Raw genomic sequence first — 70,025 nt, 5'->3', positions numbered from 1 at the left:
TTTTTTTAATCCTGCCTTTACTATTTTTTTTTATAAACAACTTGGAGCAGTGAATATATCCAATACGCCTCTAATTTTCATCTATGTACACTGCTCTGAACCAGAGTACAGCTGCATAAATGTTAGTAAATAAAAATTAATTTTAAAATAATAATACTGTGTTTTGTCAGCGTGTAAGAAATTTTTATGAACTGGAATAGCCATAGCAACAAACCAGCCAATGAGAACTGTTTTTGATTAAGACACAGTATTCACCGCCCTGAGTCCTTCGGGAGAAGGGCGGTATATAAATAAAATAATTATTATTATTATTATTATTATTATTATTATTATTATTATTATTATTATTATTATTATTATTATTATTATTATTATTATTATTATTATTATCATTATCATTAGCTGTGTGAGGCATGTGATCCAGCCTAGGTCTGGGTGTCTTAGTCTTCTCTGTGTTGTTCTTGTCCTGATCTCCAAGTTAAGAGTTGTTGATGTTACCCACAGCTGAATGAAACTGTATGTATCATGTTTATATATATTTTATAGATAGAGTTTTTCTAAAATATGCCTCCTGCTCATTTTGAATGTGGGCTTATTTTTGCACTGGAAAGCTGTAAAACTCTTAACAGGTATGGGCCCAGATCCCAGATCCCAGCCAGCCCTTGCACACAGTTCAGACTGAAGAAAAAGATTGTCGCTCAACACGGAGCTGTAATTCAGCTAAAGGACTGCCTGAGTTAAATAAGAAAGGAAAAAGGCTGCTCAGCTGAAGGCTTGCAGGATGGCTGATATAAAGGAGAGCTCTCTGCCTTGATCGGGACAAAGAATTATCTTATTGGGCTGCAAAAATGGAATGCTTCCTGAAGGCTAAAGAGCTCTGGGAAATTGTGATTAATCCACCCCAGTGGCAATTAGCAGCTGCAGATCAACGGAGGCATGATAAGGCACTGACTTACATCATCTTAAGTGTGGAAGATGAACAATTCTTAAATGTAGCTAACTTAAAAACTGCAAAAGAGGTTTGGCTGAAGTTGAGAAGTGTGCACGTGAGTCAGTATGCAATATAGTAGAATTATCGAGGCAATTGTACAGAGCCCAGTTGCTGCCACATGAGAGCATAGAAGAGCATTTGTTCCACATGCAGAAACTGTTTGTTGAATTAGAACAGCGAGGAATGCAGATTCCCGAGTCTCAGAAGGTGCTGTTGGTACTGAATAGTCTTGATGAAACGTGGGCCATTGTTTCAGCTGTTTTTGAATACAGACCAGAACAGGAAGCACTTAAGGCCGGTTTGATTTCTGAAGGACAGATATGCCATTTTCGCCATGAGGAGAAATTTCTGAGGTGAGGGTCCAAGCAGCAGACTGCCAGTCAACAGAGATCGGATTACATCTCAGCAGAGAATTACAAAGAAGAAAGAACAGGAGAAAAAGAAATGCTTCATCTGTGGGGTTGAAACTCATGTAAAGAAAAACTGTTTACAAGGGGGGGGGGAAACAGAACATGGACAAGCTGCTGTTGCAAAGGTTAGCTATTGTAATAGTAGAGAGAAATGGTTAATAGACAGTGGGGCTAGTCAAACAATTGTTAATAATTCTAAATTGTTTTCCAGATTGGATTCAAGTGGGAGAGATGCAGTGACCTTAGCAAATGGCCAGAAGGCAAAAGTCATGGGGAAAGGCAGTGTGCTGATTCCATGTCTGGACGAAAGGTTTAATAATGTATTATGTGTACCTGACATGGAGCATAATTTACTGAGTGTCTCCAGTCTTGACAAACAAGGGTTTGAGACCACATTTGTGGATGGGAGATGTCTCATAAAAAGAAATGGGAGTATATATGTGCACAGGGCATAAAACAAGATAATCTTTATGTGTTGCAGACACAAAAGATTAAATGTGCCCAAACATTTAATAATGTGGCACAACATGATTCATGCATTCATCTCTTGCACAGAAAGCTTGGCCATGCCAGCTTCAGAGTATTGCAAAGTATGCCAGAGTTTGCAAAGGGATTAACCTTGAAAGGGTGTAAGGCATACTTAGACTGTGCAGTATTTAAATCATCAAAATCTAAGGTATTCCCAGTAAGAAAGAAGAGCACAAGGCAGACAACAAGAGTTCTAGAGCTGGTACATGCAGATTTAGTAGGACCAATGCAAGCCAGCTTGGGAGGAGCCAGGTATACGCTGGTCATTGTAGATGATTTCAGCAGATCTGGTTTCTGTTATTTGCTGAAAAGCAAAACAGAGGTACTGCAGAAGTTCAAGCAATGGGTGAGCTTTGCAGAAAAAGATATAGGCAACAGGTATGCCAGTTGCAAACTGACGGGTTCAGAATTCATGTCAACAAACTTTCAACAGTGGTTGGGACAGCTAGGAATAAGACACAAATCCATACACAGTAGCTGAGAATGGAATGGCTGAAAGACAGAATGGAGTCTTGCAGACCATGAAAGTTTCACTGCTGGAGGATTCTGGTCTGAGCAGGTCGTATTAGGGTGAAGCTGTGTTGACTGCCAATTATTTAATCAATAGGCTGTGGAGTTCCTCTACAAATGATACTCCATATGCTGTGCTATATGGAAGAAAGCCATCTCTGGCACATTTAAGGAAGTTTCAAAGCAATGCATGGGTGCATATTCCAAAGGCAATTAGGAGAAAAGGGCAACAAAAGGCTAGAAAGCTCAGATTTGTGGGCTATGAGCCTGGCTCAAAGAGCTATCGCTTTAGCGATGGAAGCAGAAGTATAGTAATTTCCAGATCTGCTAGCTTTGCGGAGCAGAATTGATGCCCATTCTGGGGATGATCCATTTAGTGATGGTGACTCACTTAGTGATGGCGTCAGCGTTCAGGGAGGAGAAGCTGAAAAAGGACAAGAAAAAGAGTCAGAAGAAGATGGTGACTCTGATGTGAAGCAAGAAAGAGTTGACAGTCAAGAGCAGTCAAGGCCACACGGGTCAAAGAGATGGAACAAGGGGATTCCACCTGACAGGTATTCTGCTGGGAAAGTAAAGGTGTGTAATGTGTGGTATGAGCCAAGAAGTATTGGCACTAAACAAAGTAGAGCAAGAAAAGTGGAAAGGGGCCATGGACAAAGAAATGAAATTCATGGATGAACATAAAAGTGTTCACCTCTATGACTTTGCCACAAGGTTACAAAGCAGTAGGATGTAAATGGGTCTACAAAAAAAAAGTGTTACCCAACAATGAAGTCCAATCAGTGGTGGGATTCAGCCAGTTCGCACCACTTCGGCAGAACCGGTAGCTAATTTTTTGTTGCCCAGGCCCAGAATGGACATCCGGAAGCGGCATCCACACAAAGAACTGGTTGTTCACATATTTGAATCCCACCACTGAGTCCAATATAAGGCAAGATTAGTGGCATAAGGGTTTTCACAGAAGAAAAATGTGCACTATGACGAGATATTTGCACCAAGAGTAAAAAGTGAAACTATAATGTTGGCACTAGCGTTGGCAATGGCATGTGGTCATAAAATTTGGCACTTTGATATAATCACAGCATTCCTCAATGCAGAGCTGGAGGAAGAAATTTACATGGTTCAAACACCAGGGTATGAAAGTAAAAAGCCTGGCACTGTGTATAAACTGAACAAGGCCATTTATGAGCTGAAGCAATCAGCCAGAAACTGGAACATCTGTTTAGATGTGCCATTGAAGGGTCTTGAGTTCAAGAGTTGTAAGGCTGATGGTTGCATATATACTGGAAGGTTCCACGGTGAGAATTGCCAATTATTAGCATTTGTGGATGATCTTTGCTTCATTGCAAAGGGTCTGGCACAGGTGAAGGAATTTGCTAATCAGTTGGAGAAAAAGTTTGATTTAAAAAGTCTGGGTGAAATACAAAACTATCTTGGTGTAGAGATACAAAAAACTGAGAAAGGTGGCTACGTTCTCTGTCAAAGAAGGAAAATTTATTTTTATTTTATTTATTTTAATCCCATTTATATCCCGCCCTTCTCCGAAGACTCAGGGCGGCTTACAATTTAAGCACAAACCAATGTGCTTAGCAATAGCCTTCATTCTATGTATATGCCTGCTTATTAGGGCTTTCGCCCCCCCAAGCAGCATTATTACAAAGTCAGCTTATTGCCCCCAACAATCTGGGTCCTCATTTTACCTACCTCGGAAGGATGGAAGGCTGAGTCAACCTTGAGCCTGGTGGGACTCGAACCTGTACTAATTGCAGGCAGCTGGTGTTACTTAAGGAGGCATTAGCCCACTGCTCCACCAAGGCTCAACTGAACAACTGTTGGAGACATACACATGAAGGATTGTAATTCTGCTCCAACACCTATGAGCATAGATTTTCACAACACTTTAGGTGAGGACAAAAGTGAAGCCTGTGATCAGGAGATATATCAGTCAGCAATAGGGAGCCTGTTATATCTGCCACAGTGGTCCAGACCAAACATAGCTTGTGCAGTGAGCATCTTAAGTCGCTTTACTGCCGCACCAACACAGTTGCATTGGATGGGTATGAAGAGAATTCTCAGATATTTGAAGGGAACTGTGAATTTGGGTCTTCAAATACAGGTCTCTGAAGAGTTAAAGTTAAAATGTTATGTTGACAGTGATTATGCCAATGATGTGCAAACCAGTTGTTAAGCGAATCCGGCTTCCCCATTGACCTTGTTTGTCAGAAGGTAGCAAAAGGGGATCTCATGACCCTGGGACCCTGCAACCGTCATAAATGTGAACCAATTGCCAAGCATCCAAATTTTGATCATGTGACCATAGGGATGCTGCAAGGGTCGTAAGTGTGAAAAACAGTCTTTCACTTTTTTCAGTGCCATTGTAACTTAAAACAGTCACTAAATGAATTGTTGTAAGTCGAGAACTGCCTGTACTCATGTGGCATCCAAAAACAGGGAAGAAAATGCTCAGATCACAGGACAGCTAACAGCTGGTAAATAGTATCATTGGAGAAATTTAACTTTCCTCTTTCTCCCACTAGTAGGACAGGCTCAGCTTGAACCAATGTGTATTCTAATGGTACATTGCATTATTTTTAAAATCCCATTTATATCCCGCCCTTCTCCAAAGACTCAGGGCGGCTTACAATCTAAAGCACAAATCAATGTGCTTAGCAATAGCCTTCATTCTATGTATATGCCTGCTTATTAGGGCTTTCGGGGGGGCCCAAGCAGCTGTTGTGATTCAGGGTCAGCCTGTGGGTTCGGCAGTTGGGTCGGACGACTCAGAGGAGGAGGGGGGGTGTTGAAGAGCTTGCTGAGGGGGTTGGAGAGCTTGCTGATGAGAGCCCTCAGCAAGGCCCCTCCCACCTGGTCATGACGGAGACCCAGCTGTGTGAGCCTGACAGCGTGGATGAAGATGACCCACAGCTGGCCCTGTTCAAGGACGCCCGATGCAGGAGGCAGTCAATCAGGAGTAAACAGAGGAAGGCAATGGGGCACCTCGGAAGGAGGCACAGAGAAGCCACGCCCTGAACTGTATAAAAGGGGAATGCGTGGGAGGGCTGGTTTGCTGAAGGCAACCGCTTGAATAGCTCGTTTCATGGTTCGTGTCTTGTTTGCTTTTGTATCCATAAATTTGGTAGGCTTAGTTCCAGCCTCTTGCCTTCTTGTAAAAGGGGTTGTCCCTGCCTTTTCTGCAGGGCCGGTAGCAGGCTGGTACAGAACAGTGGCATTATTACAAAGTCAGCTTATTGCCCCCAACAACCTGGGTCCTCATTTTACCTACCTCGGAAGGATGGAAGGCTGAGTCAACCTTGAGCCTGGTGGGACTCGAACCTGCACTAATTGCAGGCAGCTGGTGTTACTTAAGGAGGCATTAGCCCACTGCTCCACCAAGGCTCTTTAAGCCCAAGGCCCAATCTATATGAATAGCTGATTATCAAGAGAGCCAACCCATAAAGTATTTCTTTTAAAAGATCAGTCTCGGCTTTTCTGCCCACTTTGCTGGATGTACTTTAGTAGGTGTGTCACAGTGCTAGAGTAACTGCTCTGGGCATCTTAAAACCTTGGCTGTTTGTAGAACCCTCAAAAGCATTTTTCTCCATATATAATTTTTAGCAGAGATGAGTGTGGCTGTTCATATTCGAGTTCAAAATCCAAGACACTGCATTAGAAGAGGAGGAAACAATTCTACTAATTCCGTTTCCAAGAACTAGGTTCCTTAGTTGTATCTCTGAAGGGGATAGATTCTTTTATAACAGACTACACACCTGTCCTGTCTTCCAATATGCCAGACGACCAGGGAGAAAACATTGGGCTAAGGTTATAGGGTCTGGATTTTTAAATATGGTAGTAATTTACCATGTAAAAATCATGCAAATGCAAAAGGATCCCTCCTGTGGAGCAACTGAGTATTTTGGAGTTTAATATAAACCTAGGGTGTAAGGTTCAAGTATTCTTGGTGTCATTGGAAAGAAGGAGATAGAATTATTTATTTATTTTATTTATTTTATTTATTTATTTGTTTTTATATACCGCCCTTCTCCCGAGGGACTCGGGGCGGTGTACAGAGTAAGGTAGGTATACAGTTAAACAATAGTAAAAAACAATAGTAAAAAACAAATGAAACCCCAAGAGCTATCAGGCCAGGCCGGATTGCTGGAACAGGTAAGTTTTTAATTAGCTGGCATGTCTACTATTGCCTACTCTATTGTCTGCTAAATTACTTGGTTGTACTGAAACTGTGTTCTGTGTTGATTTTTAATTTATTTTTATTGCTTTTAAAATAATAACAGAAAAAGGAAAAAAAACCTAAAAATATAATGCAAATGCAAACCTTCTCAAAACAAAAGTATGTCTTTTATGGGTTGATTGACAGGATCTTGGTGTTTCAAATGCCATCAGATGGCTGGTTGGCCCAAGTATTGGTTTGTTACTTGGCATTTGCAAATGTGTAAAGGGGTTTGCCCCAGCAGGTGGGTAATTGAGATGAGCCTTTAGTCAGTCTTGATTAAGATTTGATACTCCAAGCAGTAATCCATGATTCTTTTTTATAATTGCTATTTGATACTTAGTTTTTTTTTAGAAAACCAAACATGTTTTAACCTTTAAGTTTTATTTTAAAAAAGTGAAACCAAGCATTATGAACAAGCCATAATGCAAAGTGCTGAAAAGAGAAGAAGAAGAAGTAAGGAAACTTGGCAACATAATTTCAAAATAATAAAGTGGAGCTTTAGAAGACAGTCTTCCAGGATGTGTTCCTGACGTAAAAGAAAACAAAAGATTATATTTCTTCCAGCATGTCTTTTTGATTCATATTTCTCATCTTTCTCCTTGTGTTGGTTATTTTTGGATACATTTAAACTCCATGCCTTTGACATTCAATTCTGCTAGTTAAAACAGAATACAAGCAATACAGCATTTAGCTGGGAATATTACAAATGTTGGTCACATGAACCTGGGAAAACTGAAACTATCATAAATACAGGCCAGTTGTCAAATGCCCAAATTTTGATGAAATGGCCATGGAAATGCTGCAACCATCATAAATGTGATAAAGGGTCATAAGTCTCTTTTTTTCAATGCAGTTGTAACTTGTTCACTAAACAAATGGTTGCAAGTTGAGGACTGTCTGTAGAGCAGCTCCGTAACATAAACAAGATACATCATGGCTTAATGTGGGCCCTCAATTCACCTAGTTGCTGGACTAAGTCACAAATAATCTGGCCTCCATTGCTCCATTGGTTGTCAGTTTGCTTTCAGGTCCAATTCAAGATGTTGGTTATCACCTTTAAAGCCCTTCCTGGCATGGGTCTGAGGAACCATCTCACCCCAAGGGAACTAGCCTGCTCCACCCATGCCATACTGTGGATCCTGTCTATCAAGGAATTTAGCCTGGCGGCATCCAGAAGAAGACCCTTTTCTGCTGTGGCTCCCACACTTTGGTACATTGTGGCCCCCATGATGAGATCCACACCTAACCTTTTGGCCTTCCAAAAGGGCTTTAAAACTTGGCTATGCCAACTGGCCTGGGGCTCCAATGGGGGTATGGCATTCTGGAGGTGGCTAATGGATTAGATAATACCCATCTCCTCCCCGTGCACATTTTGCTCCCTTCCTCTCCATCTTGGTCAATTTCATTTAAACTGAATTTTTAATTTAAGATCTCTTTTGTTGTAATGTTTTATATAGGGGTGTTTTGGTTTTTTTGAATGATTGTAAGCCACATGGAGTCACGTTTGGCGAGGTGGGTGGCAGATAAGTTTAATACATAAATGAGCATTACTCAGGTAACACAACCTCAAGTGCTGGGGGTACTGAATCAGGCACATTTTTTATTCTCTTTTACCAAACTTTTTTTAAATTTTCCATCTGTGTTCCGCATGTACACAGAAAATACATTTTTTTGTGTTGCAAACATGTGGGCTCATTCAGTTCACTTCTGTACACAGAGTTGCCCACCAGAAACTGGAGGATTCATTTGTTTCTCATTAGCTGTGTAAGTTGCATCAATGAGGCTCTTTATTTAGTTAAACAATGTATAGCTGCACTTGGGCAGAGCAATAAAAAAAGACAGCTGTCAGGCTTATATTAACAACTGGTGGAGAAGAGAAGAAAAGCAAGATTATGTCTGCATCAGTTCTTCATGTTGGGATCCTAACTCTGTCACAGTTGTTGGCAAGAGATGACTGTTTGATGATTATTGGCAGAAATGGTTTCTGGGATAGGTGGATCTATTCCTCTTTTCCCCCTTCTTCCTTTATTCCTTTGTAAGGTTATTATTTTACTGAGGACATGTTTTTCTTTAATATTCTTCTGCTATTCACCTTCTTTCACTGCTTATTCTTCATTTCATTGCTATTATGCTTTAAGCCATAAAGGTTTAATTCAGAAAGTCCTTTTGGAGATAGGATAGAAATACATTAAATGACATACATACATACACCTCATTGTCAGTAAAAGGGGATTTAAGAAGCAGCTCCATCAAAGGAGATGTGGGACTTGTGATCCACAAAACTTCAAATTGGTGTACTAACTAGTTCTACTGCCCCTTGGGGAAGAAGGCATGTTAGACTTAGGAAATCAAAACCAAACAGGATTGCCTACCCAGATCAGTTCTCTGACAGAGAGTATAGGGTTTTTTTTCCCCTTTGGATGGAACCAGATAGATTATTATACTGTATGTGGTTCCCTGGTATTAATTCATGTATTCCCTCTATCTAAATCATTAAGGTTTAGAGAAATGTGAACTGCAAAGGAATACTATATTTTCCATGTGTACCGACAGACGCATCAGTCTACATTAGAACCATAGAAGTGTAGCTAAATTTTCCAAGTATCCCTACTCATGATTGTCTCATCAATTTTAAATCTGTCCTACACATTTGTGGAAAGAACTGAGGGCACCACTAAATGTCATCTTACCCTATTGCATGTCTAAGATCTGTTGTCATACACTGCAGCTGAGATCCAGGAAAGAATTTTTTCCACTGGTACGTTTCCATTTATAGGACATTTTCTTTATGAGTGCCAATCCAATCAAGAGATTGGGGTACTATGAAATAGGACTTGGCAAAATTTTGGAGCGATGGTTTGCTTTGTCCATATTCCTGTTGAATCAACCCATCAGCATTTCAGATTGAAATGAATCCTAGTAGGAAGTTGCCAATTAACCTCAGGATCTGCAAAATGCTTTGTAGTCATTTGAAGCACTTATAAGATTTTCTTGAGTTATTAACATCATTTTCAACGTTGCAGCCTTATTTTTACCTTGGATGTTAAGTATCAGCATCTAATGTGGTAGACTCCTTCTCTGATACAAGCAATAAATCTTCATCTTATTCAGCTCTATGTCTCTGCATTGGAGTGACAAAGTTTACATTGCTTTGAGCATCGATCACATACTCAACTCTCAGCTTCTTTAACGTGGTGAGCCACAACATTTAATGTTACTTTCTCCTGGGATGAATTCTGCACTGGTTATGTCAACAGAAATGGAAGCCAACTATACTTTTCTGAATAGTGTTTCAAGGCTGAATAGTCAGAGGCAGCAACGCATCCCATCCCACAAGAATAAGTCAATGGTCATGCTTCCATGTCATGTCAAGCCTGGCAGTCTCAGCACACAGGGAAAATTAATAGCTTAGCTTAAAGGAGTTGATTCTTCTACGCCAGGGCTGTTAAACCTCATGCTGACCTTTTTTCTGACAGTCTGGAGGCTGCTATGTTGTCATTCCTTATTCCTTAAAAGAACCACAGGGAGCATGTTTGAAAGGTTTATTGTGGGTGAAGCTGACACTTGAGAGTTAGGGTTCTCTGAAGGATCTATATCTGTGTGATTTGCATCTCATTCTGCCTAAAATAAAACAGCTCTAGCATTTAGATACTTCTCTATTATGGCCTTGCTTTTTCCAAATCAAATAGTGAGATGCTGAAACAATTCATACAAGATTAAGTAGTTGTTAAGGTTGTTAGTTCCAGAAATCAACTGATTCTGGGATATTTCCAACATTAGCTCTTATTGTGGCTGGATATTTAACCCCGAGAGGAGCTGGTCAATAATCTCAAGGTTGTTCTGAGCTCTCCTGGAAGAGCAAATGGAAGCTATGATCAGGATAGTCTTCATCCAGCTTCAGTTGGTGCACTGACTGAGGCAGTTTTTGGGATGGAAGAAACTGGCAAAAATCACTCACACCTTTATCACTTCCCAAATGGAACACTAGAAACTTAAGTTTCTACAGAATGCACCGTCTGTCTATTAACAGGAAGAACTGGAGGTGCTCACATTATCACCACTGCTACAGGAGCTGAAATGGTCACCAGTTTCTTTCCAGGTGCAATTCCAGATTCAGGAAATAATTTCTGAAAACTTGGTTTGAGATATGGTTATCTGTGGAACTGCTTGCTCCAAGTACAGTCTGCCTTTTAAGGCATGTCAACAATCAGAAATCATGCTGAGTCCCCTCCTGTGTGAGGCTCAGCAACAGGAATCTTAGAAACAAAAAACAAGCAATTCTCTACTGGAGTTCCTGCTGAATTAGTTCCTTTTAGAAGATCAGCATCCTTGTTATGTAGACACGCTGTAAAAACTTGGAAATATGAGCAGATGTTTGGGGAGATGTATCTATGATATATATGAGTACGGTTGATTTTGTTATTAGGAAGTTGATTTATTAATATATTTCTTTGCATGTACATTGCTTCTACAGGCCACTTAAGACTTATTTTATTATTGCACAATAAAAGCAGGTGAAAATAAAGAATAACATTTTCTTGTGCAATAGATCTTGTGGAGAAGCTGCAACGAGCCTCAAGTTTGCTTGATCTCATTTTTAATTTGTTTCTAATCTCCTTACAGTCACAAACAAGAGGGAAGAGAAGGGCCTGGCCCAAGTTCACCATACCTTATTCAGAGACCCTGGTCCCGAGTAGCACAGGGTATTGTGTATTAAATGAAAAAATAGTGGTGAGTTTGAAGGTACTCTTTCATTTCTTTTTATCTGTACTTGTGATTCTAAACAAACCAATTCCCCATAATTTCTGACCTCAGCAAATTTACATTTTAGAAGAAAACATATAGCTACAATTTAAACCTACCCCTGCAGATTTACGAACTGTATCAACAATTATTCTTTGATGTTAACTTAGTGTAGAATTAGTTGGGTTTCGTGTTTTTGTACTCCTCTGCTCTAAAGCTTGGTGTCTCATAGACCTGAAGCTTTGGATGAAGGGTGAGATAATGGGACTCTAGCAAGCTGTTATCCAGTATTCATGATGGTATATCTGCTGATTGCTATTTTAGGAATGAGGACATTGAAACTCATAGGACATTTCCTCCATGGGTCCCTGCCATAGTCTTGCATTCATGATATATGTGTCCTTTAAGTTTTTCTTCTAGACTGGAACCCATAGGTTTACCTTGGGCTTGCTATCAGTTTGCTCAACAGCTTCAGAAGGCAATGAAAACACACGTTTTCAAAACAAGATTTACAAATTCCATTTTTTTTAATTAACCAGCTTCATTATATACCGGTAGCTATAAAACAATCAGAACCTATAGATGCTCCTGCTTGAAGGAAAGAAAGCCCGTACTATGTCTTGTTTGTCCACCTGGGATCTTCTTTATAGACTATGTCAAAATGCTTGCATGTTCCTTGGAGCAGAAGGATCAAAGCTGGAGAATATTATCAATAGTGTTCAATTTAATGGAGTTTGATGTAGAGTTAATAAATTGAAATATTTTTTAGAAGTTGGAAATAAGAGTGCAGGTTGATTTAAATATTTATAAATAACAAGAGCCAATATCATCTAGAGGTTAATAAATAACAGAATAACAGAGTTGGAAGGAATCTTGGAGGTCTTCTAGTCCAGAGGTCCCCAACGTTTTGGGCACCAGAGACCAGTTCCTTGGAAAGAGGTTTTTCTGGGGACCGGAGGGTGCATGGTTCTGTATGCTGCTTGCATCTCATGGGTGGGGCTTTGCTTATTTGTGTAGACTGGTTGCTGGCATACCATGGCCCGGTACCAGTCCATGGACTGGGGGTTGGGACCCCTGTTCTAGTCCAACCCCTCCTCAGGCAGGAAACTCTATACCAGGGGTGTCAAACTCAATTTCATTGAGGGCCGTATCAGTATTGCGGTTGCCCTCAAGGGGCCGGGTGGGTATGGCCAGGGTGGGCGTGGCCTACTGGGTAGGCGTGGCTAGAGTGCATATGGCCTACTGGGTGGGCATGGCCAGCTCTACATCGTTCACATCAAGAGTGCCTATGGGGGCCTGGGCAGGAGTGGGACAGATCTGAGGGTCTCTGGCAGAAGGAGGGTCTCTGGGCCAGGGCCAAGGCAGTGGGGGCCGTTCCCTCACTGTTTCCAGGATGGCTTCGCGGGCCACATGAAACCACTTCGTGGGCCGGCTCCGGCTTCCGGGCCTTGTATTTGACATGTCTGCTCTATACCGTTTCAGACAAATGGTTGTCCAATCTCTTCTTTAAAATCTCTGGTGAGCATTCATGACTTCTGGAGGCAATTTGTTCCACTGATTACTTGTTCTAACTGTCAGGAAATTTCTCCTTAGTTCTCCTTGATTAATTTCCATCTATTGTTTCTTGTCCTGCCTTCAGGTGCTTTGGAGAATTTGACCCTTCTTATTTGTAGCAGCCCCTTAGATATTGGAACACTGCTGTCATGTCACCCCTCACCCTTCTCTTTATTAAACTAGACATACCCATTTTTTTCATTAAACTAGACATACTCAATTTCTGCAACTATTCTTCATATGTTTTAGCCTCCTCCCCCTAATCATCTGTTGTTCTTCTCTGCACTCTTTCTGGAATCTCAACATTTTTTTACATCACGGCAACCAAAACTGGATGCAATATTCCAAGTATGGTCTTATCAAGGTATTATAAAGTGGTAGTTATTATAAAGTGGTTAACTAGGGATGGGGAGAAACACGATCAAATCCACAATTAAACATAAAAATACATTGATGACTTAGCCCCATTTACCACACTGGGATATTCTAAAGCAGAGATAATATATAAATCATCATCACTATCCTCACTACCCCCATACCCCCATATACATTATCACAAAATTTTACAACCAAGATTGACTCAGCCTTCCATCCTTCTGAGGTCGGTAAAATGAGGATCCAGATTGTTGGGAGCAATATGCTGACTCTGTAAATCCCTTAGAGAGGGCCATAAAGCACTGTGAAATGGTATATAAGTCTAAGTGCTATTGCTATATTGTATAGTTTACTAGAAAAAAGTATATTCATCTCCACCCCGAACCAACCCAGTGATGCCCTCGATGTGATGTCCCGTTGCCTGGAAGCGGTACAGATTTGGATGGGAAAAAACAGGCTTCGACTCAACCCGGCCAAGTCTGAGTGGCTCTACATACTGTCATCTCGTTTAGTCCAAGAGGTTCCATCTTTGACTATAGGAGGAGAGATGTTACCTCCCATTGATAGAGCACGCAATCTGGGCATCCTCCTAGATTTACGACTCAGTTTTGAAGATCATATTGGAGTCGTGGCTAGGGGGGCATTTGCCCAGATTCGCCTAATATACCAATTGCGCCCCTTTCTGGACCGAGATGCCCTACGTACAGTCACCCACGCACTCGTTACCTCCCGTATAGACTACTGTAATGCTCTCTACATGGGGCTGCCCTTGACGACCACCCGGAGGCTTCAGCTGGTGCAGAGTGCAGCTGCACGGGAAGTGATGGGAGCACCCCGATACTCCCATATTACACCCCTCCTGCATGAGCTGCATTGGCTACCGGTTGCCCTCCGGGTGAGATTTAAGGTGCTGGTACTTACCTTTAAAGCCCTACATGGCTTAGGCCCGGGATACTTGCAGGACCATCTGCTGCCAGGAACGAATTCCCATCACCCAGTACGCTCACACAGAGAAGGCCTCCTCAGGGTACCGTCAGCTAGGCAATGTCGGCTGGCGACCCCCAGGGGGAGGGCCTTCTCTGTGGGAGTGCCAGTCCTATGGAATCAGCTCCCCCCTGAGCTTCGGATGGCCCAAAATCTCCAATCCTTTCGCCGCAGCCTCAAAACACTCCTATTCCACCAGGCTGACCTGGACTGACAGGCATTTTAATTAATTATATTTACAATATTTAATTTATTTTTAGTTTTTAATTTTAATTTATTGCACAGATGATTTTAATTTTATTTTTATCTTAATTTCTGTACTTATTATATGTTTTGTTGTTAGCTGCCCTGAGTCCTTCGGGAGATAGGGCGGGATATAAATCCCATTAATAAATAAATAAATAAATATTGATACATACTGTAACTTCATTTTGGACTGATATATTCCTAAATCACAACTCTTAGCTACTATATCACTGTATTAAAAATCTGAAAAAATTTCTGAACGCTCTTAAGTTTTCTTAACTTGGGCTAAGTCCACCTAATTTGCTTCCAAAACAGAGTGTCTAAGCCTGAGAGGCATGACAAAGAATTAGGGGAGAGTAATTTAAACGTGTCAGATAAGCAAAAAGAATGAATGTTACATTTAATTATTAATCAAATGTCAAACACAGCTTTTGAAAAATATTAATATCATACTTTGGAAATTGTGGATTGACAGGAACCATCAGAATTCATGTAATTGGATGGGGGACAGAAGTATTTAGAGTGTATGACTTTCTAAGAGATTTACCCATGGCTGTCGAAAGAGCACAGCTAGACATAAAAATAAACTGTGTTCAAACAGCATGCTAGACTAGGCTAAAGCAGGATTGGATGGTTTCTGATTCAGTATTTTACAACAAAACCCAGCTATTTTGTTGCATGAACCAGAATTGATAAATAAACCATAAATGATAACATTGTTTATCAGGATTTAGCAGATAAAATCAGTGAAGGGATTTTGTTCCATCCCATGATATTCTAATTAAACATTTGTGTAATTCTAAAATTCAGGAAATAAAAAGAGGTGTTATTGTGTAAAAGGTGATTTAGTGTGCACACCAGATCCCGAAGAAGCATAGTTGGGTTCCTCTTTTCTCTTAGCTGCTCTATTTGCCCACTTAAAGATATCCAATTATTTTCTGTTAAATAGATATGAACTTGTCCATTAATTTTTTAGGACTTGTTGTAACAAAGATTTAGGGAGAACACCCCCCCCCCAACACACACACACACACACACACACACACATCTCCTCCTCAGAGAAATGATGAATGTTCTGATCTTTCTTCAGATCATATAGTTTTTTTACCCTCTAAAATGGATGAAAATGTGTAATTTAAATACAATTTAAAATAAAAAAGTAATCTCTGAGAAGGCATTCTGAAACAATGTAATTTGCTTCCGCCCTGTGGGCCTTTCCCTTTGGTTGATCTTAACTGCATTTGCCAATCTTTGGGTCAGCAGGAAATTATATCAACCTCTATTTTGAAGTACATTATAATTTACCACATTGCATGAACCCCATCCGCTTGTCAAAAATCCAGACAATGGAAAGAATAGAAGACAGAAAGCTAATTTGTAAATGCCACTTTTGAAAGAAAGATGATGCAGGCCCATTTAAGAAAATGCATAACCGAGCCATCCTATTTCTTAAAATCACATTATTCCTATCATGGTGTAACAAACTACCATATTTAGCCAGGTTTTGCTAACCCAGTGCAATTTTTTTATTAACATAGGCAACTGCTGAGACTCTTTAGATTTAAAAAAAGGGAAGAAAGTAACACAGAGAATTGGGGGTTGTGTCTAATTTAGCCCTCAGTTATGGGGTTTCTGATTTCTTATCTGACCCATTCATATTTCAGGATTAAATTGCTGAATCGGAGTGAAGGGCAATATAGAGAACTTACAACAGACCTTGTCTATGATCTCCCCACAGTCAGGAGGAGGAGTCAACAACCAAAGACTAGTTACCAACTCAAAAATGGAAGAGCTATATCTGAAAAGGAGCTGGTAGTTTGGGTTTTGGACTGTCTGTGAGCAAAAATAGACAGACGATGTAATTTACTGTTAATATTAATCATACAAAACCAGTGTTATTAAAAATTATTAGACATGGGGGAAGAAAGAAATGTATAAACCAAACATCCGTTCTTCCTGCACTTACTGTATACACAACTTGATGGCAAAGTATTAAAAAAGTCAAGCTGTCCACCACCCTCCTCCAATTCTTTAAGTACACTTAGACTACTTAAGCTCTTAGATACTGAACTCACAAGATTGCCACACATCATCCATATCTGCAGGAGTTTCACTGTCAACTTGCATTAAATCTTTAGGAATGTGCTTAGAATTTTGACGTTCCTCAAGATACAAGTTTTCCCAATATTCCTCTTCCCCTCCAGTCTGCTATCTCTCTTCAATTTCAAAAGAAATCCCCCAGATACTGTACAGAACAATAAAACCAGTTCCACTCCGTTATTCCTAAATTTTATTTTAGTATCATGCACACAATCTTCAAAGCACAAATACTACAATTAGCTCCTGTGTCACAGCTTGGAAGGTTCAAGAGAGAACATTGCCCCAGGCCAAAGTATACTGAGGTATCTACACAGTACCTAGAATCTTTGACAGCAGAAAAGCTGGAATAAGAACAGGCAAAGATTGACCAATACCAACTTTGGATTCTGATAGAAGCTACAGAAAAAAATGGGACATTTAGGCATCAACCCTTGGCCACACCCTCTTCGCTCCCAATGAACCGCCACCGCTGAACCACAGCTAGCTTTCATGGCCAGCGACTGTCCACTGCCAATGGCCCCTGGCCCTCCATCCTCAGCCCTTTGTCCCTGCCCATTCCCCAAGGCAGGGTTTGACCCAGGCGTTTTGCTGCACAGGACAAATAGCCACCAGCCAATTGAGTGGTGGGCAGCAAAGCAGGCATGGCCAAGGGAAAGCACCTAAATGTCCTAGACCTGCTACAGAAGTGATAGAAAATCAATGAGTGTGTTTGACTAGAAAGTTTCTTCTGTTATCCAAAAAGGCCTGAGTGATTTGAACTCAATAACAACAGCTTCTGTCTTCAGCAGGAAGTAGTACTGAAGATATATTTTCCCAAGAAAAAGCGGCTTAATTAATTGAGATGACAATCTTTCCTGTAGATTTACGTTGAGTCACATGTGCAAAGGCTTCATTTACCTGAATAGCAATTCAAAGAAAGGGTCAGTAAATGTGTTACAAAGTTGGAGGTGTAAATCTATTTAGTGTCACTCATATATTCACTGCGCAATAAACACACAAACAGACTCACAGGATGCTGAACTGTGAAAAATGATCCTGTGGGTACATTTTATGGCACCAATTATATTCCTTGAAAGTTGCAGGCATAGATTGTTTTGTTTTATCCCGAGTGGCATAAAACTAGGTAAAAGCAGAAACTTGATTTGGTGGATTGGAAAATTTTACAGAAAGCCATAATTATGCAAGGTCAGAAATAATTCCCAGTTCCCCCTGAAACTGAATATAAGAATCTAGATAAAATCTAATTAAGGATACTATGTACAGAAAATGATTTCCATAATTAAAGACAATGGCCAACATTAAAGCTTTTCCCAAGTTAATTGTGGGAGTTAATTTGCATGTATTTAATGAGATATGAAAAGCAATTGGACTCTTAATTAGAAACAATTAGTGATAAATACATTGGATGAACTGAAAGGTTCCACCATTATTTTCAACTACATGCTAGCATGGCAAAGCTTTGGACATATTCCTCTTAAGGAGAAACTTCGTTTCAATATTATTTCAAGTTTTACCTGTTCTTCCCCAAGAATATGGTATAACATACATCCTAGGCACCAACTTCATCTTAATAGAAGTAGAGTTGAGAATTGAGAGATAAGAGGTTAACCCCCCAAATTTCATGGATGAGCAAGAATTTATTCTCATGCCTTCCCTTCCTGAATCTAAAATGGAAATGCAACACTGGAAATACTTGCATTTCATGTCTTTGCCAGTGGCTAAAATCAGCCCATCTGCTCTAGATCTCCTATGGGAAAAACCTACTTACTCCATACCAAAGCTTTATCTTAAACAAGCAATGTGGTAATGGTTGCCTTTGCCACCCACTATACTGATAAAATCAGTAACCTGCACCATTGAAATTTATGGATGAGTTTTTTATTCAGAAAGCCAATTTATACTCCAGTCCTATACAGAAAGCAGCCGTGATAAATCTGAGCTATACTTTTCTCAAAAAATAAAGGATCAACAATATTATCCTGGAAAATAGCAGTAGGACATATAGACATATATTCACCAAACTTCATTAGAGACTTGGCTCTTTGAGCTCTCTGGCCCAGGCTGAGAATTTTAACTGGGGTTCTATTTTCAGGGATAATTTAATATTTTTAATTGTCTTTTAACTTTTGTATTTTGTATTGGTGTGATTTTAAAATGCCCTGTAAACCGCCCTGAGTCCTTCGGGAAAGGGCGGTATATAAATCTAATAAAATAAAATAAATAAAATAAATATTTCTTTCCATTGGACAATCCAAGAAGTTCTGCAAAAGTTTCAAAACTGTTAAAGTCAAGCTTCTTCTCCTTACCTCCTCTAGTTTGAACACTTTTCCTATGTGAGGCTGGATTTGACCCTCTTGATAATAAGAAAGAGCTGAAGAAATGGTTGAGGAGAAGACTGGGAACTCTTCATCCCGGTACCGGCCCCAAAATATTCCCAGAGCAGAGATGTTTTTCAGAAGCAGTATGTTGGCTGGAATGGAAGGTATCGTTCCTCCAGCAAAACCAACCACCACAATTCTGCCTTCAAAAGCCAGACTGCAAAGATGAAGCAGAGAGAGACTCAGAGATTAGTGCTTGGATCAAATAGTTAATATAGCAGCTCCATAACATTTTAAGTGGGTCAAAATGTATTCCTGAATGGGTGGAAATCAGGTCAATTAAAGCAAAAGAGCTATTTCTAAAGAGAAAGAGCAGATGTACAGTTGCTAGGAGCTGTGCTAAATGGTTTCAGAAACAAAGGGTTTACAGCAGTTTACAAGTAGTCCCCAACTTATGACCACAATTGGGATCAGAAATTAAGTTGCTAAGTGATGCAGTTGTTAAGCAAGTCATCGCATGACTGGATTCAATTTTGTGATGCTTTTTTAATCATGGTCTCTGGCCAAATCATGTGATCATTAGGTGAATCACATGGTTGTTAAGTGGATCTTGCTTCTCTCATTAACTTTGCTTATTAGAAGTCGGCTGGGAAGGTTAAAATTATGATCACATGAAAGCAAGTTGCTGAAATTATCATAAATATGAGCTGGTTGCCAAACATCTTAATTGTAATCACATTACCATTGGGGTGGTATGATGGTCATAACTTTGAAGATGGGTCGTGAGTCACTTTTTTCAACACCATTGTAACTTTGAACTGCTATTAAATGAATGATTGTAAATTGAGGACCAACTGTAATACAGGAATGGAGAACTACTGGCTTTATAGATGTTGCTAAACTACAACTCCCAAATCCCCAGCTATTGGCCATGCTGACAGGGACTGCAAGGAATTGGAATTCAGCAATAGGTCTGAATTAGGTCTACCATAATTAATATTTTGGATACAATAAGGGAAAAGATTTCTAAGAATAGAACATTGTGACCAAGAAATTGGAGATATTCTAAGTTTATCAGACATTTTCAGATATCCTGCATGATCAAGAAAATTGAATTGAATTGAATTGAATTTATTAAATTTATATGCCGCCCTTCTCCCTAAGGACTCAGGGTGGCTCACAACAATAAAAAGTTAAAAAACATAAAATACAAAATTTAAAAAAGAATTAAACCATAAATGTAATAAATACAATGTGTCCCTCCTCATAAAAATCAGATATGTTTACAGAAGATAAAAGTGATTAAATATGCAGGGGACTTTTCTATTACTAAGAGAAGTTATAATCAATTCTTCCCCTCTAATTTCTTCTGAGGTACTTTAAAAAGATATTTTTCTACCACTTCTCACATGCACTGGAAACCACTCACTGAAGACTCAGATTTTGGGAATTCAAGTTTATTTCCAAGCAGATAATGATTATTCACTAGCAGGGAATGGCCCTAATTTGAACTACTTTCAAGTGGCAAACAGTTAATCCAATGAAGTCAGAATAGCCTTATATCAAATAATTATGAGCTATATTTATATCAAACAGCCTTGATGCAGTTCCAAAAGAGCTGTAAAATCCACACCAAATTCAGAAAAAAGCACAAAACCCTCTACACCTTCACTCTGCTCACTATAGCCCTTGCCCTAAGAAACCAAAAAATTGCAGGATCCAATCTGGGTCAGTCACTGGGACCAGAGGTTTTGTCTTCTGAGCTTTTGGACTCGTGCTGGAGCCCATCCTCAGGATCGGATCCTGCAATGCTATCCTGGGACACATATTCGCCTTCTTTTGTGAAACCAAAAAGTTGTCATATTTCGCTGTCCAGAAGAAATAGATCATGGTTTAGCCCACCTATGTAATGCCTGCTTGAAGATGTCTCCACCGACGGTGTCGATAACCACATCAACTCCCTTGTTTGCTGTCAGCTTCTTCACCTCTTCTTTCAGACTAGTCTCGTTGTAATTCACACTCTCAGCAGCTCCTTTCTGGATAGCCAGTCGGCATTTACTGTCACTTCCTGCTGCTGCTATCACCTGCAATCCCAAAAGACAACTGTACATTCTTCCAACTGAAATGGTTGCATTATAGCAGCCCTCTCCATTCGTGGTTGAAGCCAACAGAGCTTTCCCCAGCTTTGAACTGTCCAACGTATCCATTATAATTTCTAAACACCATTGGTCATAGAACTGTGAGAGTTGATGTTCAACACACGTAGCACCCAGTAGGTTAGAGGGAACTGCTCTACATTTGGATGGAATCTAAGATGATGGGTCTGGTTGAATTTTCTGGTTTCTTACCTTTTTTCCTTCATAAGTAAAATTAATGCTATATTCTCCAAAGGAGGCTTATTGGGAAGAGAGCTGCCCATTATTTTTCCTTCACTCTGCAGTTTTAGAGCAACCTTTAGGACAAAGCCATGACTCCCAAGTTGCTTATGAGAGGAATAATTGAAAACTTTTTTTCTTTTCATCTAGCAAGGCTCTCTATTGTGAAAGGCCCCTCTTGAAACTGGTAAGGAAACCTTGTAGGAATAGCAATTCTGAACACTGCAGTCTGATAAAGAAAGGTAATTTTATGAGTAGAATCTTGTATGTTTACCTAGTTGTTACCTGATTTTACAGCAGAAATAATTATTTGACAACCAGAAGTGGTAAAGGAGTTTTCAAGATTTTTCAGCATTCTTGTCTGATTTGGAAGATTGCTTAGATATATATTAATACTGGTAAAAGAGGGCATACCTTTGCTTTAAGAACATTAGCTGCAACATCCACAACTGCAAGCCCTGTAGCACCAGCGGCTGCAGTCACTAAAACAGTTTCTCTACAAAAAAAACAGAAGCATGGTTTGAGACTGGAGAGATGTATTAAATGCTGATGATCTAAAACAGATCTCCAAACCTGGCAACTTTGAGACCTGACTTCAACTCCCAAAAATTCCCAGGCCATCATGGCTGGCTGAGGAATTCTGGGAATTCAAGTTCACAAGGCTTAAAGTTGCCAAATTTGGAGATCCCTGATCTAAAACATTAAAAATCTGTCGGACACACTTCCTCACTTCACTCCACCCGAGTGTCCATCTGCATTATTAGGCTCACTATGAAGAAAACTAGGCCCATCAAATCAGGCTGAGATCACATACGCAGAATTGCTTTGCTATGCTCCCTTCGTCCTTCCATAGCTGAAAAGCAGTCATGCTGCCGTAAACGTGGACTCTGCCACAGCACAACCTTAGCACACACCTGGAATAGATCTATGCTGTTCTGTTCTTCATATAGTTTGAACTAGCATACATTTTAAGGGACATAGTTGATAGCTCCTTAGTTAGAATTCCAGCCCTATCCAATATCCTTCATTGTGTGAAAAGCCTTTGCTAACTGATAAGCACATTGCTCCTGGTTATTTGGTGCACTGTTTGCTTTTGTCTTTCCGGTTGTAGCATTTTTATTCTTTGGTAGACAACCCTTGACCCTTTGGATCATTGTTTCAGAGATATTTCCTTACTAAATTCTTCAATGCCTTCAACAATGTAGAGTTTCTAATATATTTGAAAAGTTCTTTAAAAATTCATGGAGATATTCAGAGAGGTATCTGTATCCATAGCACAGTCAAACGTCAGAACTGCAGGAAATGTTTTGTGACATTTTGTATTATGTCATAAAATGCTTTATGATAATTTTATGTCATAAAATGTATTGTAAAATTTGCCAAATTTCTGTTCCACAGGCACCATGGGTTACAGACTTTGGATTCATTCTATAAGTTAGCCCATTTGAGATACTTGGTTGACAAAATTCTTCCCCATGATGCACTATTTTGCTAGGTTAAAGTTTACAGATACAAGAGTTATAATAGTTTATCAATTAATATGGATTGACATTTGACCATTTAAGCTGTAAGTCGTGGTGGCACAGTGGTTAGAATGTAGTATTGCATGCTAATTTTGCTGACTTGACAGCAGTTTGATTCTCACCAGCTCAAGGTTGACTCAGCCTTCCATCCTTCTGAGGTTGGTAAAATGAAGATCCAGATTGTTGGGGGCAATAGGCTGACTCTCTAAACTGCTCAGAGAAGGCAGTAAAGCATTATGAAGTGGTATATAAGTCTAAGTGCTATTGCTATTAGCCACTAGGTGGCCATAAAGAATTCTCTGTTGAGATCAACATACCTGTTAATTATCATAAGAAACCAAGGAGTCAGTGCTTCCCTGAGAATTACAACTATTGAAAACAGAACCAGGTTGGTCATTTGAATTACTTCCATTAAAATAGAGATAGTCATTTTCAAGCCTTTGCACCCTCTCTGCCAATCAATCAATTTTAAAAAAATAGCTCTAGAAGGTTATTGTTGTTTTTTAGCCAAACCTTCACCAAGTCTAGGAACCAGATGCAAAGAGGCCATTGTGGATGAACATATCTCCACCCCAGATCACAAAACCTCAAGACTCCTCCTCCATGTGCCCTGGGTTATCCAAATAGAAGATCTTGAGTCAGGATAACAGAGAAAATAAATTTCCAGATCAGAGCAACTAAAGCTGGGCTGCCTTTAGTCCAGACTTAGGAGAAAACATAGCTGCTTATGAGGGCATATCCTCTAGAAACCATTTGTGGCAGTTCATGTTGAGGCAAGAAGCTCTAGGGATTTGGCTTCAAATATCTGTAGGCTCTTTCAGGGAAAAAAAGAGCAATGAAAACTGGAGAGCAAGTCAGAAGGATCTCTAATTTATCTCAAGGACGTAAAGTTGGGCAAGACTGACCTAGTAGTAGTTACTGCCTGTCCTAATTCTGTATTTCCTTGTTCCATGATTATCTTACTGGCTGAAGGGATAAACAGAGAATGTAGGATTATAAGGGTACAACATGTATCTTCTAACATCTTCAGACAGAGGTGATACAACTAAGGAAACAGCCAACTTTTTGGATAACTGCTCCTACAGATTCCTAATTTTTAGCAGTCCATTTTGTTAGGAAAAAACACACCTTACTTCAAATCCGATGCAAATCAAATATATCCAGCATATTAAAAATAAAGCAAAAACTCATATACAACCAGGGCTTTTTTTCTCATAGAACACTCAGAATGGCGTTCCGGCACCTTTTTTTACACACACACACAAAAAGCTGAAGGAAACTGTTCCGGAGAGCCAAATTCTCCTCAGCAGCACACCAAGGAGGCAGCCATATTGCCAAGGACCAGAATACATCGCAGCGATAGGCGTTCAGATGGCTGAAATTGAAGGAAACACGTTCCGTATGGGCTAATTCAAAAGTGGGAGGGTAAGAAGGGCTGAGCATGAACAGGTTGCCTAGCAACCTGCTTGAACAGTCTCCGTAACTTTCAGCTCCCGGTGCAGGATGCCTTGCCTTTTTTTCTCTCCTTGAATGGTCGAGTAGTGATCATGATCATCCCAAAAGGTCTGGTGTTTGAAACCTACTCCATGTTTTTTAAAAAAGAAAAAAGAGGGAAAGTTCCTTATATGAGGAAAAAAATAGTTCAATACTGTATCCACATCTGACATGGTATGTTTTGGATTCTAGTATTATGAGGAATTGAATTAAATTGTCCTTATTTGTGTGATCCATCCTTTTCATTTTCCAGTTCAAATACGTTGTATAACAGAGAGCAGTAACAATCATAAAGTTTTACCATGTCTGTAAAAGAGATTCTTAAATGAAAAGAATGCTATGTTTTGTTTTGACTTTTTTGTTGTCGTTCTTTCTATCTTGAGTTACTAACAATGGAATAAATGTTTTTATTAAGCATCAAGTATGAGAGTTATTATCAGTTTGGAATATATCTGTTCTCTTGCTCTACTTCAGTAAGGATTTCAACCAATAAAGAACATTTCTCCACATTTTGATAGCATAAATTGTTTAACTAAAAAGGATAGAAAGGCAAAAAGACCCAGTAACAGTACAAGACAAACTGTGACATGAACTTCAGCTAAAAAGAATAAAAGAAGAAACAGTGTGCCCAAACAGTCTTGGAAGTGCCACTTAAGAAAGACAATCCCCCCAATAAATTTTGCAATGCATACGAAGAGCATCTTTTTACTTGTTCCGTTCCAACTACTGTTAGCAAAATTGAATGCCAGTTTGACAGGTTGATATTATAAGATAAGAAAATTAATTATGTACACTAAAGAATATTGATGCATATTCTTTAGTGTGTATTTGAATATATATATATATATATATATATATATATATATATATATATATATATATATATATATATATATATATATATATATATATATATATATATATATATATTTGTTTTCTGAGGTTTTCGCGGGTGTTTGTATGTAGATCTTTGGTTATTCGGGTTTTTTCCCCGCGTAGAACTAAAGGGGTAGGCGCAACGTTTCGACGGAATCCCATTCGTCATCATCAGGCTGGTGGCTTTAGCTTCCTTCTTCTTCACCAGCTCAGGTCTGGAGCTGGCAGCTGAGACCAGCCCATCCACTCAGAACACACCCCCACCCAATCAGAACACACCCACCATTCAAAACACACTCCCACCCAATCAGAACACACTTGGTCCCCCACCCAATCAGAGCACACCTCCACCCACAGAACACACCCCCTCTGGCAGTTTAAAAAAGAGGAACAAACAGCCACATGCTTCTCCCAGAAGAAGGAAGCTAAAGCCACCAGCCTGATGATGACGGATGGGATTCCGTCGAAACGTTGCGCCTACACCTTTAGTTCTACGCGGGGAAAAACCCGAATAACCAAAGATCCATATATATATATGAACTCCCTGCCCCACATCACTGAAATCTGTTTGGCACTTGACCCTTCTGAAATCTTAGTGGTGCCACATAGATACAAACTAGAAGCTTTATGTGCTGTAAATTCATGTCATAAGTCTAAGAACCAGGGCTTTTTTTCTCATAGAACACTCAGAACGGCATTCTGGCACCAATTTTTGCACACACACAAAAAAAAAGCTTTTGCACAAGGTGTGCTACTCCCTCTATTGGCTTTTGAAAGCCTATTGGCTTTCGAAAGCCAATAGGAATTGCTGCTGAGCACGCCAAAACACCCGGCTGGCAAACATTGCACTGGCAAGTTGTCTGCAGTGAAAGCGAGTTGGCAGGAACTTTGCACCCCTCCCTGCTGCCCAACTACACCATCTCAACTAGGTAAGTAAGAAAGGACAAGGAGTGGGAGGTGGGTTCTGCGGAGTCCATGTGCACTCCTTCCTTGTGCTCACCCATGTCAGGCAGGCTGGTGGCCTACCCGGTGCTGGACCTACGCCACCATCGCCTCACCCTGCGCGCCTACATGGCCATCTTGCAGCACCTGGCCCGCCCTGCCTCCGTCGCCCACCCCGCTCAGCCCCGCTGTGTAGAGTGGGCCCTGCTGCTCCCACAGCACCAGCTGCGTCGGCTCCAGCCCCAGGGAGCATCCCACTGCTAACACCCCTCGTGCCCATGACCGCAGCAGCGCCATCGCACCCGCCTCCTGCGCCTGCCAAGATGAGAGTTCCAGCACCTTTTTTTTAAGAAAAAAGTACTGTCTACAACATTTACAAAATTGTACATTAGAACAAATCATAATTAAAATAGTGGAATGATTCTGAATGCTATGCAATTTGTCTAATGATCTGTTAGACACAGGTCTTAATATCTTCCAGGCAGGGAAAGCCTCAAGATAGCCATCAATTATTACAGAATTGCAACACAACCCAGAACTTTGTTAACCAAATAAGACTTTGTGGTACTATTGTTGGGCTTCCACTCACCCTGGTTGTGTTTGTGCTCTGTGTTTCAAGGCCAAGATGGCTGTCCCATAAGAAGTAGGCAGTGCTGCAGCTTCTTCATAAGGTATTCCTTGGGGGATTTTCCAAAGCAACTTTCAAAAAAGGAAATAAAATGAATTCCTGAACATAGGCATCACAAGCCCTCCAAACCTATTCTCTGAACTTATCTTCTGCAATAAAGAACTTCAGAACAACAGTGACAATCCTAATTAACTAACAGTATGACAAGTAGCACAGATTGCAAAGTAATTTTTCCAAAGGTCCACAATCAAGTAACATAAATATGCTGCCACTTTAATCAACTGGACTGAGGAAATTACCGGTACCTTTGTGTGATCTTACAGATTGATTTTACAAGAAGGAAGAATACTCATTTTCTTCTAATTTTTCTAGGATCACAAAAATTTATCCCTTTCCCCTATTGGATAAGCTTCCCATCACTTGAAGTCTTGACAAGAAGAATATTTATAAATTGGGTTTCTTTTGTTACTCCATATATTTACTCTTCCCATTGTTCTTTCCTCTTTTAAAGTTAGGTAAAATGAGGTAAACTTAATATTGCCAATATATAAACAAAATTTATTGAGTAAATTACGAGTGATGAATATTCATGTAATCTTATTTATCCTCTTACATATTTATTTTGGCGGGTGCTTTTGCAAAGAATTAAAAAAGTATTGGGGGGATTATTTTTTCATACCTTTGAATCTGCAATGCATTCTTCTGCCAGAGCTTTTCCATTGGTCACACCAATGACACAGTCCCCCTGTCAAAAGTCATCATCATCAAGTGACATAAATATGCTGCCACTTTAACCAACAGGAGAAAATCACAAGGAGGAGAAAAGTTGACACGTTCCCCCCTTTTGCCATGGGCTAAAAACATATCTAAACAAGTAGAAGATATTTAAAATATCAACATTTTAATCAGCATTTCATTAAGTTAACGTATGAATGTTTACAAAATTGTACATTATTGTACAATTGTACAAAATTGTACATTAGAATGAATCAAGCTATAAACAGGAATAGTGAAACAGTTCTGAATGCTATGCAATCAGTCTAATCTGTTAGATACAGATCTTGGTATCTTTCAGGCAGGGAAACCACCATGCTGAAAAAGCTCTGGGCAAGGTTGATTGTTAAAAATCTTGTTATTTTTTGAAAACATTTTGTAGAAAGATTAGTCACAATTTCCCACTTGGCTCCAAATGGATAAAGTTAACCAAGATTTGTAAGCTTTTATTACAGCTATAGTGTGGAATATCTGAAGAATAAGGAATTTTACTTAATTTCAATTTAAGGAAATCTCAATAATGTTACATAAAATTCTAATGACAGAATCTCTTGAATATTTCAAAACATTGAAAGCGTGAGATTAGAGCTTGATGAGCTTTACTGTAACTCTCTGTGGTAAAGAATTCTTTTTAAATTTATTTCAGCTCATCATCAAAGAACTGAACATGAAGATAATCCACAAGTGACACTGTATTTGACTAAAACTGCATTATATTATTACCTTTCTAGAATTAGTTAATGAAAGTGTAAGCAAAATGGTATATATTGCTACTATTGTGCAGTTGGCAACAAATTCAGAAAACTATTTTTGCTCAAAACCTATTAGGAAGTCAGAAACATTGTCCAAAAATACAATAAATAATGTTGGTTTCTTGTTCATTTTTCTTAAGACATACATTGATGCAATATGATAATATTTTGGTTTCTAAAGTTCATTGCTACAGGTAGGTTTGCTACAAAATTCACTGGAAGATTAACTTTCATCTTTCTTTAGATCGGTGACATTTGGGAAACTATTGTTGCTGAAAAATTAACACAATAAAGAGCACTGAAAATCTGTACTATTATGAATAAATTAGTTCAAATCCATTTAGAATATATGAACAATATTCTTCCTAATTACTTTCAGAGTGAAAATACTGAGTATGTCTGTTTTACAATTTGTGTATTTTTTAAAGAAGACATCTGTATTTATGCATATTCTCTTCTCATTCTCTTGCTGTCCTAGTTCACAGATTACAAATGCTGTAGTCTAGTGAGCAACTACTAAAGGAATTTCCATATTCTTTTTTCCTAGGCCAGCAATGTACTAAATTTGCATAACAAAATGATCTTGTAAGGCTTACTCCAAAGAATCTTCCTTACCTCTTTGATGTTGGTGACAGCTTTCCCAGTCTCCACCACATCTCCTGAGTATTCCATTCCTAAAAGAGAACATCATCTCTATAATAATACAGAGTTATTGCATGAATCATCAGTTAGTTCCACACTAGTTGTCACATCTATCATCAGTTACTTCCACACTAGTAGCAACCACTTTACATGCAGAGCAAAAACACAGACCTGGTAGCAAGGCAAATAAATGCCTAATTTGCAATGCTATAACTTCTTTTGTGTCTAGCAAAAGATTTAAGCCAAAGGAACAGATCTGATTTATAGATGGCCTTCACTGTTTTCAGGAGATACAGGAGTAGCAAGGTCAGTAATTTTCTTTGCAATATCAAATATACTTTGAGTATCAGCTTTCTCAGGTCAAAATCTTGGTGACTCTTATTTATTTATCGAATTTATTTGCCACCTATCTTGCAGTTCCAATGACTCTGGGTGGCTTATTGACATAATTATCTTGGTGGCAGTAAGAAAATGGTTTATCACTGCTTCTTATTGAGATGTTTTTAATTTTTCTTATCTAACCTGGGATCCTGGAAGTCCCTAGTGGTTTCCCATTCAAATACCAGTCAGGTCCTACTCTATTGAGTTTTTGAGCTAAAACAAGGCTGGCCAAGTGTTGCTATCTGCTGAGACATTTGCCCCATCATCTTCTGGTGACCAATGCATTCAGTTTGAAAATTCCATTTTCAGGCTCCAAATGCAGACTTTAGAGGTCTCTATATGATCTAATTTGGAAATACTTTTCATAATTCTTCCCATCTCCTACTTTTTATTTTATCTCCTCTCAAGGCTTCTGGAGAATTTGAAAATTTTCACACTGTTTTATGCCATTTTTCTTGACCACCAATGGATTCTACATTACTCCCCCTCTCTTTATATATACTGTACATACGATATATATACGTGTGTGTGTGTGTGTGTGTGTGTGTATCCCATACTAAAATAACATCATAATCATTGCTGAGCACTGGCCAGAAGATGTCACCATGAGCACAATAAAAGAATTTTTTTTAAAAAATAGAACAAAATATTAATACTCTTATTTTTTAAAAAAAAATCTGTTTTTTATTTATCTTTTTTAAAATAAATTTTATTAAAAGTTTTCAGGAGAATGAAAAACAAACACAAACTAATGCAAAATAGAAAGAACAAAAATAGAGAAAACAAGAAAAAAAACAAGTGCAGGAAGAAATAAAAAATAAAAAAAGTTTCTGATTTCCTCTACAGCAAATATTATTACAAAATTATCTCTTACTGTATGATTACATAAAAAGCTCATTTTTTCCCATTATCTATTTTTCCCCCTAATCATCAAAACAAGTCATAAATGTATTTTTTCCACTTCATGCAACAAGTCTAAAAGGGGTTCCCAATCAACCATAAATGTAGGTATTGTCTTTTCTTTGATCAAGGAAATTAATTTAGCCATCTCTGCAAGCTCTATCATCTTCACCAACCATTCCTCTATTGTGGGTAGAGTTGAACGTTCCACTTTGGAGCATAATTTTTTAATCTATTGCTTCCCAGTAGTTACATCTCAGATAAAAAATGTATGTCTGAAATTTGCATAGTCTTCTTACAAAGCAGGTGTCTCATTAAGAAATCTAGGAACAGAAAGGGAATTAATTATCAGCTTTCTCCAATATGACACTGTCAGGAGGTTAGACTGCAATTTCTATCACTGGATAAATTTATCCCAATACATCTATTGGAGAAGGCTGATCTAGGAAAGGGTGCAGATTTGGTCTTATGTTAGGGCTCCTTCTCACAACACAGACACCATGAAAATGTTTTCACTCACCTGGGATGAATGGGAGAGGATGGCGATGTTGATAAAGACCCTGGCAGGCCAATATGTCAGCAAAATTGACTCCACAGCTGTGGACACGAACTCTGACCTACAAAAAGAGACAATCCACATTCCTCACATAACCAGAAAAGTCTTTGTGTGTGTAAGAAAGGGAGGCGAAGGAGATAAATTACCGTATATACTTGAGTATAAGCCGACTCGAGTATAAGCCGAGACACCCAATTTCACCCCCCAAAACTGGAAAAAGTTATTGACTCGAGTATAAGCCGATCTGCCGTTCTGCAAGCCTCCGCCGCCGCCGGAGGCTGGATCCGCACTCTGCAAGCCTCTGCCGCCAGCAGAGGCTCGATCCGCCATTTTGCAAGCCTGAATACACAGGAATACCCTGTGTGGCCGCGGCTCTCGGGGAAGCCCTGGCTGTCCGCTTCCTCGCTCCACGCTGCCATTCGGGGCCCGCACGTTCCCCGGGCAAATCGCGGCGCCCAGCAGGTGAGGAAACACGCCCGCTCCAGTGGCCCCCCCTTCCCTCAGGAGACGCGAAGCAAGTGACCGCCCGGAGCTTACCGAGGACTTGCGCGCGGCCGAGGCTTCGGTGCTTCCAGGATCGCGCGCACCTCTCCCAAGCCGCCGCCGTCCGGAGACCTGCCGAATTTTGGGGAGGTTTGGGGAGGTGCGCGCGCACCTCCCCAAACCTCCCCAAACGTCGGCAGGTCTCCGGACGGCGGTGGCTTGGGAGAGGTGCGCGCGATCCCGGAAGCACCAAAGCCTCGGCCGCGCACAAGTCCTCGGTAAGTTTTTTTTGTTGACTGGAGTATAAGCCGAAGTGGAATTTTTCAGCCCAAAAAGTGGGCTGAAAAATTCGGCTTATACTCAAGTATATACGGTAAACATTTAAGTACAGCGGGGTTTTTTTTTCCTCTTTAAAATCAAGCCACAGCAAGTGATCTGATTAACTTAGGAAATGCAACAAATGAAAGAATTATTTTCTATACACGCATACAAGATTAATCTGATGAATTCTCATAATATTCCTGACTGCTGTTTTGGGCAAGGGAAGAAGAGACCAAGAAAGAAAGTGGATTCCTCATCTGACTCCTGCTTCCTTTCCACAAGATGTATACACTGATTGCCAGAAAATGAGGGGAGTGGGGAAATTGGGTTGTGCACATCTTTGAGTTAGTATTGTCTCCAGGCAGCTGACTGGACAAGTCACTGTGGCTTTCTTGGAAATATTTTTCGGAAGTAGATTGCCATTGCCTCCTTCCTGGAGCTGAGAGAGAGTGACTGGCCCACAGTCATCCAGCTGCCTTTGTGCCTAAGATGGACTAGTAGTCATAGTCTCCTGGTTTCTAACCACTATTCCAAACTGTCTCTCTAGAGCAGAAGCCCCCAACCTTTGGGGCACCAGGGACTGGTTTCGTGGAGAAAGGTTTTTCCACAGACCGGAGGGGGTGTGGTTTTGTGTCCTCCCTGCATCCCGTGAATGGGGCTTTGCTTGTTTACACAGCCCAGTTTCTGACATGCCACAGCCCAGTGCCAGTCCACGGACCAGGGGTTGGGAACCCCTACTCTAGAGAATAAACTAGAGATGCTGCATAAAGCAATATGGTGAACAAATACCTGTCCTATCAACGCTGGCTAGCAGAAAGAATTTTCACTAAACTGGTAAGGAAGCTATTATAATCCCAGTTTCTTCTTAGGTTACAAATATACCTTAAATTATTCATAAAAATAGGCATATGTAGGCCCAAAGCTTCTAGAAGTGAAAATAATATATACCAAGATCTGAAAAAGCTTCTAAATTCAAGAAAAACTATTGACTTGGGGAATTTTTTTGTGGTTTAATGTTAACCCAATTAAATGTAGTAAGGATTTAACTACCACCAAAATTTTTGTTTCTGCTTTTCAATAGCACATTATTTTTTTATTGTCTATTAATCATGTTGCCAGCCTTTTTATGGTGTCTTTATGAGTTGTCTGAGTAGTAAATGACATACTGCCTTTTCAAAGCATATCAGTTTTGATTACTGCATTGCAAACATACAGTTTTCATGACCTAATCAACAAGAAATCCACAACTCTGAAAAATGCCAGCTCTCTGTGAAAAATCCTCATTTGCATTCTGTTAGAATAAGCACAGCCACTTTTCCCATATGGATCATTGCATATTGAAAACTCCTAGCTTAATATTTCAAAACCTGATTGAAGAAGACATTCTTTGCTTTAAAAGTCCCACCTATGATCAATTTAACAACCATATAAAATAAATGGTTAAAATATAATTTATAAATGTAATCATTTTCCCAAGGACTGTTTATGTTAATCATCACCTTAAAGACTAACTATAACTCAATAGCATAAACCTTCACAGATTATATTCCACACCTTCAGATGCAGTCAGTAAATGCTGTCAGAAACTCAGTTTTTGGAAGATAATAATAAGAGGAGAGGATGGTTTGTCTTTGTTACACACATGCCCCCTAGTTATTTCAAACACCAAGGAAAAACTAATATCTGGTCTTTCAAAGCTTAAAAATGTTTTCCCTCATTTGTGGGGAAATGTGTGGTAGCAGTTATGGTTCACAAAACAGGGCAATTTTATTTTGTCTTTACAAAAATAATGTTCTTTCTCTCTCTCTCCCTCAATATGCTATATTTCATGCTTTCCAGTTACACGATCACTTTTCTACTATACATAACAAGCAGATATAGCATATACATGATATGGGTTCTGGTTATCAAGTAATGATAAAGCAAACAATATTTATTGTATTTACACATAGAGATCAATTAAAGTCATTGTTATGGGATCCTTGGTGTTATGTATGGGGTTTAAGTAGCAGCTCAGCAAATACCACCAGGTGGTGCTGTACAGTTACCAGATTGGCTGGTTAGCTTTTGGCGGGAAATTCAGATGAAGGGATTGGCCGGGAGTGTACCTGGCAAGGTATATAAGGGGTACAGGTAAACCCCCTTTGTTTAGTACAGTCCTACCCACAATAAAGAGCTGTTGCTGTCTCATTTGCCTGCTGTCTTCTACGCGGTCCAGAACCCACTACATAATAGTGGCGACGAAGGTGGGATGCTGCTTCACTCAGAGCTGAAATCACTAGCTGAAGTCACTAGGATGGAGGAAAAGGAGTATCTTCCTCCGATTTCCTTCTACTGAAGCAGCATCCACAGGACCGGACACAGCATGGCAAAACTCGGTCAGATCTGCAAATTCGACGTCAGCCATCCCGAACGCTGGGAATCGCATCTGGGCCAGGTTGAAGGATACCTACTGGTCAACCAGATCATCAAAGACTGCTTGAAAGTGGCGGCCCTGCTGTGCATCAGCGGCCCTGCCGTTTACAATATAGCCGTCGGGTTGTGCTCACCGACAGCTATCGGAACCGTTCCCTATAGTGATCTCACGGCCAAACTAAACAGGCACTTCATGCCATGGAGGTCCGAAATGTTCTGGCGCTTACGGTTCGTCCAGCAGATCGAGCTACCTGGAAAACCAACGGCCAACTTTATAGCGACCATGCAACAGGCCGCCCGTCTCTGTAAGTTTCCCGATTTAGAAGAGAGGCTTCGCAACCGGATCATTTTTGGTCTAAGCGAGCAGAGGCTGTGACAGAAATTGCTCGCGAAGCCTACAATGAGCCTGCAAGAGGTTCTGGACGAGGTCCTGGCATACGAGGCGGCCAGCGGCTCAGGCCAGACCACCCACCGACCTAGCAGCAGATCTGGAAGATCAGTCCACCATGAGAGCGCTGCGTACGGCGGAACAGACGAAGACAAAGCAGCTGAAACTGATGCAGTACACCGGAGGCCGGACAATCGACAAATTCAACAGCGTGGACACCAAGGGGCCCATCGGCAGCCAACGCCATCACAAAAATACACTGGAGGGAACGGCGCCGAAACTACCTCTGGAGGCGGAGCAACCAGTCCCAAGTGTGCCAGCTGCGGAGGAAACCATACGAGGGTGGCCTGCAGATTTCACTCGGCTAAGTGCCGGGTCTGTGGAAAAACAGGCCACATTGCAGTGGTCTGTTGGAGTCGTTCCTGGGATGAGGATGCATCGCCGAAAGGTACCAGCAAACCCCAAGTCACCACCTCCAATTCTTTTGTGAGTCTTAGAGCTGTATCCCACACTGGGGTCCATCGGCTGCTCACCCCCAAAATTAAATTAGAGGTCTTTTTGCAAGGCATGCCTTGCAAAATGGAGCTCGACTCCGGTTCCGCCGTCTCTATAATTTCGTACGAGACGTTTAAACTTGTGTGCAGCTGGACCAAGCGGTGAGCACAATTAAGACCTACCAATCTAAAACTAACTGATTTTCAAAATGCACCAGTTAAAATTAAGGGGGAGGCCACCCTGTTGGTGGGGTTCAGGGAGTTCCGTGGGCACTTGGATGTCCTAGTAGTCGAGGGCCGGAGGACTAGCCTAGTGGGGCTGGACTGATTTGGGGCTCTGGGCATAGGGATCTCAGGGATCCATAGCACCCAGGCCAAGAGCCTCAAATCCATCTGCAAAATGTTTGCAGACGTATTCGATGGCAAGTTAGGAAGGTACACCGGGCCACCCATTAAATTCAAACTGAACTCCAACATCATGCCCGTTAGAAGTAAACCCTGGAGAGTCCCCTTCACTCTCAAAAACAAAATTGAGATTGAATTAGATAGGCTAGTGGAGCAAGGGGTGTTAGAACCAGTAGAAGGGGGAGAGTGGGAGACCCCTATAGTTACCCCACTAAAGGCTAATGGGGAGGTGAGAATCTGTGCTGACTATAAGTGCTCGGTGAACTGGGCCCTTAATCCGCACGCTTACCCAGTTCCGACGGTCAGCCACGTTCTTGCCTCTCTCCAGGGCGGCGCCATCTTTGTGAAGCTGGATCTCGCGCAGGCATACCAGCAGCTCCCAGTTACCAGGGAGACGGCAGATGCTCAAACCATAGTAACGCATAGAGGAGCTTTCAGAGTTAACCGTTTGCAGTTCGGTGTCTCTGTAGCTCCAGGAATTTTTCAGGAGGTGATGGAGAAGACCCTGAAGGGCATTCCGGGAGTATGCCCTTACTTTGACGATGTCCTCATCACTGGGAATACTGAGGAAGTACTGGCTGAGAAACTGCAGGCTGTTTTAAGCAGGTTCCACTCTGCAGGGCTCAAACTCAAAAAAGACAAGTGTAGCATTGGGGTGGCATCCACAGAATTCCTAGGGTTCAGGATTGATGCCAAAGGAATCCACCCTGCAGAATCCAAGGTAAGGGCAATCAAAATGGCCCCTACCCCCACAAACAAGGGGGAACTGCAAGCATTCCTGGGGCTCCTGAATTTCTACCATTCATTCCTCCCACACAAAGCAGCCATAGCTGAGCCTCTACACAGGCTCCTAGACAAGCAAGCTGCATGGAACCTGGACCAAGGTCTACGACAAGAGTTTTAAAAACCTAAAGGAATTACTGTCTAGTAATTCCACTGACACCTATTTCATAGAGTCAAACCATTTGCATCACTTGCGATGCATCTCCCTATGGAGTGGGCGCAGTATTGAGCCACCTAGAAGAGAACGGGAGACAGGTGCCCATTGCATACTACTCCCGTACATTGTCAGGGGCAGAAAGGAATTACACCCAGATTGACAAGGAAGCCCTGGCTATAGTGGCCAGGGTCAAAAAATTCCATGACTACCTTTATGGCAGGGATTTCATCATATTCATGGATCATAAGCCATTATTGGGGTTGTTCACAACAGACAAACAAACCCCTTAAATTCTGTTACCGAGGATGCTCAGGTGGTCCATATTCCTATCTGCATACACTTACAAACTGGTTCACAAACCAGGTAAAGATATGGGCCACGCAGACGGGTTAAGTAGGTTGCCCCTAGCAAATTCAGAACCTGATCTGGCGCCTGCAGCCCAAATACTGACCATCCAGGATTTACCCGAGTGTCCCTTACAAGCAAAAGACATAGGCGCTGAAACAACTACAGACAGAATCCTAACCAGAGTTCAGTCTTGGGTAGTCACGGGGTGGCAAGAAAAGAGTCCAGGCCCGGAATTCCAGGCCTACTTCAATAGGAGGCATGAGTTATCTGCCCACAAGGGATGCCTTTTGTGGGGGAGGAGGGTCATTATTCCCGAGACACTGAGGAACACGAAGGACACCCGGGAATAGTCCGGATGAAAGCTTTAGCTAGAAGCTACCTGTGGTGGCCAGGTCTGGATAAGGCCATAGAGGAGCAGGTTAATAGTTGCTATGACTGCCTAAGGTCCAGACAGGAGATGCCCCATGCACCTGTACACAAATGGGAGGCCACGCACACCCCTTGGTCCAGAGTCCACATTGATTATGCTGGTCCTTTCCAAGAACAGCTGTTCCTAGTGGTGATAGACAGCCATTCAAAATGGCTAGAGGTGATACCAGTCAATAACATGACCTCGGCCAAAACTATCCAAGTGCTCAGGGGGCTCTTTGCCACACATGGCCTCCCTGACGTATTAGTTTCAGACAACGGGCCTCAATTCACCTCTGCTGAATTCCAGGCATTCACCAAGGCCAACTTGATTAGGCATGTCACAACTGCACCCTTCCACCCATCGACCAACAGATTAGCAGAACGCATGGTACGAATGACCAAGGACGCATTGAGGTGCATCATCAGTGGCGACTGGCATCAAAGGTTGGCACAATTCCTGTTAGCACAACATACCACACCTTGCACAGCCACGGGGAAGAGCCCAGCGGAACTTGGTTGTGGCAGGCGCCTTATCACCAAATTGGACAGGCTACACCCCGACAGAGTGGCTGCGGAGACTGAGCAACCCAAGCTCTCTAGAGAATTACACACCAATAACCTGGTTTGGGCAAGGAACTACAGGCCGGGACATGCATGGATTCCGGGGGTGGTGGTTGACAGAACTGGGCCCTTGTCCTATGTTGTAGGGGTGGAGGGGGACCGTCAGATCAGACGACACATAGACCAAATCAGGAAGCAAGTTCCTTAAGGGTCACAGATCGATCAACCCCAACAACCGACAACAACAGGACTGGAGGAGAGTAGGTTCATACAACAACAGGACCACGACCAGCACGACAGTGTGTGTGCTAGGGATGACCCTGGAATGGGTCAACCAGGAACACTAAGCCAGGACTCAACCACTGACTCTGCTGTCCCAGACGAATGGCAAATGCTGAGATGGTCATTCAGGGCTCACAGGCCACCTGCCTATCTCGCAGACTATGTACAATCTTGAGGGGGGGACAGGGCCTAGAGTCAAGTCGTGGTTTGCCATTAACCATTGTAACTGCTGGAAATTTTGGTGCATGATGTTTGTATATTGTTTATTCTTTAAGGGGGAAGGGGTGTTATGTATGGGGTTTAAGCAGCAGCTCAGCAAATACCACCAGGTGGCGCTGTACCGTTACCGGATTGGCTGGTTAGCTTTTGGCGGGAGATTCAGATGAAGGGATTGGCCGGGAGCGTACCTGGCAAGGTATATAAGGGGTACAGGTAACCCCCTTTGTTCAGTACAGTCCTACCCACAAAAAAGAGCTGTTGCTGTACTCATCTGCCTGCTGTCTTCCATGTGGTCCAGAACCCACTACATAATACTTGGTGCTCTATGAGCTTGGTTCTTTTCTTGCAGATGTTTCATTACCCAACTAGGTAACATCACCAGTGCTAGAAGGGAGCTGGGTTTACTCTCATTTTATAAACCAGTGGCTTGCCATGTCAGTGTTGCTGGGAGTGGTCTTCGTGGTTTTTTAATTAGGCTGTTGTTTACTATTAGCTTGTTTGTCTGAGTTGTCAGAACATACCAAGAACCTAAGATTTCAATCCTGAAGTACGAAAGTTCTCTTCCATCAAAGTCACTGGTTTTCATTAACAATAGGGAATAAAAGTACATGATTTTCTTGGTCTGTTCATTCATTTGTTGCCTTTCCACATATAGCAAACTACCCTACAAATGCTCTTTCCAGGTGTCTGAATTTTTCTACAAGCAATCTAGCAAGAACTAAGATGCTTCAAAAGAATCGGCTCTTTTATTCCCAACTAACAATGCACTATCAGGTAGTCCTCGGCTAATGATGGCAATTTGGGACTGGCAACTCTGTTGCTAAGAGGCATGACGGTCAAGCAAGATGTCATATGACTGCACCAACTTACATTGGCAATTCTGGCTGTGATTGTGAAGAAAATCCTGCACAGTCATTAGGTGTGACAATACATGATCACCATTTGTGACCCTCTGTCAGCTTCCTCACTGCCTTGTCAGACTGAAGTTCACAAATGGTCACCTCATGACCGCAAGATAGTGTGATTGTGGTTATTGCTAGCTGGTTGCCAAGTATCCAAATTATGACCTGTGGCTCTAGGGATGCTGCAATGGCCACCGCTTCAAAGACTGGCCATAAGTCTCCTTGTTCAGTGCCGTTGTAACAGTTGCTGAACAAGTGATTGTTAACTAAAGACTGCCTGTAAATAAATCAGTAGGCTAGAAACTATTTGCACAGATTAGTAAATTCTTTATAAAACTGTAGTAATAGTACAATTTTCTTTCAACTATTTTGTCTGACTTCCTTTCCAGAGGCCCTTTAAGGAAGACAAATCACATTATTTACTAAGGCCAGATGATAGTTTATACCTAGGAAATGGGCCATGAGACAAGATGATAAAAATCCAAGGGGGAAAAAGGAAGGGAAGAAAAGGGTATAGCTATATTCATGCAACATCTGCAGCAAGTTAGTCTTAAATGGAAAATAGGTGTAGTCCAATTACATCCCACAGCTATGAACTGTATTCAAAGAGTCCAGTTTAGATTCCTCTCAAAGTCTGACAAGATAGAGAAGCCTTACCAGAGATCTGAATGGAATGTTTCCAATGGCCTACATCGAAAAGGCCGAAGACCACACTCTGCCCAAACTGTTTTAAACAAACATTCATGGTAAGCTAAATCCTACAAACAAAACCATCCTGACTGATCACGTAGAACTTTCGACCTAAGTATTGTTACTTGCTTACCTCGTGCGACTGAAGCAAAGCAGATGGGACATCCCCAACAACCAATGGCTTTTTTAATTCAGTGCACAGTACTGCTCGAAAGGTCCTCTGGGGCTGCGAGAAGACAATGCTGCCTGGAGAAAGGGGGTTCCATGATTTGAAGCCAAAAATATTCTTCCTGTAAAAAGAGAGGCAACGGATTCTCACAGACCCAGTTTACTCATTTTTTCTTTAACCTTCTTTTTAAATAAGATTTCTTTTCATTAATCTGGTATTTGCAAATGCAAATCATTTTAAGATCCATTTGTTATAATTGCAAATGTATGCAATTATAACATTCTTGTGAACATTAATGTTATATTCACCTAAATGTTGATTTGAGGTCCTCTCCGCATCTTCCCCAATAAAACCACATAGGGTTGCAGTCTATAGCAGGGGTCCCCAACTCCTGGTCTGGGGACCGGATTTGGGCCGTGGCATGCCAGAAACCGGGCTGCATAAACAAGCAAAGCCCCATCCACGGGATGCAGACAGTACGTGAAACGACACCCCTTCTGGTCCGCAGAAAAACCTCTCTCCGTGGAACCAGTCCCTGATGCCCAAAAGGTTGGGGACCTCTGGTCTATAGGACAGCTATATGTAAAGTATTATCATCAGTTTTGTTTATCACCAGTGGTTAAGGGACCAAACTAGAAACTGCAAGACTATGAGGTTTAGTCTTGCTTAGGCACAAATCCAGCTGGGTGACCATGGACTAGTCATTCTCTGTCAGCCCTTAGGAAGAAGGCAATGGTAAATTACAGGTAGTCCTTGACTTACAACAGTTCATTTAGTGACTGTTCAAAGTTACAACAGCACTGAAAAAAGTGAGTTATGACCATTTTTCACAGTTACAACTTTTGCAGCATCCCCATGGTCACATGATCAAAATTCAGATGCTTGACAACTGGTTCATATTTTTGACGATTGCTGTGTCCTGGGGTCATGTGATCACTCTTTGTGACCTTCTGACAAGCAAAATCAATGGGGAAACCAAATTCAATTAACAACCAGGTTACTAACTTAACAACTTAAGTGATTCACTTAAGAACTGTAGCAAAAGAAGTCATAAAATGGGGCAAAAATGTCATAAAACTCACTTAAGAAATGTCTCACTTAACAACAGAAATTTTGGGCTTAATTGTGGTTGTAAGTTGAGGATTACCTGTACTTCTGAAACACCTTGCCAAGAAAACTTAGGGATTTGTTGAGGCAGTCTTAAAAGCATTGCACAAACCGTCCCAAAAATCTCCCCGTTGCTTAGTATCCAGGTTCTCCAGACTAAATGTACTATATATACCAATTTCAATCTTTCCACATAAAATTGATTTTCCAGGTCACTGCCCATCACAGTTTCTTTTCAATGAATACTTTCTCATTTATTTCCAGCGTTCCTAGTATGAAACAAAAGCATATGGACATGTCGAAAGCCTTCACCCTTTGTCTTCCCTGAATGTGCACAAAGACAACAATGCAGTAGAATGCATATGGTGATCAAACTAAAGATATCACAGGGGTGTTCTATCACAGTCTCTCCTGGGTGCCTTTGACTCAGAATACTTAGAATACTTATTCATTCCATTCAATATAGAATGAATAAGTATTTAAATCTATTTGGAGTTTGCTAAATGATAATTTATTTCAGCTAAAGTTTTCCTTTCCCAATCTCCCTTAGGTTTCCTAACTCCGTACGGTAATACTAGCAGCAACCATTACTATTTTCTTCACTTTGTGAATTCAATTTTTCTCCAATTTTGTTGTTTAAAACTCACCTACTGCAAACAATGTCCTTATCTCAGAACACTTTTTAATTCAGTAAAATAGACTGCAGCCCATAAAATATTGTAACTTTGTTCATCTGTGAAGTACACAAAGACTTCCTGTTTTAGATGTCTTGAAAGATAAATATTCCGATTATAAAAATCTCTTGATGGGAATTCAAATTTCTCAGTCTGGAAATCTCCCAAACTCCATAAAATAAGATTGCAGAAAATATATTTTTTTATCTTTGAGAAGCTGGCAAATATATATATATCCTTTGGTATATACCCCAAAGGTCTTGCCAGTAAGCTAGTTCCGTAAATCATTTTTAAGATTTCAGAGCTTGTTAAGTGCTAAATAATAAATGTTTCATCTAATTTTAAAAAGTAGTGTATCATTTCTGAATTTGCTTCTCTATTTTTGAATTTGTCTTTTTAGCAAATATATCCATTTAGAAGTGTGGCTGAATTTGACTCCTATGCATAGCCTGAGATCACACTTAATTAGTTTTAAGGCATTAGATAACGTCACATACACAAACATAACACAAAATCCTCCAGTTTCTCCAAAGGCATAGAAGTTTGAACTGTCCACATAAACATTCAGGCAAAGAGAACACAGTTAATGGCAGATATAAACGTCTTCTAGCACAGAGCTCCCCAACCTTTCCGGGCTGGTAGCTCGGAGGAAAAGGGAGGTGCAGGGAAATGTATGCACACGTGTGCACGCACCCATGCCCACGCGCAAAACAGGCATGTGCACAGCAACATGAGTGCCCATGCACAAGCAGGCTGCGTGCACCCACAACAGCGCTGATGGTGGTTCTGGCGTCCATGCACATAAGCAAATGGGCCGCCAGTGCCCACATGACACTAGCGGTGGCACTAGCGTCCCACACATGCACAAATGGGGCTGCTAGCACCCGCGCAGTGGCACTAGTATGAGTGGGGAGGGTGCATGCACACGTGCATGCACTGGCCGGCCATTCCCGCAACCCAGTGGCCAATAGGCCACAGACCAGTACCAGGCCGCAGCACACAGGTTGGGGACCCCTGTTCTATCTAGCATATAGGTCTTTGCAAGATGGAAGTCCAATGGAAGATAGGGACAGGCCTGACTTATAAGAACAAAATAGCCATCTCATCAGAAATTAAGTGTATTGTCTAAAAAAAACCCCATAATTTGTCTCAAGCTAGCATAATTATTTATCAAGAATGTGCCTAACAGTTAGATTCCATTTTGTGCATCCAGTCTTAATGTGTGCCCATTAAGAAACTGCAAGAACTGTTTGTTAGCTGGCAGTTTTCTTTATTACAATCTGAGAACAATGAACCCAAACAACTCCCAGAGGATTTGACCCTACCAATGAACCCTTGGAGGAAGACAAGTGGAGGTATGTCACACACAGAAGGAAACACAACACTCAAAGAAAGAAACAACATGCAACAAACAAACCCCTTTGCCCAATCCTAGCGAATCAGAAGCAACCCCATTAAAACCGGGCAATCGATTTCTCCCCTTAGAAGGAAACACACAGACCCACAACCTCTCCTTCAAACATGCAGACACCTAGCGAAGAAACAACTTCAAATAATCCTTAAAAAGTCACCTCAAATATCCCTAAAAAAGCCACATCAACAAACACAGCTGAGACAAACAGAAAAGCACCCCAGACTGCAGCGCGCGCTCCCCCAAAAAGGAAAGGAGAGTGTTGGTAATAGGAGATTCTATCCTCAAAGGAACAGAATCATCCATCTGCAGACCAAATATACAATTCAGGGAGGTATGCTGTCTCCCTGGAGCAAAAATGAAAGATGTGGCTAAGAAACTAACCAAAATAATTAGGCCCACAGATTACTACCCACTCCTCCTCCTCCACATTGGAATGAATGACACTACAAACAACCTGAGTGCAATAGTGAAAGACTATAAACAACTAAGCAACAAAGCGAAGAAGCTAAGAGCACAAGTAGTGTTCTCATCAGTGCTCCCAACTAAAGGCCAACACCCACTGAGAGAAAAAAGAATCTCAGAAATAAACCATTGGCTAAAGGGTTGGTGTCACCAAGAAAACTTTGGTTTCCTGGATCACGGACTATAATTTCTACATGAGAAACTCTTGGCAAGGCATGGGCTACACTTCACAAAAACAGGCAAAAATGTACTTGGAAAAAGACTCTGGATTTATAGAATAGAAAATGCTGAATTTTTGAAATGACGAAAAATTTCAGTTCATTCAGTGCTATTGAACAAGCTGCAGACCCCGCTAATGTTTTTGGTACGCACGATTCATGTTAAGGTTCAGCCCTCTACGTTCCTACAAGATGATCTCAAGAAATTCAATGTTTGCTTCTGAAATGGACAGGCAAAGCTCCAGTCAGTCAATCTCCTTTAATCCATTGAGATCAGCCCAGCAAATAAAACTAGCCGAGGAACAAAACTGGAGTTAATAGAAAGAGAGTTGGGAAAGAAAAAGCAAAACTCGATTTTCCAATGGTCAAGCTGGAAGAGGATGTTGGCTTGTAGGAGGGTTAAAAGAAGAGAGGAAGGCGGGTGGTTAGGAACTGGCGAAAGAGGGCGTTTCCGATAAGCAAAAAGCTGCACCTGCGGCACGCCAACCGGGAAGCCCTCCTGGCGGTCAGGCCCCAACGTAGCAACGTGCCTCCACTCGCCATCGCCAGGCCGCCCAGCGAAGGCAACCTCACGGTCTTGGGCGGCGCCTGGCTTCCGCATCCGTTTCATCCGTCAAATTAATTCCCGTAGGCTTTGTGCTCACTGGAAGTTTCCGCCCACTCAATGAACTTTATTAGCCTAACGGGGTCGGAGGGAATCTTCCCCGCCTGTCCTTGCCGGGTTTCTTTTCCAGCAACCAGGCGACCGTTCCGCGGGACTCATCGAAACCGCCGTTTTTAAAAGCGATCGCGGGACTGGCCAGTTTGGACGGGTCAATGGCCCGTTGAAAGATTAAGAGGAGATGAAAACCCAATTCGCGCACCGCTGCGCTTGCCTGTTTCCGCTTGGTTAGGAGAGGAGCTGTGACGGACAGACAGCACATGCAGCAGGGCGGAGTGGAGCGTGTGGGGAAACTTGAATCGACCCCCTCGCCGTCTGCCTAGATCTGAGTCTGTAGTGTAGTGGTCAGTTGCAGGAAAGGAAGGGTAGCGACTACAACATAAGTTTACTGTCCGTTGTGTTGTAATGTTGCAAACTACGTTCCAATTACAGTAATCACATGCAAGAAATGCCTTGAAAGAAATACAATAACGCTGTGGGGCAGTAGGGCGTTTGGGAGGACAATTCCCTTAGGCTTTTACTCAGTGCTTTTTTTGTAAAAGAAAAAGGTGCCGGAACTCACACATATCATATAACCCGCCTTGCCTACCCTACAAGGTTCCATCCAAAAAAGGTGCCAGAACTCCGTTCTGAGCGTTCTATGAGGAAAAAAAGCCCTGCTTTTACTACTGGTTATGGTGAATGGGGCGGATGACTATGGGAGTTCAAAATATTGCCCGAGTATTCCTATTTCTGGCATCTGATGTAAACAGACATGCCTTCTGCAATAGGATGCTTTTCCCCCACTTCCCAATCATAGGCAGCCCTGGGATCATTAACACATTTACATGTTCACCCAACTCAGTACAATTAATTACAACAAAACCCCCTCCCCCCTAATTATTAATAAAAAATATTTCATTAAAATTGTTAGGAGAACTGAAATCTTCATTTCTAGTGGTTTCCTATATTATTTCCCACCAGGACCTCACCCAGTGGTGGGATTCAGCCAGTTCGCACCAGTTCAGCAGAACCAGAAGCTAATTTTTTTGTTGCCCAAGCTCAGAATGGACTTCCAGAAGCAGCATTCACACAGAGAACTGGTTGTTCACATATTTGAATCTTACAACTCACCTCACCTCTTATTAAATTTTCTCAGGAATATTAGTTTATTAGATTAATTATCTGCACAAAAATTTACTAATCCATTATGGGATAAAGATATACTTACTTTTGAAAATGTACAAGGTGAATCAGGCCTTTTCATAAGAAAAAACAAACCAGTAACAATACAGGGCTGTTTTTATACAGATCTTTCTGTTTGTAACATTTCCTAGGTTGTGGCTCTACATATTCATATGAAGAAGTGCTGTAAAAGGGGAAAAGCCTCACGCTCCTGTGAACAAGCTTGTGAGAGATTTTAATTGTGAAAATAATAGGGAAGAAATCAAGGGTCTAGGCTAGAGGTCTCCAACCTTTCTGGGCTCGCAGACTGGAAAGAAGGAGAGCAGCTTCAACATTGGAGTGCACACATGCACACTGGCATGGCACTAGCAGCCCCATTCGTGCATGTGACATGTGCTGGTGCTGTGCACATGCACAAATGGCCATGCACCTCCCCCAGCGAGTAGCGGCCCATTCATGCATGCGCAAACAGGCTGCGGACGTTCACCCTGCGCTAGCATCCTTATTAATGCCCACGTGCATGCGCAAACAGGTCAAATGGGAATGCACGCCCATGCATGCGTGCACCGGTCAGCCATTTCCATGGCCCTCTGGCCAAGAGCCCCACAGCCCAGGAAAAAGATAAATGCTAGTCAGATTTCATTTGTGCTGATGTTTGTCTCTCCCTGAATGTAGATAGAGTGAAAAATGCTTTATATGCCTAGTCTGTACACAAAGCAGATGCTCTAAATCTCTTTTATAATGGTAGAGAATTTGATGAATCCAAGTCAATTGAACATCAAGTTAGTTGGTATCTTTCTCATAAGACCTGACAATTTAGGGTTTCTTAAAAATATTCCCCATTAAATCCTTCTCAAAATGTATTTCAGCTTCTTACAACTGTGATCCGATTTTTCAAAAGAATGGGTGTTGGGGAGGCAGAAAAGGACAATACTTGGTCCATTAAAACAAACATTGCTCCATTCCTTGGAAGCTATGGGAAACAATGTACCTGAGTGCTTTTATTCATCTGAGAGGCAGTTTTCTCCAACCTAGTGTTCTCCAAGTAGTTTGGACCAACTTCCTTAAATCCCTGGGGGCTTGTTATGAAATCTAGCAACACTTATGCTATGGTCATTCAAGGACATTTGAATTCATGGATGCGTTGTTTCAATGTAACCTTTCCAGAAAATTCTACGTAAACAAATTTTAAAAATTTATAATTCACTAACTAATCAGTGATAAATTACAAATAGAAAATTAAAACAAGCAAAATAGTCTTCTCTAAATTCTAAGAACATGTGGTTGAAAGTTAAAGGATATTGACTAGACATCCAATTGTAAATGAATAGAAGTGTAAGCCTAATGCTTGGATTACTTCTTACCATTCAAGATTTATTTCAAAATAGGCATAGACAGAATTTACACTTTATATAAAACTTTATATATTGTTAGAGGTGATCCATAGATAGTAATTCAGTTGTTCCATGCAAGACCACGAAATAATTGCACCTAGCTATATATAGTTGTGTGTATCAAAAATAAAGACACTTTAAAGAACTCGGTTCTGGTGCCTATTCAGGACAAAAGTGATTCTCTGTTATCTTTTGGGGGGATATTTTTTTACATGTCTTTGCCTAGCCCAGGGGTCAGCAACCTGAAACAGTGAAAGAGCCACTTGGAACCAGTTCCCTCACAAAAGGAAAAACTGGGAGCCGCAAAAAATGTGTGCACATGCGCGTACATGCGCGCATGTGCAGAACAGGGTTTGACTGAAGAGTGGAGCCAAGGCGAGATATGCACCTACCCTGCATATTTGAATTGATTGGTTGAACTTTTTTAGTCCCACTTTTTTTTTGGACTGCACATGGCAGAGGACTAGGAGCCGTATGCGGCTCCGGAGCCGCGGGTTGCAGACCTGTGGCCTAGCCCATAGACAATTCATTGGTGATTTCCTATCCAAATACTATTTAGGAGCAGCCCTATTTATTTTCAGAGCCCTAGACAAAGTCTGCTGTTATTAGGCCTGAACATAATATATCAGAAAATGCAGAAATCTTCATCAAGGAAAAATATGTTACCAAAAGAATTTGTGTGGCTCCTGGTAACACTGTCACTGGTCCAAATAAGGACATTTTGCTACTATGTTTATTTGTTTCAACGTTCAATTTGGGTAATTTCACTCTGCAGTCTAAGCTGCTGGTCACCCCTGCTGCTCCCAGCTGTTTTATAAGCCATCTTAAGAAATCCCAAGCCTGATTTGGGCAACAGGGCCAGATGGGTGCTCAGTCCAAACTATCCCCACCCAGGACGTCCATAGTCATTCCCCTGCTTTTTGCCATTCGCATCCATGCAGAGAAGACAAACACTGATGGCTACCCCTGGATACGCAGATGAACCAATGTCCTCAATTTTCTTTTACGGACTGTTTCTCACAACCCGTAGTTTTTATGCTTTTCCTTTACTTTCCCAAATCATTATACACATGGATGTCTTCACATTGTCACACCATATTCCTATCACACTAGCACAGAACTTTCTTGCTTCTTTACTCTCTATGGTACCATTTTTTTTATTCTGATGTCATGATAATCTAAATAAGAGGGGAATAGCTTATTCTTTAATTTTTATGTTCCTCTGAAGGTTCATGAAAATGCTGCAACAAGGAAAATCTAATAGTTTAGCCTCACAGAAACAAAACTTGAAAATTAAAAAATAAAGGGGAAGGGGGGAAGGAAGTGGCACCGGACACCGCTGACTGTTCAGGTAGGAAAACTGGCCTTTTGAATCAAAGCTGAAAGTCATCCTAGGAGTAGAAAGAGGGGGACATTTATTTTTTGCATTTGGGGAGCGTGCATGGCCTACGGTGGCAAAAGACCAAATTGAATGTGCAGATCTGTCCTTGTTGTGTTAGTCTACAAGCATAAGGTCCAGACATAGCTTGGTAGCTGAAGTAAACAAATTTTTACACAGTGATTGTTTTTTATTTTCAAATAAAAAGAAATCAAGCAGCCTATCCAGACTGGAATAAACATGCCTGCTTGCTTATTTACTTATTTACTTACTTATTTCACTCACTTTACTTACTTACTTACTTACTTACTTACTTACAGGACTTACATTACTTACAGGACTTATATCACATAATTAGTCTAAGCAATTCACAAACATTCAGAAAAAAGTTGCTAAAGACAAAACTATCTATCCTCCCACCTGCTCAATGGCTATAGGGGTCCATGGAGATGACCTTAAGAAAGTATTGAGAAGCTGTTACAAAAACAATTAGTGAAGAAATATGCCCTGCATTCTGGAAAAGAAAAGAAAAAATAGGAAAAGAATCATGCTGGCTCCTCCCTGATACAATGGGATGTAAAAGGGAAAGAAAGGAAAACACAATTAGACTTGCAAGATTCTGTTATTCTTTTATGATAGTTTATATCAACAGAGTCTTCTTTTGGAGTTTGTTTCTTGATCTGGACTAATTCCAAGGTCTGACAATACCTACCATGGAGCTCTCAAGATGTCACAACAGACTCACTGAAGAGTCTTTCAACCTGTTTAAGAAGAACCTGGACATTGTGACAGGGCCACCAACTTCTACACTCCACTACAGTAACCTTATTAGCTTCTTTGAAATTTTTTTAAAAGGTCAGTGGGTCTTTAAAAACTAACCTACTTTACTATGAATGTTCAGACACTATGTTTTAAGGCCCAGAACACATGACCCTTCTTTGCTATGTTAGCTATGTGCAGTGTAGGAATTAAACGTATGTGTGTTATGGGTTTTATTTTGCAGATTTTAATTTTATAAGCCACTCTGGAGTCATCACGTTTGAGTTGGGCAGCAATATAAATGTGTAAGACAAGAGAGACAGACAGAACGTGGCATCTAGTAGTCAGAAAAAGAACAGGGATCCTTTTCCATCAAGTGTTTGGAAGAACAAGCTGGAAAGAGGAAAAGCTTTCTTTGTGAGATCAAAATGCAATGTCTGAGTGTATCTCCGAAACACAGTTGGCAAGAGCTGAAGTGGAAAGCAGCAGCAGCAAATATTGTATAATAAATATTTTCCCTATTTAATCCTCTGTGTCATTGTGGACATTAGCCTCCCTTCAAGTTGAAAGAAATGATTTCTTTGGAAAGTTTTGAAGTGCTGATTCTCCTGTTGGGTCTGCAAATATTTTTTTTTTCTGACTTGCCACCAGACTAGGGAGTTCTAAAATTCCATAAATTGGTTTGATCACAGGTTATCTTCCCAGGGATTACTCTTGTGATTCCAAACAAATGAAAATGAAAGAAGGGTCACTTCACATATACACCAATAGATTGAAAACTACAGTGCCACTGGAACACCTTGCATGTGCAAGTGAACTACTGCAGAGCACAAACTTCCATGTAGAAGGGAAAATATAATCACAGCGACAGTAGCAGGATGTGTCAACGCTTTGACAATGGATGTCATCACTCTGACAACTGAGAACCAGCAGCCATTTTTACTTTTGCTTTTAGTGTGCCTTTCTATTCTTTTAGAATTCAGATGTAGAAGGGGAGATGAGGTAAATGCCTGAGGGTTTGGCTAGCCATAACAATGTAGAAGTGTGGGAACTCAAGGACATATTCTGATAAGGTTTGGGGGGGGGGCTGAGGGGCCTGGAGAGAAAAACCCACATTTTGTGCTAATTGGGGAATGTGATTTATGACAGCTTTTGTGGGGTGGGAATTGCCATTTGTTACTTTGTATCTGGGAGGAGGGAATCTCATTCTTGGGTTCAACTATGTAAGTGCTGATACATTGTTTCCTAAATAAAATGTTCTTTAAGGAAGAATTCTTGCCTTGAAGTTCTTTTACTGGTTTCATCTATTATTGGAACCATGACAGGATGCTTGACTCATGTCTCTTCTGTCAGATACTAATTCAAATTAATACTTTCATAGGTTGTATGAACAATGATAATGGGTGCATTTTGATCCATAACTTTTAAATATCTTTAGTCATATGTTCCATTGAAGAGAACTGAAACATTCCATTAATATACTTAAAACACCGACTTTTCACTTTTTTGTACTTTGTTTCACTTAAGCCTGCTCAAATTGAGACTTTTCTTTTTAATAACTCACCTTGAGATCTTAGATGGATGCTGGCTGTCTTCTCAACTGCAGTCCCATCTACTGTATGTGGAATGCCCTTTCTAAGCAGGTTGGCTGACATCAGGACTGATATTTTCCCAGTTTCTTAACTAATATTTTAAAAATAACATTTTCAATTGCCTAAGCCAAGGAGCCAGGGTACTGACTCACCTGCAGATACCAGTTTCAGTGCCACACCTGACTTCATTTTTTTAAAAAAAAATGATAAATAAAAACAAATTAAGTGGAATTTGACTGGGAGTCCTTTATGAACTTTTTACTGAAAAAGCAAAAAAATGGATTTGTGATTTGTGGGTCTGATGATAGAAAAGGCACAATACGTGAGGAAGGGAGCCATAATGTAACCTTAGAGAGTGGGGGGAGAGAGAGAGGATAAAATATAAATGTATTTATAACTGTTATAAAGAACATTGGAAGCCACTCCTTTAAATCTTTCTATCTTTTTTGAGGCTTGTTTCATTTGTTTCTACTTACCACTTTTCTTTTACTTTACTTTCTTGTTTCCTTAAACTTGTATTGTTTGAACTTTGCTGACAACTTATTTAATACAAATTAACCTGAAAAAATTAATATAAGCTGTGAGCCTCCAGCATCATCTTATCCACAGGAATGGCCCTCTGAATCCAAGCAGGACTCAATTGTCTTGAGAAAAGTGTATTTTTAATAGAGGTAGTTCTCGACTTATGACCACAATTGAGCCCAACATTTCTATTGTTAAGTTAGGCAGTTGTTAAATGAATTTTGCTCCATTTACAACATTTCTTCTCTGCAGTTGTTAAGTTGGTAACACACTTGTTAAGTGATCTGGCTTCCCCATTGACTTTGCTTGTCAGAAGGGCACAAAAGTTGATCACATAACCATGAGACTCTACAACTATCATAATTATGAAGCAGTTGCCAAGTGTCTGAATTTTGATCACGTCACTATGGGGATGCTGCAGTGGTGGTAAGTGTGAAAAATGGTCACATGTCACTTTTTTTTAGTGCTGTTGTAACTTTGAACTGTTGTTAAGTCAAGAACTATCTGTGTTATATAACTCATGTGGCATGGATAAATATGCTTGTTTTAAATATATATTTACCTTTCTTCTGCCTCAGCTTACAGTTACTTACCTAGTCATATCTGCCCATTGACCTAACAATTGGACTTTCCTCCAATTGGTAAAAGTTGGCTGACATTATATCCGGAAGTAATAAGCTGAGCAAGGCTGATATCAAATGATCATGCCACATAGTCCCACCCACATTCCTTATACAAATGTTCATTGTAATCTGAGTGGTTAAAATGTTGGCTCTGTGAATAGGACTGTTTTTGCTTGTTACATCCCAAGAATTCCAGGCATCTCCCTTAGAAGGCTATAAATAGGAGTTGCCTGAAGGAATCTCCCACTACATGTTGGGCAGAGGGGATCTTCAGCTGAAAAGAAGAGCTGAGCACAGAAGAAGGAAACTCTGTCGCCTCCAAATTTTAAAGCATCTCTTTCATAAATACAACACTACAGGTATTGTGTACATAGAAACTACAATGTCAGTTCTTTGGAACCTGCCTTTGTTTACATTGCTCCCAAAACAATAATAATCACAATGAGCAATGCAATATTTTACCAGCAGCAATATATACAGAACAGTTTCCTGAAAAACAAAGCATCTTATCTCAGTTATAGTAAGCCCTACTCTCTTCCGTTGAAGATGCTGCCTCTGGATAGCATCCTAATAGAATTATGTCAGCCCAGCAAGGCCAAACCCAGAACGAAAAGTTATTTCCTGATACAAATCTTCAGGGCACCAGACGGTTTCCGGGATCAGAGCCGAAGGTTTCAAGGAATGAGCTGGTATGTCTTGCTGCAGAAAGGTGATGTTCTTTATTTGGCAGAAATTGAGGAAGAATTTCTTTGGGACATGGCATAAGACTATTAGCCAGATAAGAGTTTGCTGTGGGAAGAGATTGGAACTATTGTCCACATGATGCTGTACTGTCCTTTCTAAAAGGACATATGGAATCCTCTCTTCTTGCTTCTTTTGGGACAGTATCCAGGCAGACAGACCTTTATTATATAAAGGCCTTCTTTCTAATTCCAAATTAGCATTAATGTACCAGCTGGTACATTCTGTCCCTTACTGCTATGTTTTTATGTGGATCATTGATTGTAATAATAATAAAGCTATCAGGACTTTAACTAGAGACAGGTAACACAAAGAACCCAAAGCTTCAACACTCATCTAACTGGCCACTGCAGGAACATAATGTGGAATGGTCCAAAGACAGGCAATCCACAGAGATTGCATTTTCTCCTCTCCTCATATAGGCAAAATTTGCATTAAGAACTTGCAAATAAAAAATAGAGCCACGTGGGTAGGAGAAATTACAAATAAACAATTGACTCTGGAAAGGTAGAAAGGCTCTGTATCTAACAGAAGATGGACAGTGGAGAAAATACAATATAGATTACTTTTAGTCATTGTCGACAGCAAACTCTTTGACTGTGTAGGTCATGGCAGAATCAAACACATATTAAAGTTAACACATAAACCAGAACATCTGAAAATTCTTCTGACAAATTATTACAGTGAACAGGAATCTATCGTAAGAACTAAATCTGGATGAATAGAATGATTCAGAATAGAAAAAGGGTATGAAACAAAAGTTCTCATTGTTTCAGTCTCTGTTTAAGTTAACACATTTAATATATTATAAGAATGGCAGGATTGGGAGAAATCAGCTAGAATCAGAATAAAAAGCACACATACGAACAATGTACAATATGTAGATGACACCATTTGTTAACTAAGGCAAGGATGACTTGGAAGAATTCATTTTGAAAGTAAAAATAGAATGTGAAAACAATCTTTGTAATGCTATACATTAAAAAATCAATAAAAGAATCAATAGAAAAGGACAGTGTGCTGGAGAAGTCCTTTGGAGGAAGGCAACGATAATTCAAGGCAAAATTATGAAGGATAAGGACATTTAAATGAAGATAAAATAAAAAGTAGTCAAAGCAATGGTCTTTCCAGTGCTATGGTTGGTTGGGAAAGCGAGACTTTGAGTAAGAGTATGAGAAACAAGGAGAGGGATCTCTTTGAACTATGGATCTGAAAATCATTGCTAAGGATACCATAGAAAAACCAACCAATCCATTCTGGACCAAATGCATCATACTCTGTTTTCTTGAACAAGCAGAAATTCACATATTTTGAAATGGACTGCAAAAGGATGATAGACTAGAAAAATATGTTTAGTAAAATTGAGGTAATTACCAGAAGGGCAAAACTGATAAAGGGGAATGGATCAAAGTATTAGAGTTACAAGCTGTTCTGAGGATAAGTTGGAATACTGAGCATTTTTCCGGGCAGTTACCAAGAGTTAAATTTGATCTAATGGCACTTAACTAATGAAACAGAATGCCCTAATACCAGTATGAGGTATGATTCACCACTCATCCTGACATTAAAATAATTTGAACAAAAATCAAAGATGGGGTGCTGTAAAGCACTGTACTGGACTCAAGCATAATCTTTATTTGCAAGAATGATTCTGATTTAAAGGAAAGCCCTGTGTCCACCAATCCCCCACAACAACGATAATATACAAAACCTTGGTGTTTAGAGGAAGTGGTGAAGAGAATCTCCACCATTTTACCTTCTAATAAAAAGATGCACTATGACTGGCCATGCCCAAGCTGGAACATGTTTTGTGAAGACATCAATGGGTGCATTCTCAAAAATTTCAAAAATCCAACATCTCTCTCTTAGTTTCAAAAGACTGCCTGCCTTTCCAAAAGCATTTTGTTTGATGAAGTTGTTTGGGCTGATCCCAGCAACAATGAACGCCAAATTTAAAAGATGACAGCAGTTATATCATTGCTCAAAGAGATAGAGAAAACTTCTCACAGAAGTGAAAGTTCTCTATAGATTATTCCTCCTAATATAGTCTTCCCTTTAACACCTGTACATTATTATGTATCTCTGAAGACTTCTATTGGCTACATTATTATGTATCTCTGAAGACTTCTATTGGCTATATATATATCTTTGGTCATTCGGGTTTTTTCCCACGAAAAATTGGAGGTATCAGGGCAATGTTTCGACGAAATCTCATCCGTCATCCTCAGGCTGGTGACTTCAGCGAAAACCTCAGAATATATATATATATATATATATATATATATATATATATATATATATATATATATATATATATATATATATACACATACATACATACATACATACATTATATATATATATATATATATATATATATATATATATATATATATATATACACATTATATATATATATATATATATATATATATATATATATATATATATATATATATATATATATATATATATACACACACTTGAATGATGCTTAGTCAGCAAGGAACTAGAAACAGAATAAGCATTTTTAATATTACTAAGAGAAATGTCTGAATTTTATATCTTTCCTTACTATATACAGTAAATTCAAATCAAAAGCTGAAAGAACAGCTAGAATTTAAAGTTTAGAACGATCTAAAATTGGTCAGGTTAGATTTATTGTTGAGTTGACTGTTATTTAAAAGAAAAGTGTTGGGAAATTTTAATAGGATTATATACTATCTAGCCTGACTGGAGGATTCGAGTTTTGCTATTGTCTAGAAGTCGGGAATCTACCCCCACCCCATCCCCACCCCCAAATCAACTTCACATAGAAAAATAAAACCTCCCAGGAGATATAAATAAGCCATAATGCCGCATGAGTTGCTAACTTTCACCCAGCAAACTGCGGGTAGTCTAGCAATTTGTGTCATGGTTCATTAGGCAATTCATTACATTATATAATCATGGGCTTTCTAAAATAATAATTATAATTATAAATACATCATTGGAAAATAAGAGTGCAAAGCCTAATGGTGATTATAGCTCCTTATAGCATAATTTTATTCTTCTCAGTAGATGTTATGATAAAATCTCACATTTTGTATAGGTCACTGGAAAATAACACTGATCTAAAACAAATCAGAATCTAGGAAACGAACACTTCTTTTGATTATAACATATAATTAAACATTACCTTTTAAAAATTATATGGATATGATTTAGATCCCCAGTAAAATAATTCCCCCTAAATTCTGAGTGTCTACTGATGCTCAATGTATTTTCACAGATAGTTCAGCTCGATTGTTTGATCTTTGATTAAGGCTGCCAACCTTTATCCATTTATCTGGGGAGACATTTAAAAGCTTATACTGTTAAATACTGTAATTACCTGCAAGTTGGCTGGTGAGAAAAGGATGCTTGTATTTGACTCACACATTTCTTCCTCCAGTTAAGCAGGCCAGTTTAATTAGTTATCTTCTCTTTTGTAAAAGAAAAAAACATACTGTATTTCATGGTCACAGTGGAATCAGCAACTCAGAACTTGGTTCTTGATGTCCTATGAACTGAAACACCTTAAATGTTCTTGCTGTCAGAAGACAGGGATACTATTCAGATGCTTCCTCCTTTTCCTTATAGTACCTGAATATTTGTATCAGAATAGTGGAAGGAAGCAGTTTGGGGTAAGACAGGGGAGAGGGCGGCGAAGAGAGGAATGCAGAAAATCACCATTTTTGTCTATGGTTGTAGAAGAACAGCACAAGAGTGGTTGTAGTTTGCTTTACCTTCCAAAATAGAACTGTGAATTGTAATACTGGTTTTATATCTCATGTGTGAAGGGCAACCATAAACCACAGCTTCCTGGTTCCAATTTAACAACTCACTAAAGCCTCAAAGAAGTATTAGAAGGAAAAGCAGCTTTAAATAATAAATAAATAAATAAATAAATAAATACATAAATATATACTGCTTGTGATCCCTGCTATAAGATGGAGTGTTAGACTATAGGACTGAATAGATTTATGACAGCACAAACTGATATTCTTGTCTGTTTTTATTCAGGGCAATTCGACATTTGCATTTTATTATTTCCCTGTCCCTCAAATGCAGTTTAAAGTGGGTTTGTGTTCATCTTGAATTCTGCCAATTCAGAACGGGGAGTACCTGCAAGGAATGACTATCCTGAGCCAGCAATCTTCCCTGTGACTGGTCAACAGGAGGATGTGAAAATTCTTACTCACTGTCCCAACCATGAGTTATTACAGACCCTGATGTGGCAAAAATAGATAAATAAATAAATCCCCTCACCCTCCTTTCCATTCCACAAACAGGAAATTCAGTCAATTGCCAGCACCCCTCCTCCATTTCTAATTCATGTCGTATTCATGTATTTTGTCATCGGCAAAGAAATCCTTCAGGGTTGCTGTGATGAAAAGCCTTCTGCAAAGCTGCCTTGCCTTTTCTTGCAACTTGTGAGGGAGAAAGGAAAATGTGCAGCCATTTTTGTAAAGGGATCTTTTTCTACAAAAGGCAGATTAGGGGGAATAAATTGTAAACAATGCCTCTTCACATGGGCCCCAGGAACAGGACACCAAAGGTCAGGGCTGAGAGGTAGAGAGATGTAATAGTTCCCACAATGGGAAAAGAAATAGCCACATGGTTTGTGGCAATGCAGTATTCCCCCCCCCCCAAAAAAAAAACCCCAATTGTGTTGCAAGTCTAAAAAGAAGGCTAAAATCATAAATGAAACCATAGAGGAAAGTGTTAGCTAGCTGTAGGTAGCATATTTTATAACAAGAAAATCGGTTTCCATGAACAGGGACATTGTTTTGAATTTTTGCAAACGTCTTTAATATCTGGCAAATAAATCTGATTTTCATGGAACATCCTCCCCCCACACCCCCAAGGATCCTTGGACCACACTTTAAGAAAGACTATCTTAAGGATGCCTAGAGAATTACAACTCATTAAAGCATCTCTCTCTTGTCAGTGCAAGATCCAAATTACAGTAAAGCACTCCTGACAATAATTATTTAATCTCTGTTTGAATCTGAGGGAGTGGGGACTATACTATATTTCTACTATTCGAATGTATCTACTTTCCTGTAATTAAAGGATTGGAAATGAAGCACCCAGAGCATCTCAAAAAATAAAAGCATCTAGGGCCTCCACATAATAATAAAAAAGATTATCCACATATATTTTTAAGCTTTTAAAATATATATTTATTTATGGCTGCTACAAAATTAGAGATGCTCCCCATGTGAAATATCTGCAAACCTTCCTTACAGTTGATGAGAATAATTGGATTTTTGGAAACTGGGAATTCTGGAACTTGTAACCCCAACATACTTGGAGAATATCAGAAATGAATTACATTGTTAGTTTAAAAAAATACTTTATAACTGTCCCAGGAGGAGAAACTTGTAGATTTCTATTCTAATTCTAGGAGAGCCAGCTGATAATTAAATTGCATATTCAGGTTAAGATGGTATCTTTTTATTTGCCCATTATTATAAGAACTTAAAATGGGTGGAATGCGACAAATCTGGCTAATTCTTCTAATAATTAACATAATTGTTCAACTATAGAACCATAGCTCTAAGTCAGACATGTCAAACTTGCGACATCACGAGATGTTGCGCGACGTATCGGAACTTTTTCCCCTTTGCCGGCAATGGGGTGGGCACAGTTTCTTTGTGAGACGTCTGGCCTGAGGCCCGGCAGTTTGATACCCCTGCTCTAAGCCATAAGCTTTCGTTTAATGTGCTGTGAAAATCTTGGCAATTGTGTTTTATTAAATAAACCCTGGTTAAGCTACATATTACCGTATTTTCCGGCGTATAAGACGACTTTTTAACCCATGAAAATCATCTCCTTAACAGCCGGGCAGCGCGCGCGTGCGCAGGACTGCCCTGCCGGCTCCCGCCCGACGCCGGACGGCTCCGCCGATGCTGCTTCAAGAAGGAAGAGCGTGAGGCGCCTGCCATGGCTCCCCGAGGACTCCTTAGGAGCCGGGGAGCGCGCGCGTGCGCAGGACTGCCCTGCCGGCTCCCACCAGACGCCAGCCTGCCCTGCTTCCTCCACAGTGAGAGGGGAGGGCGTGCCTTCCCGGGCTCACTGATTTTCCGGCGTATAAGATGAAAAATCTTGAAAATCATCTCAAAAGTTGGGGGGTAGTCTTATACGCCCAGTCGTCTTATACGCCGGAAAATACGGTAGTATAGGTGTGCACTCATATTATTAGCTCATTATTTATAAACTTAACCAAAACTGACTTAAATAAATACAATTATTTAAATGCACCAAAGGTACAACACAGCATATGTTTCAGAGTCCTCATTTCATCCTTTTATGAAATATTGTGGTATCATTAATTACGGGAAGGCCAGTTTGGTGTATTTTTTTTAAGCGCTAGTTTAGAAAGTATGAGCCAGCAATGTGCAATAGCTGCCACAAAAGCTAATGCAGAAGTAGGTTATATCAACAGAGGGATAGTTTCAAGATCACGCTCAGTGATAGTACCACTTTATATTGCATTGGTGAGACCATACTTGTAATAATGCATCCAATTTTGGTCGCCACGATACAAAAAATGTTGAGACTCCAGAAAGAGTACAGAAAAGAGCAACAAAAATGATAAGGAGTCTGGAGGCTAAACCATATGGTATGCCTAGTCCAGGGGTCAGCAACCTGAAACAGTGAAAGAGCGACTCAGAACCGGTTCCCTCACAAAAGGAAAAACTGGGAGCTGCAAAAACTGTGTGCGCATGCGCGTACATGCGCAGAACAGGGTTTGACTGAAGAGTGGAGCCAAGGCGAGATATGCACCTACCCTGCATATTTGAATTGATTGATTGAACTTTTTTAGTCCCACTTTTTTGGGGGGGACTGCACATGGCAGAGGACTGGGAGCCGCAGGAGATGGCTGAAAGAGCCGCATGCGGCTCCGGAGCCGCGGGTTGCAGACCTGTGGCCTAGTCTAACAAAGAGAAGGATTAGGGGCGATATGATAGCAATCTACCAGTACTTGAGGGGCTGTCACAGAGAAGAAGAGGTTGACCTACTCTCCAAAGTACCTGAGGAAAGGCCAAGATGTAATGGGTGGAACATTATTAAATAGAGATTCAACTTAAAACTAAGGAGAAATTTCCTGACAGTGAGAACAATTAATCAATGATATGGTTTCCCTCTGGAAGTTGTGGGTGCTCCATCATTAGAAGTTTTCAAGAATACACTGGAAAGTCATTTGTCCTGAATGGTACAGGATCTCTTGCTTTAGCAGGGGGTTGAACCAGAAGACTCCAAGGTCCCTTCCAACTCTAACGGTCTATGTTCTAACCAATGACATTTAGTATGCAAGAGACAGTATGCTCAATATTTGTAAACTTACCTATATATTTACACCACCCCATTATATAAATATTAGTAAGATATTTCCAAATTGTAACAGATATTATTGTGATCATATCTGATACCTTAGATTTCATGGATTATTGAGAAACAAAATTAAAAAGAATACTTTAAAGTAGTAAACCACTTTAGCTATATAATAAACCACTGAAGCTCCACCAAGTAATAAATTCATAAGAAGCAGCCTGGGTCACTTTTAGGAGGTATCAGACCTTATTTTCTAAAAATGTCAAGTCCCTTATCAACTGCAATATTTCCTTGATTGTTGAAATTAAGTCCATCAAAATCAAAATGCTTTCTATAACGCTAAACATTAAGCATTGTTCTAAACTGGGGCTTGTTTAACCATAGTTTGTTGAATGAATAACAATTTGAAATGCACAACGTCTTAAGCCTTTGAACAAACTTACAAATGATAAAGGTTTGCTTTGTACAACACAAGCCAAAATCAAATACGGTAAATCACGTAACAGCTTGGTGAAATAAGTGATCCTAGCCCGGATAGGGTTTACTACCCAAGTGTAACTTAAATCAGTTCTAAGATATTACTTCCAATATAAAAGGAGCCAAGACAGCAGCAATTTAGAGTTTGGATGACAGAGTAAGGTAAAAAGCATACAGTAGTTCAAAATGGTACTGCACACATATTTGTAGCTGTTTGTAATGAAATAAGAATTCTTGAAGCTATTTAAAGATTCCACTAAAGATAATACAACTCTGGAACAAAATTAGCAAGCTTTGAACAGAAAGAAATTGTCTATCTAAATGAATCATCATAATGAAAGCCAGACCACCTCAGAGAACTTCTTAAGAAGTCTAGGAGGTTTTTGGTTTTCCTAGTTTGGAATAAGTGTTTTTGCCTGTCTGCAGCTAATATAAAAAATTAGATATATCCAAATTACTGCCCTGACATTAATCCTTGTCCTCCTGCTACTACTTCAAATAAACAGAGAAACCTACTCAAGTAATCTTGATCTACACACTAAAAACTTGCAGGAGAAATGGGACTAACATCAGGAAGATGAGTTCTTAAGTTAGCTCCAATCATGGGTGACTTCCCCAAAAACGTTTGAAATGCAGTTAAATCAGTAGCCAGCAAACCTTTCTACAGCTTTCCACCTAATGCTTTTTATAAGATAGACTTAAAAATTACTATTTTAGTGTAAACTTCTAAATATAATAGAAAACAACCGTAAGCAATGAATTACATACATAATTATGTATACAAATACATATGGAATTTTCTGTGTATGTGTGTGTGGCATTACTGTACAGCACTGTACAGTTACACAATTTCTTTCAGCAAGTTTTGATCTAATGATTAGATTTGTAGCCCCCCCCATTTTTGTCTCTGTCTTGTCCATCCTCTTGCAGGAAGCTAACACTACCAGGATGTCCTGGAATTCTGACTCTTAGTTAGACTATCCAATTCCTTCCAAGCAGATCAGATAAACAAATCTGGCATTTGGTCAGCAACTCTTGGGGTTTTCAAACAGATGTTTTTCCCTAATCCTATGGGGAAATACTAGGGACTGGATACCAGGACTTTTTTTCAAGACAAGTGCTTTATCACTACTCTTCAGCCATAGACCATTTCAACAGACAAGGATTGTGAAAACATGACCGATAACAAACAAATCTCTGTAATTCAGAGCTACGTCAGTACTAGTTATGCCTATGTAGCAATTACTCCGTATCAAAGGAGAAATAACCTTGTCTTTGTGAGGCAAATGTTTCTGAGAGAAAACCAGAAACAAAGGCTGAGTACCCAGCCACCTGTCTGGCTTTCTTAGGCTGTTGCTTTTTCCATTTTTGGCAAAGTGCAACACAGTACACAAACAACTTGCTTCTATGCAGGGTTTTACTGCAAAAGGATGCATCCCAGTTTTTGATCAACGGGCTTGATTTTTCCATTTGATCCTCCCTTCTCTGATCAGAAAAGCAGCAGTAGCTACAGTTAATACTACAATTCTTTTTAAAGAAGCTAAGCTTGTAAGCCGCCCTGAGTCTTCGGAGAAGGGCGGGATATAAATGGAATTAAAATAAATAAATAAAATAAATAAATAAAGCTTTGCTTTTCCTTTAATTTAGAAAAGTTTCTACCAGAAATAATTCGTTTGCGAAGTGATGGAGCAGTACACCTTTCGCGACACCAGTTGGTCACAGTTCCTTACAAAAACCCAAACGCGTGGGCAGCAGTTCTGACCTACAAAACTTCCTACTCCATCTTGCCCTGGGTGCGCGGAGCCGACTAGGCGCGTATTCAGTTATACCTTTTTGTCTACCTGGGACTTCAGCCGAGACAAAAACCAAACTACTTTGAGCGAAGGCGAAGCGGGGGGGGGGGGGTGGTGGAAAAAAAACACAAAACCCAACCCGCTGCCTGGCAGTCCCATCAGGGCCCTCTGCTTCGTTTGCCTACCGCCAATCAGCGGTCAGAAGAGGATGACGACGCTGCTGGGAGAGCCGAGGAGGGCGTGGAGGTAGGCGTCGACAGGCGATTGAGTACGCCTGGCCGAGGTTCTCCTTCGCAACCGGCGACCGTGTCCGCCCGTGCCTGCTTGGAGCTAGCTGGGAGGTCGGCTAGCTGGCTGAGGGCTCGGTGCTCCATTGCTCCTCCCTGGGATGCCGCCGGGGCTGAGGGAGAAGCCGCGTACCGGGCGACCGAGCTGCGAGTGTGGATTGGGAGCGGGACGCCGAGCGAGCTCGTCCCAGGAGGCGGCCTCGGGATGGAGCAGCAGCAGCAGCGCGCCTACAGCCAGTGACCGGGAAGGGGGCGGGCCCCGTCAGCCGGGGCAAGGCTGTGGAGGACCGAGGAAGTGACGGGCTGAAGGGGCTTTGGTTGTGACTGACCCCGCCGTGGGGCGGCGGCGGCAGAAGCAGCAGCAGCAGAAGCAGAAGCAGAAGCAGCAGCAGCGGCGGATGGAGCCCGCCGGGGAAGAAGGAGATTGTTGCTTGGAACGGCTGAAGAATTCTCTACCGGGACCGGCGGACCTCGTTGGAGCGGCCAGCACTCTGGAGCGTATCCTGAGGGAATCGGTCTGTCAGAGGCAGGGCTGGCTCCGGGTCTACGGTAAGGGAAAAAAGCCTTCCCCGCCCCACACGCGCCTGCTTCCCTGGCTTCTCCCGCGCCTCTTTTAACTCACCTCTGCAGCCTCCTCACCTTCCCATCCTCTTGTGTACTTGTTCCGCGTTGCCGCCTTCCCTGCAAAAAATGCCCTTCCTCCTTTCCTTTCCTTTCCTTTCCTTTCCTTTCCTTTCCTTTCCTTTCCTTTCCTTTCCTTTCCTTTCCTTTCCTTCCTTTCCTTTCCTTTCCTTTCCTTTCCTTTCCTTTCCTTTCCTTTCCTTTCCTTTCCTTCCTTTCCTTCCTTCCTTTCCTTCCTTCCTTTCTTTCCTTCCTTCCTTCCTTCCTTCCTTCCTTCCTTCCTTCCCATCTCCCTCTCCTGCCGAAAGACAAAGCAAATCGGATGGATTCCCATCTCCCCGGCCGGCCTGGCTAGGATCGCTCTTCCCTCTCCCGCTGAGTTCTCTCCAGCTGGGGTGAAAGGGGATCGCTTCACCTGATTTCCTACCCTTTCCACGTACGTACTGGCGGTTCCATCTCTTCGTTCTGGAGCATCAGCAGCTACACAAGATCGCCAACTTCCCTTTCCAAGCCAGCCAGCTTTCAAAATGTTGCAGTTTAGAGCGTCTCTTGCTCTGAAGGATTTTCTCCCCCGGGCACTGTCGAGCTTTTTAGTATCTTGGCTGTAGCTGCTTGGATGCAGCTGGAAGTAAAGCAGAAAACTGTGTGCCACTTTCTGACACATCTTAACCAACTGCATAACCCCACCCTGGTTTCTCTATGCAATAGCCCTAGCATTAGTGTTTTATCTTGTTTGTTCGGGTAGCTTAAAGCATATTATTAAGGTGGCAAGACGTGTTTGCCCCCCCCACCGGGGGGGGGTCTCATTTGTTCGATTTGTGAATCGTATTTATTGCCCCGCTTTTTAAAGGGCTGCCATTTATTGAATTCTCTGCTTCCAACCCACCTTTTGGATACAGTTGCTTTATCATTCTGGGCAGTTGCAAAGTGCAGGTACCCTTATGGTTCTCTCTCCTTTTTATTCGTATAGTCACTTTGGCTTTGTTTATTTCTTTATTCAGGGCAGGGATCGTGATAATTTCTAAATTCTGTAGTCTACTTTTAGATGAGTAGTGGCAGTTATCTCTGAAAATGCCAAAGTGTCTTGTAGCTTGTGATTGCAAACTTTGGGTTTGAATACTTTTAGAAGAATAACTCTCTTTGTTTTGAATACTTATTTTCTTTCTCATGAAGTTAGCAGAAGAGATATTTCATCCTTTTGATACTTCGTCGATAAGGTGTAGGTTTCACATTTTATACAGAATACAGAATAACAGAGTTAGAAGGGATCTTTGGAGGTCTTCTAGTCCATCCCTCCTATACCATTTTGGATAAATTGCTGCCTAGTCTATTCTTAAATACCCCCAGTGATGGAACACCCACAACTTCTGGAGGCAAGCCACTGAAGATTAATCTTGTACAGTATATGTTTTCTTGTATGTCACATGTTTGTTGTGCTGTATTTGTTGCATTGGTTCGGATGGGGATTGATTGCTGATCCAGGGTTTAAGATGGTGCCTCAATGCCTTGCTGCTGTTTATCAAAATGTAATGTGAATACTGTTTTAATAATATGTGTGATGACCACCTTTGCCATCATCTTCATGCCTTTAAAAAGTAATTGTTTATACTTGTCAGATCTCTGTATATTGCTATGCCATTGGATCCAGCAGCAGGTGGAAGTATTGTTGAATGGGTAAAATTATTTTGCGTTTGAATTTCTTCTGGATAAGATAAAGCTTTTATTACTGATATTAATTTAAGGAAATTTCCAGACTTGAACCTTCAACAGTTTGAAGGCATTCAGATTTGTCTTTATTTCTAATACTGAAAACAATAAGAGAAAATTGCTATTCTGCCTCAAATTGCTGCAGCTGCAGCAATGAATTCTTCATTCTGCAAACGAGAAGGAAAAGGGAAAAGAGGACTGACATTTTCCACCTCTCTTGTCAATTTCACTCTGCTCTGTTTGTTTGGCCTAAGTCAGGGGGTAGGCAACCTCGGCTCTTTTATGACTCATGGACTTCAACTCCCAGAATTCCTGAGTCAACATAGCTGACTCAGGAATTCTGGGAATTGAAGTCCATGAGTCATAAAAGAGCCGAGGTTGCCTACCCCTGGCCTAAGTGAAGGGCAGCTTCAGTACCGTTAAGTTGCTCTTAGATCAGGATCTAAAGTTCAGGAATTGGAAAGAGGAATAAGGCAAGTAGTTTCTCCAATAGAAAATAGATCCACAGTATAATAAAATAAGTAATTAAAGCTAGCCTTACATCAAATTCAACAGATAGCATTTAAGAGGAAAATAAATCAGTTTAGCTCTCTGGCTAATAGTGGGGAAACACATAAGCCTGATGCTCTTCTTGTATAGCTTAACAGCACAAGTGCTTAAAAATGTCTTAGTAAGTTCAATAGAATTGACTTTCAGATATGTATATAGGTCCATGTAATTTTTAAAAAGACTGGTAGGAATCATCATTTCACTATATGCCAAAACGTTAAGATGCTGAAAATTATTAGCAAGATGCCCATTGTGCTAATTTTGAATAAATCAATTATTTGCTTGAAAACAATGTGAGATCCTTGAAAACATTATGTTCTGAAATCCTATCAGTTTGGGATCTGTATTTTAAGCCCTGGTGTTTAGAAGAAATCAAAAACGGGACCATTTTCTTTGACCAATCTTGACCCACCCACCCACATGTACTGCTTCTCTGTTGCTCTGCCTGCTTCTCCTCCGAAATAGGACCAGTCCCCTCTTTATTAACATTTCATAAACTGCTCAAAACAGAGTTATTTAGAATAATGTTTATGCTGTGATTATTTACTGATTACTTTTGTTTATTTTTGAAGCATTTTGCATGCATATTTTCCATTTATACCGTGAATATTTTAATGAATTGGATGATGTTGTAAATTGCCAAGAGACATTTGACTATGGTGGGCAACAGATTTAATCTATAAGTATAAATGGGCAGAGTATAAACCTCATTTTCTTCTCTTTCCAGATGTATTTTGGATTATTATTAATGACCTGCTTGAAGATATTGCCATTGTTCATCATGTGCTTTTGTACTTACTGATTTGCATTCATTTAGTATCTGTATTTATAGCAAGGGTTGTTGAGAGACTGGAAAAAGGATGTCAAATTCTTTAGTGATCTGGCTGATGTACAAGACTCAGTGTTATTTCCTATTTCTTTTTCAAGCGCTCCCTGGTATGTAACCTCCTAAAATAAATCTGTATCAGTATGCCTCGCCTTTTCCCATACACAGATTTTTTATAGCCTCAGTTTGTTTTCTGTGATAAAAATGTATCATGATTCAGTCTTAAAACCAGCAATTTAAGATAGTGAATATTGCCTTTATTCCTGTTTTGTTCCAAAGTATGTCAGACTACACAGTCCTTTCTCTCTGAGGGAGCAATTCACTATTTATTTCCTTGTTTGTTATGCAAGGGAAGCTAATACACATGTTTTGCTGAATACTAAAATAATACTGGACTTCCAGGCACTGCTTGAAACATAAGCTTGGGCAATTGCTGCCAAGTTAAACCCAGACAATAAGGGAGATGAAATGAGTAAGCTGGTAATATTTGTTTGACTAGGTTTTGTTACTATTAAAGTGTGGTATCATCATGTATACTGCTAGGGGCAAACTGCCATATTAAATAATTTGCAAGAGCCTTGGTGGAGCAGTGGGCTAATGCCTCCTTAAGTAACACCAGCTGCCTGCAATTAGTGCAGGTTCGCATCCCACCAGGCTCAAGGTTGACTCAGCCTTCCATCCTTCCGAGGTAGGTAAAATGAGGACCCAGATTGTTGGGGGCAATTAAGCTGACTTTGTAATAATGCCGCTTGGGGTGTGTGTGAAAGCCCTAATAAGCAGGCATATACATAGAATGAAGGCTACTGCTAAGTTTGTAAAGCCGCCCTGAGTCTTCGGAGAAGGGCGGGATATAAATGGAATTAAAATAAAAATAAATAAATAAGATGCCTGTTACTACATTAGGTTAAAATTATTGGTCTCCATAGAATGGAATGGCTGCTGTTGACTTCTACTGAAAAAGTTTTAGATGGTGTAAACAATGACAAAAGTAAGGGAAGTCAACTTTTGGTTTTAAGCATATCTACAATACTTTAGGTCAATATTTTTTAAAGTGTGGTCTAAGGACCTCTGGGGGTTCCCAAGACTCTCTTAGGGTTCTGTGAAATAAACATTTATCAGATACTGAAGATTGCACAAATTTAAAACCATTTCATTCTTATTCTTACTTTTGATTTGTAAAAAACATTTGGCCTTTTCATGAAAAATATTGATGTTAATATCTAATGGGTTTAAATTTATTATTTTTATATGATTCAATAAATAAATATTCTACAGATGCGTCAATTGGTAAGTGAGACAAGAGAACAAAAACTTTAAGTAGCCTTAGGTTATGTTCTGGCTCAATAGCATTGGTTATGGGTGCTCTTTTTTCATTTTCATACTTAATTGAGGCCCTTCATTAATTTTCATGAGAAGCAGAAAGAGCCTATTACTAAGAGTGCATAAGTAGTAGGGCAAAGGCTGCTTTCTATTCCAAAGCTGGTATTTCCACTATCTGGGATAGTTTCCACTCTTTTTCCCTCCATAATCTGTACCTGAATCTGTGAATATGCCTTTGATAGAACGTGATTGGTGGAATTGACTATTTCTCTGAAAGAAAAAGAATAAGGGCGAGAAGAACCACAACTCTTTCTGTGGACTAGAATTAGGAAATATCCCATTATCCCTTCCTGGTTTGTGGACAAGGAAATCCATGGTGCTAAAAGTCCTGTGGGGTTCCTGTTGACATATGGAAAGGAGTCATAGGAAAAAAATAGCCTGGATATAAGTTATCAAAGGAACCTCTCTGATAACTCTCATAGAAAAACCTAAGAAGCCATAAATTCCTGTTTATAATTATCTTATTATTATATGAATTCTTACCCTTCCTCCCCAGTAAAATGGAATCACCACTACCCCCGCATTCCAGTGTTCAAGAGCTTTCTATCTCTTGTTCAGTTATCAATGATAAAGAGGTTGTATTCCCCGTACTTTGGGAAAATCCATAGCAGGGTTTCATTGCATTTGCTTTTTCCATGTTTTCTCTTGCTGTGAATTAAAATGATTGTCAGGCAATGAACTCGTTCATTTCATGAAGTTATAATTAGTACTGTGTTTTTGGAAAATTCAGTGTTATTACTGAATAACCTTATATTCTACAATACAAACATTAGAAATATTAGCAGTTGAGTGCTGAATATTCCAAAATTAGCTACCATGTAAGATTGAGACAGTCCTAAAAATTGCTGATACTCTGTTGTATATTCATATATCTCCTGAGATTAAAATCTATAAAAATATAGTGCTCTTTATTTTTCTAGTATAATTGGCCACAGAATATCCAAAGAAACAAATAATTATTTGTAGTTTGTCCTAAAAGGAAAAATGCAGGATCCTGTTTGGTTTAAGTGAACAAAAGAAGTACGTGATTGGATGGATCTGACTGTTTTGATATATAAATATGCATTTTATTTTGTTTTTTATTACACTATTGCATAATTGTGTGTTACTTGCACGGTATGCATTGTGGAGTGCTATAAAATGCTTTTTTATATATAAAAAAGAACCCAAAATCAAATTAGTTTAAGAAAAGAAAATAAGCGTTATTAGTCTGGTCTTGTAGCCTGTGTTATCCAGAGTACACTGGAAAGAGCTGGGGATGGTTCTTATTTTTATCATAAATAATGCTGGAAGGGAAGCTTGATAAATTCTAAGTACATTTTTCTAACATTACAGTCAAGGGAGCCATTAATATAATGACTATTCACTTTTCAATATTTCCCATGCATTCATTCAGGTGCAGAGATAACACAGTAAAATGTATTTTCCAGGAACTAAATTAGGTACCTACTAGTATATAAAAGCAGTTAAATTTAAAATAAATTTTGGATCTTGGATCTCATTAACCTTATGTGCTATTGCTGTAGGAAGTGTACACCATCTAGCATGAATCTCTAAGGAGCATTCAGGGACAGGAATGTGATGGATTTAGCAGTAATGCAATATTATCACCACTGAGACTATTGATAGTTCTGTAGAAAAAATGCAAGATGTAATAGCAGAGCTTCTGAGTTGTGATTAATGTTTGCACATTAAGAGAAGAAATCTAACTTGCCAGTAGTCTAGCACTACTGTTCAAAGCTGGCTCCTCCCTGGGAGTGGGTACATGTAACATATGACAAAGGGTCTCACCTGTGATGTATTTAGCAAGTGTCATGAACCACAAACCCTGGCTTGTTTATCTTGGCTTAGAAAAGAACATAATAAGCAAATAAGTCATTGTTTGTTATGAAAAGGTAAATGGATGATCTGAAAAGGTGACATGGAAAACTTTAAAAGATGTTGCACTGTTTTCACAGTAATACGTTGACATCTAATCAACTGGCATTGGGAAAAGCTATCTTTAAATTTCGTTTACCAACATAAAATATCGAGAGCATACGTGCAGATCATATTTTTTTAAATTCATATTGAACACACTTTTTACAGTTACTTTCATAAAATTTCCTACTCCAGGCGAAGACTCAAAAGCTGATCTTGGCTATAACTAGCTATAATAACATTTAGAAGATTGTTATTAATGTTCCTGTTGATCTGTATCTGATATTTTTGTCATTCGTAACAAAAGTAGCAAAATTAAATACATCTGAAGCTGATTCAAATGTGAGACTTCGAACTGAACTCTTAGCTATGCAATGCACACATACATACCCACACTTGCACGCACCTACATATACATACATACATACATACATACATACACATTAATCACAGTCCATTTTGAATACATAGTGGAAAAAAGAGACCTGAGAGTTAGCAAGGTGGATACTATATGTTACAAAGCTATTACAGAA

The 70,025-nt window shown here is 40.2% G+C and overlaps 2 protein-coding genes across 3 annotated transcripts in view; one reads left to right on the top strand and one right to left on the bottom strand.

Moving 5' to 3' along the window:
* Window positions 1–16,859: 16,859 nt before the first annotated feature.
* LOC308666290 (quinone oxidoreductase-like protein 2) lies at window positions 16,860–44,316 on the bottom strand. Of its 2 annotated transcripts, XM_081324972.1 has the most exons (11): window positions 44,209–44,316; window positions 39,826–39,982; window positions 30,798–30,894; window positions 28,970–29,028; window positions 27,508–27,573; window positions 26,790–26,899; window positions 21,780–21,861; window positions 20,893–21,074; window positions 18,979–19,207; window positions 17,682–17,791; window positions 16,860–17,569 (listed from the first exon to the last, which is right to left on the bottom strand). In XM_081324972.1, exons 1-11 carry the CDS (start codon window positions 44,277–44,279, stop codon window positions 17,566–17,568), a joined length of 1,167 nt encoding a protein of 388 aa, XP_081181098.1. In that variant the 5' UTR covers window positions 44,280–44,316; the 3' UTR covers window positions 16,860–17,565. The 2 variants fall into 2 exon arrangements, with proteins under 2 accessions (XP_081181098.1, XP_081181099.1); XM_081324973.1 differs by lacking the exon at window positions 17,682–17,791.
* Window positions 44,317–62,491: 18,175 nt separating this feature from the next.
* RASAL2 (RAS protein activator like 2) overlaps window positions 62,492–70,025 on the top strand; it is a 228,774-nt gene continuing 221,240 nt past the window's right edge. Inside the window, exon 1 of the mRNA XM_081324971.1 lies at window positions 62,492–63,038. Within this exon, the coding sequence (XP_081181097.1) occupies window positions 62,888–63,038 (151 nt within the window). The 5' untranslated portion in view covers window positions 62,492–62,887. The remainder of the gene's footprint in view (window positions 63,039–70,025) is intronic.

Source organism: Vipera berus (assembly GCF_964194415.1).
Source record: "Vipera berus genome assembly, chromosome: 3".
Classification (NCBI taxonomy): domain Eukaryota; kingdom Metazoa; phylum Chordata; class Lepidosauria; order Squamata; family Viperidae; genus Vipera; species Vipera berus.
Note: the sequence above shows the minus strand (reverse complement) of the source record. Positions and strands in the feature narration are given on the sequence as shown.

Excerpts from the sequence above, each read along its gene's own strand:
- LOC308666290 (XM_081324972.1), bottom strand. The coding sequence starts at position 44,279 with ATGGCGAGTGGAGGCACGTTGCTACGTTGGGGCCTGACCGCCAGGAGG. Across the intron at positions 21,075-21,779 it reads CTAATGTTCTTAAAGCAAAG|GTGATAGCAGCAGCAGGAAG; the intron begins GTATGCCCTCTT and ends TTGGGATTGCAG. Across the intron at positions 17,792-18,978 it reads AAGTGTTCAAACTAGAGGAG|TTTTATGCCACTCGGGATAA; the intron begins GTAAGGAGAAGA and ends GCTTTTACCTAG.